We start from the raw sequence: 50,986 nt of genomic DNA, 5'->3' as shown, positions 1-50,986 counted from the left end.
TGCCGCCATCTTAACTACAAGGGTCTGCTGCATCCTGAGAGGGCGTTTGTTGGGAGACCTGGGCAGGTAAGTACTGCTGACCATTTTCTCCTGCATTCTTGAATTTTTGGAGGATTTTCAATCCTCTTTTTGTGGCTTTGCTGTTAAGTTCACTGATCCCTGGGCTCCACAGGATAGGTGATCGCTTATGTCCGACCATTAGAAACTGCACCGATTGGAAAAATGAGGATGTTTTATCCCCATTTCAAAATGCAGCAGCAGGTGAGATGTCTGACCGCACCTCCATTCATTCTTTTTGGGGCATTAAGAAAAAACAAGTGCAGTCACTGAGACAATGAATATGGATCAGTGATCAAGTTTCACATGAGCTCCAATCTAATGGGGATAAAAGCTCCACATTTTGTCGATCTGTGTCAGTCCAAGCAGTCAGACCCCATCAATCAGTATGTTATCGCTTATCCTGTTGAATTTATTACTTTTTTCACTGGAGAAATTCTATAAGTGCATCTCAGCCTCTGTGTACCAATTGCCATTAGTGATTATATACTTTAAAATTCTTCTTCTAATCAACATCTGAGAGAAAAAATGACCGCCATATATAACACAGTCCACTATATCGAGACCAATAATGCCACATACAAGAAGAAATACCACCACCTCCAGACCACATACTGATCATGAATGCAAACCATGACACTAGCAGCACTGTTATTACCACCAGTGACATTATACACAGGAGCTCTGTATATAGTGTCAGTGTACAGGTAATACAGTGATCACTGGTGACACTGTACACAGGAGCTCTGTATATAGTGCCAGTGTACAGGTAATACAGTGATCACCAGTGGCATTATACACAGGAGCTCTATATATAGTGCCAGTGTACAGGTAATACAGTGATCACCAGTGACATTATACACAGGAGCTCTGTATATAGTGTCAGTGTACAGGTAATACAGTGATCAACAGTGTCATTATACACAGGAGCTCTATATATAGTGCGAGTGTACAGGTAATACAGTGATCACCAGTGACATTATACACAGGAGCTCTGTATATAGTGTCAGTGTACAGGTAATACAGTGATCACCAGTGGCATTATACACAGGAGCTCTATATATAGTGCCAGTGTACAGGTAATACAGTGATCACCAGTGACATTATACACAGGAGCTCTGTATATAGTGTCAGTGTACAGGTAATACAGTGATCACCAGTGACATTACATAGTAACATAGTTTTGAAGGCTGAAGGAAGACCTTATGTCCATCTAGTTCAGCCTATTTTTAGTGCAGCTGTTCTGCATTGTTGATCCTGGGGAAGGCAAAAAACCCACAGAGTAGAAGCCAATTTTCTCCATAGGGAAAAAAATTCCTTCCCCTAAGCTGGGTCAACCATCTACCTATAATATTCTGTTATTCGTAACCTTCTATACTGTTACTCACAAGAAAAGCCTCCATTCCTTTCTTACATTCATTCAGTGAGTTGGCCATCACCACTTTCTCAGGAAGAGAATTCCAGAGCCTCACTGCTCTTACTGTGAAGAACCCTCTTCTATGCTGGTGCAGAAATTGTCTTTCCTCCAAACGAAGAGAATGCCCCCTTGTTCTTGGCACAGTCCTTGGTACAAACAGTTCATTGGAGAGATCTCTGTATTGCCCTCTGATATACTTGTACATATATATTAAGTCTCCCCTAAGTCTTCTCTTTTCTAGAGTAAATAGACCTAATTTTGATAACCTTTCTGGTTATTGTAGTGAACCAACTCCAATTATCATTTTAGTAGCCGCCTTTGAACCCTTTCAAGTTCAGTAATGTCTTTCTTGAGCACCGGCGTCCAAAATTGCACACAATGCTCCAAGTGTGGTCTGACGAGTGATTTGTACGGAGGGAGAATTATGTTTTCATCTCGTGTCCCCAGACCTCTTCTAATGCCTCCCATGACCCTATTTGCTTTGGTGGCAGCTGCCTGACACTGGGCACTCCAATTTAGCTTCTTATTGACTAAGATGCCCAAGTCTTTTTCCATGTCTGATTTCCCCAGCAGTTTCCCATTTAGTAAGTAATTGTAGCCTCTGTTTCTCCTTCCCATGTGCATAACCTTACACTTATCTGGGTTAAACCTCATTTGCCATTTTTCAGCCCAATTCTCCAATTTACTCAAATCTGTCTGTAGTTGCAAACTGTCCTCCATTTTGTTAACTCTCTTACATAGTTTTGTATCATCTGCAAATACTGATATGTTACTGTGTAAGCCATCCACTAGATCATTAATAAATATATTACATAGTAGGGGGCCCAATACAGACCCTGTGGTCCCCACTAGTAACCCTGGCCCAATCTGAGGATGCCCCATTAATAACCACTCTTTGTTTTCTATCACTGAGCCAGCTACCTACCCATCTACACACATTTTCCCCTAGCCCAAGCTTTCTCATCTCACTTACCAATCTTTTATGTGGGACAGTGTCAGATGCTGTAGAGAAGTCGAGATAAATGACATCCAATGATTCTCCTGGGTCCATTTGAGAGCTCACATCCTCATAGAAGCGGATCAGGTTAGTCTGACAGGAGCGATCCTTCATAAATCCATGTTGATATGGAGTTAAACATTTATTAACAGTGAGATATTCCATAATGGTTTCCCTTAGAAACCCTTCACAAATTTTACCCACAGCAGATGTTCAGCTTACCGGCCGATAGTTTCCAGGTTCCTTTTTACACCCCTTTTTGAATATTGGTACCACATTTGGTTGCCGCCAATCAAAAGGAACAGACCCTGTTTCTATAGAGTCTTTAAATATAAGGAATAGAGGCCTGTCTATCACATTACTTAACTCCCTTAATACCCGAGGGTGAATGCCATCAGGGCCTGGTGATTTGTCCATTTTAATCTTACTAACCCCTTAATGTCCAATGACGGACACAGTCCGTCATCGGACATCTCCCCTGCTTTGATGAGGGCTCCGGCGGTGAGCCCGCATCAAAGCCGGGACATGTCAGCTGTTATGAACAGCTGACATGTGCCCGCAATAGGCGCGAGCGGAATCGCCGTCCGCCCGCGCCTATTAACTAATTAAATGCCGCTGTCAAAGCTGACAGCGTGCATTTAAATAGCATTTCCGGCCGCCGGGCCGGAAATGACGTCACCGCCGACCCCCGTCACGTGATCGGGGGTCGGCTTCATGTTATCTGGACAACCAGAGGTCTCTATGAGACCTCTATGGTTGTTGCAGGCATATGGCTTTCAGCGCCACCCAGTGGTCGGCGCTGAAAGCACAGCAGTAAATCTGCCACATATGGGCGATCTGCCCAACGCCCATATGTAGCAGAGCCGATCGGGTTGCGCAAGCTTCTAGCCTCCTATGGAGTCTATTGAAGCATGCCAAAAGTAAAAAAAAAAAAAATGTTTAAAAATAAAAAAAAATTAAAAAAACCTAAAAGTTCAAATCACCCCCCCTTTCGCCCCAATCAAAATAAAACAGTAAAAAAAAAATCCCACATACACATATTGGGTATCGCCGCGTTCAGAATCGCCCGATCTATCAAGAAAAAAAAAGCATTAACCCGATCGCTAAACGGCGTAGCGAGAAAAAAATTAAAAATGCCAGAATTACGTTTTTTTGGTCACCAAGACATTGCATTAAAATGCAATAACGGGCGATCAAAAGAACGTATCTGCACAAAAGTGGTGTCATTAAAAACGTCAGTCCGGCACGGAAAAAATAAGCCCTCACCCGACCCCAGATCATGAAAAATGGAGACGCTACGGGTCTCGGAAAATTGCGCAAATTTTTTTTTTTTTTTTTTTTTTTTTTTTTTTAGCAAACTTTGGAATTTTTTTTCACCACTTAGATAAAAGAGGACATAGACATGTTTGGTGTCTATGAACTCGTAATGACCTGGAGAATCATAATGGTAGGTCAGATTTAGCATCTAGTGAACCTAACAAAAAAGCCAAGCAAAAAACAAGTGTGGGATTGCACTTTTTTTGCAATTTCACCGCACTTGGAATTTTTTTCCCGTTTTTGAGTACACGATATGGTAAAACCAATGATGTCATTTAAAAGTACAACTCGTCCCGCAAAAAATAAGCCCTCACATGGCCATATACACGGTAAAATAAAAAAGTTATGGCTCTGGAAAGAAGGGGAGGGAAAAATGAAAATGTAAAACCAAAAATACCCCTGGTCATTAAGGGGCTAAGGCGGTCCTGCACTTCTTCCTGGGTTAGGCAGGTAATACTTAATGGGGAGTTTACATTATCACTCTGCATTTCCCCAGGCAAATCCTTTTCCTGTGTGAACACTGTTGAGAAATAGTATTTAAAACATTTGCTTTTCCCACATCGCTCTCTATGATTTCACCCTCATTGTCCTTTAAAGGGCCGACACCATCAATTTTAATCTTTTTACTGTTTATATAATTAAAGAATAGTTTGGGATTTGTTTTACTTTCCTTAGCAATGAGTCTCTCAGTTTCCACTTTTGCTAAATGTGTTTGTTTTTTTACACATTGTATTTTTTCTCTATAACTTTTTAATGCTTCTTCATTGCCTTCTTGTTTTAGCTTCCTAAATTCCTTGTTCTTGTTCTTTATTGCCCTTTTTACATCCTTATTTGGCCACATTGGTGTTCTCCTGTTCCTAGTCCTTTTATTTCTGTATGGTATGGCCAGCTCGCAGTGGGGGTGTAAAACTGATTTAAATGTTTCCCATTTATTTTCTGTGCTCCTATTTTTGAGGACATTGTCCCAATCAATTCGGCGAAGCTCCTCTCTAAGCTGCTCACACTTTGCTTTCCTGAAATTCAGCGTTTTCGTAGCCCCCTTCCAGGGCACCTTACTGAAGGCCAAGTGGCATTGTGTTATATTGTGGTCACTGTTCCCTCGGTGCCATCCACTCGCACTTCTGTTATTCTATCTGGCCTGTGGCTTTACACTAAGTCCAGAAGGGCCGTCCCTCTAGTTGGGCCCTGCACAAGTGGTGACAGATAATTATCCTCGGTCACTGACAGACATTGGTTTCCTTTCTGAGATCCGCAGGTTTCAGTTTCCCGGTCTGTGTCGGGGTAGTTGAAGTCCCCCATAATAATCACCTCATTGGGATTTGTTCAGTAGCGTAGCTACCGGGGGGACAGAGGGGGCAGTGGCCCCGAACTCTGAGGGGCCCACTGAGCTATGCTACTGTAACTGTATCGGCGTGCACAGCGCACCCATACAGTTACATTCTGCAGCAGAGCAGGGAGAATCGATCTCCCTACACTGGTGCCCGGCCGCTGAGGGACCTGGTGCCAGCAGTGCGCCCCCCACCTCACAGCCAGCAATGTCGTCCTGAGCTTTTCTGTGCGCACAGGACCTGTGATGAGGTCACAAGAGGGGCGGAGTCAGGGGGTCACATGATCACGGGCTTCAGCACAGGGCTCTGCTGTGCTGGTTGTCATGGTGCTGGATGAGGTGAAGTTTCTGTGTGGGCTCAGGATTGGTTTACAGGGTGGATGTAGCAGAGCCGTGTGTGTATGAGGTGTACGGAGGAGCAGAGCTGTTTGTGTACGGAGTGGAGCCGTATGTGTACGAGGTGTATGGAGCAGGCCGTGTGTGTATAGGGGGTATCAGGTGCAGTAATAGGGACATATATGGCAGCAGAGGCTCAGTATTGGGGTATCAGGTGCAGTAATAGGGACACATACGACAGCAGAGGCTCAGTATTGGGGTATCAGGTGCAGTAATAGAGACACATACGGCAGCAGAGGCTCAGTATTGGGGTATCAGGTGCAGTAATAGAGACACATACGGCAGCAGAGGCTCAGTATTGGGGTATCAGGTGCAGTAATAGGGACACATACCCCAATACTGAGCCTCTGCTGCCATATGTGTCCCTATTACTGCACCTGATACCCCAATACTGAGCCTCTGCTGCCGTATGTGTCTCTATTACTGCACCTGATACCCCAATACTGAGCCTCTGCTGTTGTATGTGTCCCTATTACTGCACCTGATACCCCAATACTGAGCCTCTGCTGCCGTATCAGGTGCAGTAATAGGGACACATACGGCAGCAGAGGCTCAGTATTGGGGTATCAGGTGCAGTAATAGAGACACATACGGCAGCAGAGGCTCAGTATTGGGGTATCAGGTGCAGTAATAGGGACACATGCAGCAGCGGCTCAGCATTGGGGTATGAGGCGCAGTAATAGAGACACATGCAGCAGCGGCTCAGCATTGGGGTATCAGGTGCAGTAATAGGGACACATGCGGCTCAGTATTGGGGTATCAGGTGCAGTAATAGACACATACGGCAGCAGCGGCTCAGCATTGGGGTATGAGGCGCAGTAATAGAGACACATGCAGCAGCGGCTCAGTATTGGGGTATCAGGTGCAGTAATAGACATACGGCAGCAGTGGCTCAGTATTGGAGTATCAGGTGCAGTAATAGAGACACATACGGCAGCAGTGGCTCAGTATTGGGGTATCAGGTGCAGTAATAGAGACACATATGGCAGCAGCGGCTCAGTATTGGGGTATCAGGCGCAGTAATAGAGACACATATGGCAGCAGCGGCTCAGTATTGGAGTATCAGGCGCAGTAATAGAGACACATACGGCAGCAGTGGCTCAGTATTGGGGTATCAGGTGCAGTAATAGAGACACATACGGTAGCAGCGGCTCAGTATTGAGGTATCAGGTGCAGTAATAGAGACATATGGCAGCAGCGGCTCAGTATTGGGTTATCAGGCGCAGTAATAGAGACACATATGGCAGCAGTGGCTCAGTATTGGGGTATCAGGTGCAGTAATAGAGACATATGGCAGCAGCGGCTCAGTATTGGAGTATCAGGCGCAGTAATAGAGACACATACGGCAGCAGTGGCTCAGTATTGGGGTATCAGGTGCAGTAATAGAGACACATACGGTAGCAGCGGCTCAGTATTGAGGTATCAGGTGCAGTAATAGACACATATGGCAGCAGCGGCTCAGTATTGGGGTATCAGGTGCAGTAATAGGGACACATACGGTAGCAGCAGCTCAGTATTGAGGTATCAGTAGGATGAGGGGTTTGTGCAGGTTGGGAATAGATGGTGTTGGGGCGGGAATATTAGAGGTGAAACATGTCGTTGTTGTATTCTCTGTAGCCGAGTCTTGGCTGGAGGAGTTGTCATGTCGGTCTGGGCCAGATGGAAAAGACGTGAAAAGTGAACGATTCCATCAGAAAGAACGTCAGCGGTAAGACACCAACTATACCTGTGCAGTAATCACATATGTTTTGTAGGAATGGTATTTACCACTGACCATATTGCGGTAATATCCACGTTGGCCTTTATATAGGGATTATTTTCAGTAACAGCGCAGTCATCGCCTACATCCACTATTAGGGTGCGTTACCTAGTTAGGGGCCCACTCAGAAGTTTTGCCCCCCTCGAACCGAAACCCTAGCTACACCTCTGGATTTGCTGCTTTGTCTATTTGCTTCAATAATACATTCTCAGTGGTTTCTGTTATATTTGGTGGCTTATTACAAACCCCTATGAGGATTTTATTACTTTTCCCTCCTTGTATCTCCACCCATAGAGACTCCACCTCTTCATTTCCCTCTTGTAGATCTTCTCTTAGTGTGGGCTTTATATATAGACAGACTCCACCCCCTTTCCTTTTTTTACGATCCCTCCTAAACAAATCATATCCTTGCAAGTTAGCCGCCCAGTCATAGCTGTCGTCTAACCATGTCTCAGTTATTCCTACTAGGTCGTATTTTTCCCTTCCCCATGACAGCACCGCAGACATGAGTAGGTATCCGCCCCCCAGGAAACAGGAAACCTGTAGCAGAGACATAAGAAGGGGGCGGCACCTCTCTCCCCAGTTTGGTTTCCTGCAGCCGGAATGCTTGGTGCAGAGCCTGTACCTCCGGAGGGATCCCCCTCTGATGTCCGGTCAGGAGGCCGAGGTCCACGGGGAGAGGACGGCAGCGGGGCGCGGTGGCGCGCGCCTGTCAGCCCAGCTCGGTGGGCACTGTGAGCGGTGTCCTCCTCGTGTGACTCCCCGGCGGCCGCTCCAGTGGGAGGCAGAGCCGGGGGAGGCCTGGCACCGACTGTGTGGCGACGGCTTCCGGGGTTGCACTGGAAGTGACTTCACATGCCGGGGGAGCGGTGTACTGGGCACTTCTGGGCGGGAGCAGTCCCAGAAGCGCGCACCGCTCCTCCATAAAAAGGGAGACGAGGCAAGCGCCACTGGTCCCTGAGAGGCTGCACACGGACTCCAGTGTTATAGAGCCAGACCAGCAGCAGAAGGAAAATGGATCCTAAAGTTGAGAGGAACGCGCAGGATGAAGAGCTACCGGGGTACCTAGGAAAGGGGCCGGGTGAGTGCCTTTGTAAGGCAGCACAATATATTAACAATTGCCCTATATATGTCTTCTGTAGGGAAAGGCCAAATTAAGAATAAATGCCGAAGGGAGACATTGCTGGAGGCAATACCTTCCCTACAGAAGGCAGCGGAATTCCTGGTGGACGCCGCAGTAGATTCCGTCCATGGTGCCGCCCGTGCATGAGCCCTTTCAAATTCAGGCTGCAGAGCACTTTGGTTAAAAAAAACTGGTCGGAAGACTTCCAGTCAAAAGTTAAACTCTGTGCCGTCCCTTGTGAGGGTCAATACTTGTTTGGGAAAGCATTGGATGAAATTTTAGAAAAGGCGTCAGATAAGAAAAAATGGTTTCCACCCCCCTTCCCTAGGCGCCGGTGGACTGAAGCTCTCTCATCCTTTCGTGGGAACAGGGAACAGAGGGAGCCAAGGGCGGCCAGACGATAGGACCACACGGGGCAGACCATGGAGGGGAAGAGAGAAGGGATTCCTCTTTAGTAAAACCACCCCGAGACCCGATACTAAGCAATGACGCCAGGGTGGTCGGGGGAAGGCTTCGGTTCTTTGTCTATCAGTGGGTAGCATTGCACACCTCAAAGTGGGTAACCGACCTGTTAGCCGGGGGCCTACGACTAAGTTTTCTAAGCCTTCCACCCCAAAGACTAAAAGTGACCCGGGTAGCCAAAAAGAATCAGGCTATGCTAGAAAAGGAGATCCAGCTCCTCCTTCAAAAAGAGGTACTAATAAAAGTCCCGTCTCATCAAGAAGGGAAAGGGTATTACAGCACTCTGTTCCTCACGCCAAAACCAGATGGGTCACTAAGAACAATATTCAATCTCAAAGCCCTGAACCAATACATCAGAACAGAGAAATTCAAAATGGAGACCTTGGGGTCAGCAGTGAAGCTACTCGACCCAGGTTGCTACATGGCAGTAATAGATCTTATGACGCCTATTACCATGTCCCAATATGGGGAGAACGCCAACAATATCGAAGACGGGTGGTAGAGAGAGCTCAAAATCACACTCATCTACAGTACCAGTACCTACCCTTCAGGGTATCAGTAGCCCCTCATATATTTACAACAATCATCGGGGAAGTAGCGTCCTTTATAAGAAGGGAGAATAACCTGCTAGTACCCTATCTAGACGATTTCCTGGTCATAGCAAACGACAAGCAAAATTGCGAAGATGCAGTTAAAGGTCCTGGAAATATTAACCAGGTTGGGCTGGAGGATCAATCTGAGAAAATCCAAATTAACTCCAGTACAGTCACAAGAATTCCTTGGAATTCAATTGGACTCATTAAAACAGCAGTGCATTCTTCCAGAAAGGAAAAATTGGGGCTATCCAACAAAAAACACAACGGATACAATCCGGTCGAGCCATATCAGTAAGTGAGGCAATGTCGCTCCTGAGCATGATAACAGCAACAATCCCAGCGGTCCGGTGGGCACAAGCCCATATGAGAGAGCTACAGTAGCAGATCCTATCCAAGCAGGAGAAGGGTCCTTCCAATTTAAACCGGGAGATCATTCTCTCCCCTCAAGTGCGGGAGTCACTAAAATGGTGGCTGAGCACCGAAAATTTAACCAGATCAGTGCCCTGGACTACTCAAAACTCAGTAGTATTAACCACGGACGCAAGTCTGAGTGGTTGGGGGGCACACACAGAGAAACGAACCCTAGAGGGCCAGTGGGAACCCGGAATGAGGGATGCATCCTCAAATCTTAAAGAACTGGCGGCTGTAAGGCGAGCCCTTCCCCTGGTAAAGCAAGAAGTACAAGGAAGACATGTCACCATATTATCCGACAACAACACAGTCATAGCATACATAAACAGACAAGGGGGTACAAGGTCGGCAACCCTTATGGCAGAGGCCAGGGAATTATTCGCATGGGCGGAAAACAATCTTCTGTCCTTATCGGGTACACATTTAAAGGGGGCAGACAATTATCTGGCCGATTATTTAAGCCACCATGTACTACTCCAGGGAGAATGGTCCCTAAGTCAAAAAATATTTGGAGAAATCTGCACTGCCTGGGGCACACCAGAAGTAGACCTGTTTGCTACCAGGGAAAAATCGGAAAGTGGACAGGTTCTACTCCCTAAATCCAAGAGAGCAACCAGAGGGGGTGGACTCGCTACTACACCGGTGGAAATTTTGTCTGGCCTATGCGTTCCCCCCCCCCCCCCCCCTTTTCCATTGACACCAGTATTCTTGAAAAAGATCCGACAAGAGAGAGAGCTCGAATATTCTTGATTGCACCCTTCTGGCCGAAAAGGGCATGGTTCACATGGCTCAGACGCGGATCCTCCCAGATACCCTAAATCTGCTATACCAGGGCCCAGTAGAACACCCCAGGGTTCACAGGCTGCACCTCACTGCGTGGAACTTGAAAGGGGACTCCTTCTAGCAAAAGGGTTCTCAGTCCCGTTAGTAACCACCCTGCTCGCTAGCAGAAAGGAGGTAACTTCACGCAAATACCAAAAAATTTGGGAAAAATTCTTGCAGTTCATGGGCCAACAATTGACTGGGACAGCCCAGGAAATGCCAATAAAAGAAATCCTAGAGTTCCTCCAGAAAGGACTGGAAAAAGGACTGTCCACAAGCACCTTGAAAGTGCAGCTATCGGCCCTGGGTGCATTGTTTGATCAAAAACTGGCTGATCACCCATGGGTCTATAGATTCATTCGGGCCTCCTTTACATCCAGGCCCTCAAAATTAGCATCTAAGGTAGCTCCCTGGGATCTAAATTTAGTATTTAGGGCACGAACAGCGTCTCCATTGGAACCTATTGCTTCCATCTCAATAAAGGCGCTGACGCTAAAAACAGTACTCCTGGTGGCCCTAACCTCAGCTCGTCGTGTCTGCGAGCTGCAGGCAATGTCTGTAAATCCACCATATACCACCTTTTTGGATGATGGGGTGATCATAAAAACTGATCCAGCCTTCCTACCGAAGAAGCCAGGAAGGTCCCGGACGCTCGTGGCTGTAAAAGGTTCACATGGCCGCTCGGCCATGCGCTAGGATACACTGTATTTTCAACCCTACCCTTGGTACGCATGTGTTATGCAGCCTAGCCTGCTAGCGCTTAGGCGTAGGTAGGTCAGAGTTGGCGTCAGTCTTTAGTCCACACCAGTGACTCGGCACGCCTCAGTGCAAGTGCTCCGCACTCCATAGTCAGCGTCAATAGCGGCGCTCGTGGTAGCGACGCCGCGCGCTCAGTGGGCCTAGAGGGACTCTAACCCCGTGTCCTTGAGGTAGAGTTCTGTGGCTGTTTGCTGTGCGCTCTTTGGCCGGGCTCTGTGAGCTAAACAGGCTCCGGCATCCACGTTCAGTGGTTGTGCGGCTCTGTGAATTAACAGAGTCCGCTCCTGCTCACACTGGGTGACGTAACCCACGTGTGACTGTTTTCACGCTGCTCTATTCTTCCGCCATTGTCTAGCAGCAGTGTACCACCTCTGCACAGTGGACCCCGGCTGCAAACGCACCTACTACTACTTTATCATTTGGTGCGTTCCACCAGCCCTAATAAAGGGAGAGCGTTGGGCAGGGAAGAAGAACAAAAAAACTGCTTCTGCTGGTAGCGATTTCCACTGTACAACACTGTGTGCAGTGACAGGTGAGGCTCTATTTTTGTGCATCAGCTCTGTTGGTTGTTAGGCTGCCTTACAAGGCTCCCTGATAGCTGCATTGCTGTTTGCACACTGCTGAGCAAACTGCTTTTTTAAAAGCAAAAGTACTTTTCTTCCTCTCTTCTGCACAGTTACCAAGCGTTCATTTTTCCACACTTTTGTGTGCAGCAGTCCTGCTTATTAGGCTGCCTGCTGCCATACTTGGACTGAGAGCATCATTGTCAGCCTCCTAAAATCTCTAGGGAGATTCCAATTCTCCCCAATACTATATACACCTTGTACCATATAGCTGGTGGTATTTTGGGTACATTTTTCAAAAAAATGAGGAAGTACAGTCATGGCCAAAAGTTTTGAGAATGACACAAATATTATATTTTCACATGATCTGCTGCCCTCTGGTTTTTATGTGTGTTTGTCAGATGTTTTTATCACATACAGAAATATAATTGCAATCATATGAGTAGCAAAAGGTTATATTGACAGTTAGAATGAGTTAATGCAGCAAGTCAATATTTGCAGTGTTGACCCTTCTTCTTCAGGACCTCAGCAATTCTCCCTGGCATGCTCTCAATCAACTTCTGGATCAAATCCTGACTGATAGCAGTCCATTCTTGCAAAATCAATGCTTTAATTTTGTCTGAATTTGAAGGTTTTTGTTTGTCCACCTGTCTCTTGATGATTGACCACAAGTTCTCAATGGGATTAAGATCTGGGGAGTTTCCAGGCCATGGTCCCAAAATCTGTTTTGTTCCCTGAGCCATTTAGTTATCACCTTTGCTTTATGGCAAGGTGCTCCATCATGTTGAAAAAGGCATTGTTGATCGCCAAACTGCTCTTGGACGGTTGGGAGAAGTTGCTCTTGGAGGACATTCTGGTACCATTCTTTATTCATGGCTGTGTTTTTAGGCAAGACTGAGAGAGAGCCCATGCCCTTGGCTGAGAAGCAACCCCACACATGAATGGTTTCAGGATGCTTGACAGTTGGCATGAGACAAGACTGGTGGTAGCGCTCACCTGGTCTTCTCCGAATAAGCCGTTTTCCAGATATCCCAAACAATCGAAAAGGGGATTCATCAGAGAAAATGACTTTACCCCAGTCCTCAGCAGTCCACTCCCTGTACCTCTTGCAGAATATCAGTCTGTCCATGATGTTTTTCCTGGAGAGAAGTGGCTTCTTTGCTGCCCTCCTTGAGACCAGGCCTTGCTCCAAGAGTCTCCGCCTCACAGTGCGTGCAGATGCACTCACACCTGCCTGCTGCCATTCCTGAGCAAGCTCTGCACTGCTGGTAGCCTGATCCCGCAGCTGAAACACTTTTAAGAGACAGTCCTGGCGCTTGCTGGTCTTTCTTGAGCGCCCTGGAGCCTTTTTGGCAACAAGGGAACCTCTCTCCTTGAAGTTCTTGATGATGCGATAGATTGTTGACTGAGGTGCAATCTTTCTAGCTGCGATACTCTTCCCTGTTAGGCCATTTTTGTGCAGTGCAATGATGACTGCACGTGTTTCTTTAGAGATAACCATGGTTAACTGAAGAGAAACAATGATGCCAAGCACCAGCCTCCTTTTAAAGTGTCCAGTGGTGTCATTCTTACTTAATCATGACAGATTGATCTCCAGCCCTGTCCTCATCAACACCCACACCTGTGTTAATGGAGCAATCAATGAAAGGATGTTAGCTGGTCTTTTTAAGGCAGGGCTGCAATGATGTTGAAATGTGTTTTGGGGGATAAAGTTCATTTTCTAGGCAAATATTGACTTTGCAAGTAATTGCTGTTAAGCTGATCACTCTTTATAACATTCTGGAGTATATGCAAATTGCCATTAGAAAAAATGAAGCAGTAGACTTTGTAAAAATTAATATTTGTGTCATTCTCAACTTTTGACCATGACTGTATGGTGGAAGTGGGCAGGGGTTGCCAGCTGGTACTGGTGGGGGTGCATCTGCTGGTAGTGGCAAAAGCACAATAGCACCTAAGGCAGGAGGTGTTGAGCCTGCGTCATTGTCTGGCTCCACAAGGCCTCGAAGGCTCCCTTTTCTGGGAGTAGGTAAACCGCTTTTAAAGCCGGAGCTTCAGGAACAAGTTTTGGCTTACATTGCTGACTCAGCCTCCAGCTCTATCGCCTCCTCTTCTGAAGTTTCAAAAAATAAAAGCACTGAGTCGTCAGTGGAGTCTCCTGGTCAGGAACACCTTTCCTTGTGTCCTTCACCCCTACCAAAAGTGAAGGATGTGGCAGGCCACACTACAGATTACTCCATGGAGCTCTTTTCACATACCATGCCTGGGTTATCAAGTCAAATCGTGAATTCCCCAATCCACGATGAATCTGACATGGAGTGCACTGATGCACAGCCACTACTAGATTTTTCTGCTGGTACATTCACTCAGAGCACGACATTGTCCTCGCAGTGTACGGAGCCAGAATCTGACCCTGATGAAATTCAGGTGCCCCTTCCCGCATACTATACCACCTTACATGGTGACACAGAGGAAGGTGCACATGAAATTGAAGAGGAGGTGATGGATGACCCAGTTGTTGACCCAGATTGGCATCCATTGGAGGAAGAGGGTGCTGCTGCCAATAGCTCAGAAGAGGAGGAGGATCCGCAGCAGACATCGACATCGCAACAGCTGTTATCTGGCAGGCCCGGAGCAGTCCAAAAACGGGTTACAAAAACCAAGAGTTGCAGGACAGCTTGGCCAGACGGTCAAATTAGCACAGCGTGCAAGGCCTCAAAATGTCTTCCATACTAGGAAGAGTGCAGTGTGGCACTTTTTTGAACAAAATCCTAATGATCAGGCAAAGGTAATCTGTAAGAAGTGTGCAAAGACCTTTAGTCGAGGGAAAAAACTGAGAAATTTGAATACCAGTTGCATGCTTAGACATTTAACCACCATGCACTTGCAAGCGTGGACGGACTACCAAACCTCACATACCACATGTGCACCTGCTCCGAATGAAGGTAATCAGCAACGCTACATCACTTCCCCCACTGTAAGCCCACTGGTTAGCACACCACAAGCTGAAAATGTTGAGGTGTCGTCGCTAGAGTTGAGCGACTTTTGGTTTTTTAGGGTCGAGTTTCGTTAAGTGAAACCCAACTTTTTCAAAAGTCGGGTCGAGCAAGATCGGCCGACTATAGGGAAAAGTCGGGGTCGTCCCGAAACACGAAACCCAATGTAAGTCAATGGGGAATAAGTCAGCAGTGAGAGGAGGACAGGAAACACACCTACAGTGCCCATTTGAATGCCAAAGGCATCAATTCTTCTTACTTAAGCTTGTCAACCTTAATTAACTTCATAATACAAGTTACGCACTGAAAAATGGGGGTTATTTGGCTAAAGTTGTGGGGGGGGAGGGCTGGCTCCAGGTTTTCATGTGCCCTGGGCGAAAGAGCGCCCCTTTAACACATAGCACAACTCATCATGCTCCGATACGGCAGAGAAATAGCGGTATAGTACAATGAAAAATACTTCACTTTTTACATCTCATGACGAGGCCCATCTATTTCTCCATACAGAATCATTGGTCCCATATAATGTTTGAAACAGTATATGATGAGCTCCACATAATGCTACAGTATATGTTGGTCCCCATGGATGAAGCTCCACTGTGTTATGGGCCCAAATAATGCTCCAAACATAATGGGCCCCATTTCTAATGCTCTAGTGTATAATAGGCCCTGTAAATGCTGCTCCAGTGTCTGATGTCCACCTTTGGAATGTTCCAGTGTATGGTGGGCCCCATCTATCATTCTCCAGAGTATAGTGCTCCCCAAAAATTGCTGTCCCAACATTGAAAACAATCAAATAAGTCTCCTCGCTAGGGAATCCCTATACTTGTCTGGACTCCTCGTCGTCCCCATCTTCCATCTCACTGCACAGTATTTCAACCTTGCAAGTGCTGTGATCCTGAGCAAGCAGGGGGGGGCCCACTCGTTGGCGACGGCACTGGCACAGGGCCCCTGATAGTACGGTGGTGTGTCTGATGGCGGGTGGGCCGAACCTGCACTTTCATCTGCAGCTTCCTCTTTGTCACCGTGTAAGATGGAACTGTATATGGGAAGGGTAACCTGAGTTTCATCAGGGTCAGATTCAGGCCGTGTAGCGTGCGAGGGGAATGTAGTGGTCTGGGTCAATGTACCAGCAGATTCATCGAGCAGTGGCTGGGCATCAGTGCACTTGTGTCGCCCCCCAGGAGTACGGTCGCCACAGTGGCATTACCTTCCTCCTAGGGAGTGTGATGTCATGCTTGGGAGCAACGAAGGATCTCTCTAGCAGGTTAACTGATTGGGCGGCGTTATTCCCATGAGTCATGACCCTCCAAACAGCGTTCATGAAGGCAAAGTGTTTGTTTTACGTGGGCAGTATGGTTGCAAAGCTGAACCTTAAAGGAATGTCCAGAAGGGCACCACCAGGAGTGGAGCCTACGGTTTAATTCGACTCCACCTGGGAAACCTCAACCATGCCAGCTACAGAAAAGATGCACACATTGCAAGCTTAATTCCGTTAACGAACGAGACTCCGTCATGCCCCGCGGTCCGAGTCCGGCTTACTAGAGGGACACGTGAGGCTCTGGCACATGAGATTGGCCAATAACTGGTGTCATGCCCTTACATGTCCGTGGCTGCATGAGCGCTACACTGAAAAGGCCAGCGTTTGTCGCTTACAGGTGCAGATAACCCGCTGAACAACGTTAGTGATGGGGATCTGTGATTACAATTATTACCCGCGAACGATGATTTCCCAGTAAGTGCAGGTCAACCGCAGTTACGGAATTAGGCCTAACCGTCATTCCTGAAAAATGAAAAACTTACGTGTGCAAACCACAGGTGCTGTAGCTTGCTTAACAGCTCGCCAGCCATTCTCAGGCCCAGTATGGATTACACGTGATTGCACAAAGGTGAGAAAGGGTACCGTATCCCCGGATAACATGTATGGATAGCATAGTGTACACATTCAAAATATATGTCTATACATCAGGAGGCAGGCTCAGACGGTGTCAGGCACAGTATGGATTTGACGGCCCAGACTACATAGCGGAGGAGCAGGGAGAGGTAAAGATTGCAAATGCTGGGGCCCTGCCCAAGCAAGGGGGGCCCACTCGTGGGCGTCGGTACTGGCACTGGGCCCCTCATAGTACGGCGGTGTGTCTGACGGCGGGTGTGCACCACCACCGTCAGAGACACTTGATTGCACTATGAGGGACCCTGTGCCAGTGCCCGCGCCCAAGAGTCGGCCTACCCACCTGTCCAGGGCAACGGCACTCGCACGGTGTCGTGCGCTAGGTGGTGACCCCGGCCATGGGGGGGGAGGCAGCACAGTTAGGGAGTTTTAGAAAGTGGCATATGTTGATGTTGGACATTCAGCTTATGCAAAAGGCGAAATAGGTGAAGTCCCAGGAAGAGGTGGACCAAAGCAAGCCATTTTTCTGTCACCCTATGTGTCATCAGGGGAAGGTGGGACAAAATCCTTGGAAACCCATGCATGATTCATTTTAATGGTAACCTGGCCAATGGCATCGCGTGCAGAAGAGCGAAGGCTGAGGACATAAAATTATCCTCCTCTCCAGAATCCACGCAAACCTCCACCGCCAGAGTGGAGGAACCGAACTCCAGCTCCCCCTTGGAGGAAAATGGTGTAGAGTCACGTGACCCTTCTGTTGTTGCTGTGGCGCCCCTGAGGCTTCAGTTGCCACAGAGGTACTGCACCTTCTCCTAAGGTGTAGTGCCCCACTATCCAGGTAGGCTGGGAACTCCTTTCCGCATTCCAACACCTGCACCCCACACACAGGATAGATCAGCAGGAACCCATCCATGCTTTATGCTGGAAAGGTCATAGGGTGCCTTTTGAGGTCCCTGGCTTCGTAACACATGAGGTGCTGGGGAGGCAGGTGGAGTTAGATATAAAAGAGAGGGAAGAGTGAAAGTTGTTAGTTGGTTAGAGGAGAAAGAAGAGAGAAGATAGGTGTCTGAGGGACATGCTGCAGCAGGCCCCAGTGATCTCGGCTGCTGGCACGAGAAAGACCAGAGAGAGAGACTGATAAGATTGATAACCTAACCTTCCATAAGAGAGAGAGAACAGATCGGAACGAAGGAGAAGAGAAGGACAGTGGGAAGCAGGTTGAGAAAGAGAGAGCACCCTTCCAGTCCAGAGAGCGCAAAGGCCGGGGCCCGGTCCCCGAGGTGGATTGGAACTTAATGTCCGGCAACAGACTTCGGAGGAGTAGTGAGCCGCTAACGGCTTGCTCCCATCATAGACTTGGGACACAACAGCAACTGAATAGAGAGGCGGGACGTAGTGAGGAGTCCCCGAGCAGGCTACAGCTGTCTGTCATACAAGTAAAGACTAGGAACACCTAGAGAGAGGCATTCCAGGGTAACTAAGTACTGGAGTGCTTCGCACCTAAAGGCGCATTGGAGGAGTCGTTCAGTGAAGGTACATGTTGGCGGAGTGTGGTAGGGAGAATCCTATCCTGCCTGGAGGTTGGCTGGAGCCCTGACCTGGAGAACACAGTACGGAGGCAGGCAGTTGTGTGAACTGCAAACAGTGAGTAAAGCTTTGGAACCACATACTCTGGTGTCCTCCAGTTATTCCCGCACCACTACACCAGGGTACCAGCCTCCATACCATTCTGTGCCTCTCCTCATCCATTGCACCTACACTGCCCTGGGACTACAGCTCCACCTGTGGGGAGCTACACCATCTCTGCTGCACCACACCATCAGTCCCAGCGGATCTGCACGCAGTGTTGGCTAACACCTCACTTGCCAAATACCACGGGTGGCATCACGAACTAGTCATATAAACTTTAACACCATTAACATGACCGCCATTGATATTGGGCGCCCAGGGCCACGGACCGGGTCACCGCTGCTGTGACACATTCCCGCCTTGACACCGGCCCGGTACCGAGTACCCCGCAGCCCTGGGAGAAGCGAGGGCGACCCAATTTTTGGCGTCACGAACAGGATTACGAGACCCGATGCCATGGAACAGGATGACGAGACCCGATGCCATCGGGTTCTGTGTGCCTTGGATTAACAACTTTTGAAAATGTGCAGAAGACCAAATTTAATAGACTGTAAAATGGACATTAGAAATGGCCACTGGCGCGGAGAAGAAGGGCGTGAAGAGGTGGGAGGTCCTAAGAAAAGACCGCGAAGAGTCTTGGGCTGTCCCTGCCTGAATTACTATGTGACTGATGCATGGCCCACTCCCCGAGGGGATCGTGTACTGGCTTGGTTTGGAGGCGCGGGAAGAAGACGCTGCCCCCGGAAGGAGGGGCAGAGAAAGCCAGTGGCGAGCAGAAGGGCGAAGCAAGAAGAAGAACGCCAGAACGCCATTTTGGAGAGTGATGGAAGGAGGCCTGCGGAGCGCGGGGAAGTGCAAGCCCCCGGCGCCATGGCTCACGGCTCCAACCCTGAAGCTGGCATCATTTGCCGGCAGCTACAAGACGAAATCACCGAACTGACTACCCGTCTGCAGCTAAGAAGAGAAGCGCTGGAGAGGTTGAGACGGCAGCGCGCCCTGGCGGGGCCTACATCAGCGGTACCCTCTCCATCGGTACCTGCCGCTGCCGCACCAGACCACTCCCCGCCAGCGATAACTTTCACCTCCACGCTGTCCGTGTGGCTGCGTCCCGCTCGCCCAAAGAAGTCATCGGAGGACCCGGGAGCTGAGACCGTGCGCCCGCCCGGACCTGTTGTGGCTGCGCAGGTCCCGACCGAAGCCCCCGCGGACCCAGAGCTACCATCCGCTCCATCACCACCTGCACAGGACGCACTGCCAGGAGGCCCCAGGTATGTCGGATGTTCCTCCACCTGGGAAGGCCCTGCGGTGTACCGCAATTGCAGCGGCTGGCCAGGTCGTCCTGGATCTGGTCTGGGACCGGGTGTTACGGCGGCGGAACACTCTTAAAAAAATATAAATAAACGTGTTCGCCGCCCGGGGTCCACCGTGCGGCAGATGGAAAAACCGCAGCTAGAAGACACAGAGCATTGTGGCGGTAATGTGCACAGGGTTCTATATCACCCAGGTGCAATCAAGCAGTCTCTGTTAAGTGCACAGAGCTGCTCCAGGAAAAAATAGAAAAGTAACGCTGAGCCTGTTAGCAACACAGGGACTCAGTGGCACACATGCGGTAGGCAAAAACCGGAGTAGTTAGGATTAGAGTTGAGCGAAACGGGTCGAAAAATTTCAAAAGTCGCCGACTTTTGGCAAAGTCGGGTTTCATGAAACGAAACCCGACCCTAGGATGAGGTCGGCGACTTACGCGCCAAAGTCACGTTTCAAAAGTTTGTTTTGCGCTCTTTTTCAGCCAATCAGGATCCACGGACACTGTGGGCAACGTGATGACATAGGCACGGGTCACCACCATCTTTCAGAAGGGCATGCAAGTGATTGGCTTGCTTTGGTGGGCGTCACAGGGGGTATAAAAGGGCGTGCACGCCGACCGCCATCTTACTTCTGCCGATCTTAGCATAGGGAGAGGTTGCTGCTGATTCTGTAGGGAGAGCGTTAGGCAGGGAAGAAGACCAAAAAACTGCTTCTGCTGCTAGCGATTTGGCCTGCACAACACACCAGTCAATGTGTGTGCAGTGCAAGGGGAGGCTATATAGTGGTGTATCAGTGGTGTTGGTTGTTGGGCTGCGTTCTAAGGCTTCCTGACAGGCTGGCATTGCTGTTTACCCAATGCTCCGCAAACTGCTTTTTTAAAAGCAATCCAATCTCCCTTATCCTCTAGTCACTTTGGTCACAGCTGTGGCATCGAGCCTGTCACATAGCGCTCAGATATTCATTGGGCCTCACACAATCCAAAAGTGTCCAGTGTCCAAAAGTGTGTGCAGAGATTCAAAATCTCACTTATCCTCTAGTCACTTAGGTCACAGCTGTGCCATCGAGCCTGTCACATAGCGCTCAGATATTCATTGGGCCTCACACAATCCAAAAGTGTCCAGTGTCCAAAAGTGTGTGCAGAGATTCAAAATCTCACTTATTCTCTAGTCACTTAGGTCACAGCTGTGCCATCGAGCCTGTCACATAGCGCTCAGATATCAGTGGGCCTCACACAATCCAAAAGTGTCCAGTGTCCAAAAGTGTGTGCAGAAATTCAAAATCTCCCCTGTCCTATAGACACCTTGTACCTTGTTTTACATACTATATAGTTTGTTGGATTTTGTCTACATTTCTACCAAAAATGAGGAAGGCTGGTGGAAGAGGCCGTGGAATTGGGCGGGGGTTGGCAGCTGGTAATGATGGTGTTGGTGGTGGATCTGATGGTAGTGGCAAGAGCAAAATAGGACCGAATGCAGGAGGTGTTGAGCCTGCGTCATCGTCTGGCTACATAAGGCCTCGAACGCTTAGTGTTCTAGGAGTTGGCAAACCGCTTTTAAAGCCAGAGCATCAGGAAAAAGTTTTGTCTTACATTGCTGACTCAGCCTCCAGCTCTATCGCCTCCTCTTCTTCAGTTGTAAAAAGTAAAAGCACTGAGTCGTCATTGGAGGCTCATGTTCATGAACCACACCTTTCCTTGTGTCCTTCACCCCAACCAAGATTGAAGGATGACGCAGGCCATACTACTGATTACTCCATGGAGCTGTTTTCACATACCATGCCTGGATTATCAAGTCAAATGGTGAATTACCCAGGCCAAGATGAATCTGACATGGAGTGCACTGATGCACAGCCGCTGATGGATGATTCTGCTGGTACATTCACTCAGAGCACTACATTGTCCTCGCAGTGTACAGAGCCAGATTCTGACCCTGATGAGACTCAGGTGCCCCTTCCCGCACACTATACCACCATACACGGTGACACAGAGGAAGGTGCACATGACATAGAAGAGGAGGTGATGGATGACCCAGTTGTTGACCCAGATTGGCATCCATTGGGGGAAGAGGGTGCTGCTTCCAATAGCTCAGATGAGGAGCATCCACAGCAGACATCGACATCGCAACAGCTGTTATCTGGCAGGCCCGGAGCACTCCAAAGACAGGTTCCAAACATCAAAAGAGTTGCTGGACAGCTTGTCCAGAGGGTCAAAAGATCACAGCGTGCTAGGCCGCAAAATGTCTGCCAAAGTAGGAAGAGTGCAGTGTGGCACTTTTTTGAACAAAATCCTCATGATCAGGCCAAGGTTATCTGTAAGAAGTGCGCAAAGACCTTTAGCCGAGGGAAAAAACTGAAAAATTTGAATACCAGTTGCATGCTTAGACATTTAACCAGCATGCACTTGCAAGCGTGGACACAACACCAAACCTCAAGTGCCACATGTGCAACTGATCACAACGAAGGTAGTCAGCAACGCTACATTGTTTCCCCCACTGTAAGCCCCCCGGTTAGCACAGCAGCAAATGTTGAGGTGTCGTTGCAAGGCCACAGCAGTCAGGGAATCCCACTGTTATATCAACGAAAGACTGATTCTAGGCCATCAGAAAGAACACCAACTCCATCACCATCATCAACCCTCTCTCAGTCCGCCCTGTCCACCGCTACTTCCACCATATGCAGCTCTCAAGTCCAGCTCACCCTCCCAGACACTATGAGTAGGTCAAGAAAGTACTCAGTCTCTCATCCGCGTACACTGGGTTTGAACGCCCACATTGCCAAACTAATCTCGTTTGAGATGATGCCCTTTCGGTTGGTGGAAAGCACAGCTTTCCGCGAACTCATGGCCTATGCAGTACCACGCTATGACCTACCCAGTCGCCACTTCTTCTCTCGCAAAGCCATCCCAGCCCTCCACCATCATGTGAAAGACCGCATTGTCCATGCACTCAAGCAGTCAGTGAGCGGAAAGGTGCACCTCACAACTGATGCATGGTCCAGTCTGCATGGCCAGGGCCGTTACGTGTCCATCACTGCGCACTGGGTTAATGTGGTGGATGCAGGGTCCACAGGGGACAGCGGTGGTGGGACAGTGCTGCCTAGCCCACGGTATAGGAAACAGTTGGCTGTAGGCGTTCCACCCTCCTCCTCCTCCTCCTCCTCCTCCTCCTCCTCCTCCAGAAGCGAAAGCTCGTCCACAGAGCGCAGTCGTACGAGCACTCCATCTGCAGCTGCCACTGTTGCACACGATGTGTCCCCCTATCGAGCAGCTAGTGGAAAGCGTCAGCAGGCTGTGTTGCAGATGATGTGTTTGGGCGACAGACATACCGCCGAGGTGCTGGCCGAGTACTTTCAGCGACAAACTGAGTCATGGCTGGGCAGTGTACATCTTGAGGCAGGCAAGGTAGTTAGTGATAACGGCCGTAATTTTGTGGCAGCCATAGCCCTTTCAAAACTCAGCCACATACCTTGCTTGGCTCACACCTTGAACCTGGTGGTGCAGTGCTTCCTCAAAAATTATCCGGAGTTAACAGCCCTGCTCCAGAAGGTGCGAAGACTGTGCGCGCACATCCGCCGGTCGCCTGTACACTCCGTTCGTATGCAGAAGCTGCAGCGATTGCTCCACCTTCCCAACCACCGCCTGATTATCGACATTGCAACAAGGTGGAACTCCACCCTGCACATGGTGGAGCGGCTGTGCGAGCAGAGGCAGGCCATAATGCATTTATGGGAGGATACACGGCCAGGCACTTTGAGAGCAGACATGGAGTTGACAGGCGTGCAGTGGTCGAAGCTGAAAGACCTTTGTAAAGTCCTTCAGTGTTTTGAGGAATGCACACGGCTGGTAAGCGCAGACGACGCCATCCTAAGCATGAGCATCCCACTTATGCGTCTGCTCATGCAAACTTTGACGCACCTTAAGGAGCAGGCGTCTGCAGCCAATGTTGATGAGGAGGAAGAGGAGGAGGGAATCCTTGATGACATTCAGCCATTGTCTGCTCAGGGACCTCTCCTGGACGAGGTGGAGGAAGAAGAGGAGGAGGATGATGGGGATGATTACTTAGGGGAGGAGGATGCATCTCGTGGGGCAAGTGAAAATGTTGGCGTGGCAAGGTCTGGTACAGGGTTTGTGCGTGACTGGAGGGATGTGGATTTGCCAGAAAGTGCTCCTCCACCCAGCACTCGCAGTGCATCATTGACACCGGGAACATTGGCCCACATGTCAGATTATGCCTTGCGGATCCTAAAAAGGGACCCCCGCATTGCCAAAATGATGAACGATGACGACTACTGGTTGGCCAGCATCCTGGATCCACGCTATAAAGGCAAATTACAAAACATCATGCCACAGGAGAACCTTGACCTAATATTGGCTAATAAACAAGCAACTCTGGTAAATCGGTTGCTTGAGGCATTCGCAGCACACAGCAGCGGTGATGGTTCTCACACGAGCCGTACGGGCCGGGGGCAGCTTGGCAGAGGTGTTCGTGGTGCACACAGCAGAAGTGGCGTTGGAGACAGGGGTTTCATGACAATGTTGTGGACTGATTTTTCAAATACCGCTCACACAACTGGTAATACTGCATCGATGGAAAGTGACAGGAGACAGCAGTTGTCAACTATGGTTACAAACTACTTTTCCTCCCATATCGATGTTCTCCCACACAGGTCATTCCCCTTTGACTATTGGGCTGCTAAACTGGACACCTGGCCTGAATTGGCCCAATATGCCTTACAGGAGCTCGCTTGCCCAGCTGCAAGTGTGCTATCGGAAAGAGTCTTCAGTGCAGCTGGATCAATCCTGACAGAAAAAAGGACCCGTCTGTCAACCCAAAATGTGGATGATCTAACCTTCATTAAAATGAACCACACATGGGTTTCCAAGGATTTTGTCCCACCTTCCCCTGATGACACATAGGGTGACAGAAAAATGGCTTGCTTTGGTCCACCTCTTCCTGGTACTTCACCTATTTCGCCTTTTGCATCAGCTGAATGTCCAACATCAACATATGCCACTTTCTAAAACTCCCTAACTGTGCTGCCTCCCCCCCCCATGGCCGGGGTCACCACCTACCGCACGACACCGTGCGAGTGCCGTTGCCCTGGACAGGTGGGTAGGCCGACTCTTGGGCGCGGGCACTGGCACAGGGTCCCTCATAGTGCAATCAAGTGTCTCTGACGGTGGTGGTGCACACCCGCCGTCAGACACACTGCTGTACTATGAGGGGCCCAGTGCCAGTACCGACGCCCACGAGTGGGCCCCCCTTGCTTGGGCAGGGCCCCAGCATTTGCAATCTTTACCTCTCCCTGCTCCTCCGCTGTGTAATCTGGGCCGTCAAATCCATACTGTGCCTGACACCGTCTGAGCCTGCCTCCTGAGACATATATTTTGAATGTGTACGCTATCCATACATGTTATCCGGGGATACGGTACCCTTTCTAACCTTTGTGCAATCACGTGCAATCCATACTGGGCCTAACCCCGTCTGAGCCTGCCTCCTGAGACATATATTTTGAATGTGTACGCTATGCATACATGTTATCCAGGGATACGGTACCCTTTCTAACCTTTGTGCAATCCATACTGGGCCTAACCCCGTCTGAGCCTGCCTCCTGAGACATATATTTTGAATGTGTACGCTATCCGTACATGTTATCCAGGGATACGGTACCCTTTCTAACCTTTGTGCAATCCATACTGGGCCTGACACCGTCTGAGCCTGCCTCCTGAGACATATATTTTGAATGTGTACGCTATCCATACATGTTATCCAGGGATACGGTACCCTTTCTAACCTTTGTGCAATCCATACTGGGCCTAACACCGTCTGAGCCTGCCTCCTGAGACATATATTTTGAATGTGTACGCTATCCATACATGTTATCCAGGGATACGGTACCCTTTCTAACCTTTGTGCAATCACGTGCAATCCATACTGGGCCTAACACCGTCTGAGCCTGCCTCCTGAGACATATATTTTGAATGTGTACGCTATCCATACATGTTATCCAGGGATACGGTACCCTTTCTAACCTTTGTGCAATCACGTGCAATCCATACTGGGCGTGAGAACGGCTGGCGAGCTGTTAAGCAAGCTACAGCACCTGTCCAGACAAGTACAGGGATACCCTAGCGAGGAGACTTATTTGATTGTTTTCAATGTTGGGACAGCAATTTTTGGGGAGCACTATACTCTGGAGAATGATAGATGGGGCCCACCATACACTGGAACATTCCAAAGGTGGACATCAGACACTGGAGCAGCATTTACAGGGCCCATTATACACTAGAGCATTAGAAATGGGGCCCATTATGTTTGGAGCATTATTTGGGCCCACAAGACAGTGGAGCTTCATCCATGGGGACCAACATATACTGTAGCATTATGTGGAGCTCATCATATACTGTTTCAAACATTATATGGGACCAATGATTCTGTATGGAGAAATAGATGGGCCTCGTCATGAGATGTAAAAAGTGAGGTATTTTTCATTGTACTATACCGCTATTTATCTGCCGTATCGGAGCATGACAAGTTGTGGTATGTGTTAAAGGGGCGCTCTTTCGCCCAGGGCACATGAAAACCTGCAGCCAGCCCTCCCCCCCCCCCCACAACTTTAGCCAAATAACCCCCATTTTTCAGTGCGTAACTTGTATTATGAAGTTAATTAAGGTTGACAAGCTTAAGTAAGAAGAATTGATGCTTTTGGCATTCAAATGGGCACTGTAGGTGTGTTTCCTGTCCTCTCACTGCCGACTTTTATTCCCCATTGACTTACATTGGGTTTCGTGTTTCGGGACGACCCCGACTTTTCCCTATAATCGGACGATCTTGCTCGACCCGACTTTTGGAAAAGTCGGGTTTCACGAAACGAAACGCGACCCTAAAAAACCAAAAGTCGCTCAACTCTACTGAGCGCTATGTGACACGCTCGATGGCACAGCTGCCTGTGACCAAAGTGACGAGAGGATAATGGAGATTTTGAATCTCTGCGCACACTATTGGACACTGGACACTTGTGGATTGTGTGAGGCCCACTGATATCTGAGCGCTATGTGACACGCTCGATGGCACAGCTGCCTGTGACCAAAGTGACGAGAGGATAATGGAGATTTTGAATCTCTGCGCACACTTTTGGACACTGGACACTTGTGGATTGTGTGAGGCCCACTGATATCTGAGCGCTATGTGACACGCTCGATGGCACAGCTGCCTGTGACCAAAGTGACGAGAGGATAATGGAGATTTTGAATCTCTGCGCACACTTTTGGACACTGGACACTTGTGGATTGTGTGAGGCCCACTGATATCTGAGCGCTATGTGACACGCTCGATGGCACAGCTGCCTGTGACCAAAGTGACGAGAGGATAATGGAGATTTTGAATCTCTGCGCACACTTTTGGACACTGGACACTTGTGGATTGTGTGAGGCCCACTGATATCTGAGCGCTATGTGACACGTTCGATGGCACAGCTGCCTGTGACCAAAGTGACGAGAGGATAATGGAGATTTTGAATCTCTGCGCACACTTTTGGACACTGGACACTTGTGGATTGTGTGAGGCCCACTGATATCTGAGCGCTATGTGACAGGCTCGATGGCACAGCTGTGACAAAAGTGACTAGAGGATAAGGAGATTGGATTGCTTTTAAAAAAGCAGTTTGTGGAGCAGTGGGTAAACAGCAATGCCAGCGTGTCAGGAAGCCTTAAAAGGCAGCCCAACAACCAACACCACTGATACACCACAATATAGCCTCCCCTTGCACTGCACACACAGTGACTTGTGTGTTGTGCAGGCCAAATCGCTAGCAGCAGAAGCAGTTTTTTTGTCTTCTTCCCATCCTAACGCTCTCCCTACAGAATTAGCAGCAACCTCTCCCTATACTAAGATCGGCAGAAGTAAGATGGCGGTCGGCGTGCACGCCCTTTTATACCCCCTGTGAGGCCCACCAAAGCAAGCCAATCACTTGCATGCCCTTCTGAAAGATGGTGGTGACCCGTGCCTAGGTCATCACGTTGCCCACAGTGTCCGTGGATCCTGATTGGCTGAAAAAGAGCGCAAAACAAACTTTTGAAACGCGACTTTGGCGCGTAAGTCGCCGACCTCGTGGCCGACCTCATCCTAGGGTCGGGTTTCGTTTCATGAAACCCGACTTTGCCAAAAGTCGGCGACTTTTGAATTTTTTTTCGACCCGTTTCGCTCAACTCTACTCAGAAGTGCTGTCCGCACAGACAAAACACTCGGTCATGTGTAAGTGGGGTTCGGTAACGTCAGCTGATCCCCTGCTGTGTGTACGGCAAACTCTCCTGCTGCCTACAACTTCTGACTACCTCTGATTTAATATGTTCTCTGATTTGCCCTCTGTCTCCACTCTGTTTTGAGTATTTCCTCCGGCCTACAACACCGCCTGTTTCTGCTGTCAAGTGCCGTCTGCACAATCCACACTTGTTCCTGTGGTACCTGGGTCCTGTAACATCTGCTCATCTCCAGAGTTGAGCACGGCAATGTCTCCTGCTTTGTCTACATTCCCACTACTTGTAGTGGAAATGTGGACAGAGCAGGAGACATTGCCTGACTCACCTCTAGGGAGAAGCTGCTGTTACAGAACCCCAGTAACACAGGAACAAGTGTGGATGTGCAGACGGCATTTCAGAGCAGCAACTGGCGTGGTTGGAAGCCAGCGGAAATACTCGAAACAGAGTGAAGACAGAGGCCTAATTGGAGTACGTTGACAGTTAGTAGTAGTCTAGAAACAATCGCAAACTGCCACCAATTAGGCCTCAGCCTACTACCTGATTTTCCCTGGGCTCCGACACCGCCAGTTGGTGCTCAGAAGTGCTGTCCGCACAGACAAAACACTCGCTCATGTGTAAGTGGGGTTCGGTAACGTCAGCTGATCCCCTGCTGTGTGTATGGCAAAGTGTCCTGCTCCCTCCACAGTCAAACAACCTCAGATTTACACCTGGCTCCAAGTAGGCCTCAGCCTACTACCTCATTTTCCCTGGGCTCCGACACCGCCAGTTGGTGCTCAGAAGTGCTGTCCGCACAGACAAAACACTCGCTCATGTGTAAGTGGGGTTCGGTAACGTCAGCTGATCCCCTGCTGTGTGTATGGCAAAGTGTCCTGCTCCCTCCACAGTCAAACAACCTCAGATTTACACCTGGCTCCAAGTAGGCCTCAGCCTACTACCTCATTTTCCCTGGGCTCCGACAACGCCAGTTGGTGCTCGGAAGTGCTGTCCACACAGAAAAACACACTCGTTCATGTGAAAGTGGGGTTCGGTAACGTCAGCTGATCCCCTGCTGTGTGGCGGGCAAACTGCTGCTGCCTCCAAATTTTAGCTACTTCAGATTTAAACATTCTCTGATTTGGCCTCTGTCTCCACTCTGTCTCTAGAATTTCCTCTGACCTCCAACACCGCCAGTTCCTGCTCACAGTTGCCATCCACGCAATCCACACGTGTTCCTGTATTACTGGGGTTCTGTTACGTCAGCAGATCCCCCAATGTGTGTCCGCCACTGTCTCCTGCGCTGTCCACCTTCCCACTGTAAGCGGTGGGAATGTGGACAGAGCAGGAGACAGTGGCAGACAAACATCAGGGGATCTGCTGACATTACAGAACACCAGTAACACAGGAACACGTGTGGATTGGGCAGACGGCTACTGTACGCATAAACTGGCGGTGTTGGTAGTCACGTGAAATCATGGAAACAGAGTGGAGACAGATGCCTAATTGGAGCACGTTGACAGTCTGTTGTAGCCTACAAGCAATCTAAAACTGCCACCAAGTAGGCCTCGGCCTGCACCCTGGTTCTCCCTGGGCTCCAACAACGCTAGTTGGTGCTCAGAAGTGCTGTCCACACAGAAAAACACACTCGTTCATGTGAAAGTGGGGGTTAGTAACGTCAGCTGATCCCCTGCTGTGTGGAGGGCAAAGTGTCCTGCTCCCTCCAAAGTCAAAATACCTCAGCTTTACACCTGGCTCCTAGTAGGCCTCGGCCTGCACCATGATTGTCCCTGGGTTCCAACAACGCTAGTTGGTGCTCGGAAGTGCTGTCCACACAGAAAAACACACTCGTTCATGTGAAAGTGGGGTTCGGTAACGTCAGCTGATCCCCTGCTGTGTGGAGGGCAAACTGCTGCTGCCTCCAAATTGTAACTACTTCAGATTTAAACATTCTCTGATTTGGCCTCTGTCTCCACTCTGTCTCTAGTATTTCCCCTGACCTCCAACACCGCCAGTTCCTGCTCACAGTTGCCGTCCACGCATTCCACACTTGTTCCTGTGTTCCTGGTGTTCTGTAACGTGAGCTGATCCCCCAATGTGTGTCCGGCACTGTCTCCTGCGCTGTCCACCTTCCCACTGCAAGTGGTGGGAATGTGGACAGAGCAGGAGACATTGGCAGACAAACATCAGGGGATCTGCTGACATTACAGAACACCAGTAACACAGGAACACGTGTGGATTGGGCAGACGGCTACTGTACGCATAAACTGGCGGTGTTGGTAGTCACGTGAAATCCTGGAAACAGAGTGGAGACAGATGCCTAATTGGAGCACGTTGACAGTCTGTTGTAGCCTACAAACAATCTAAAACTACCACCAAGTAGGCCTCGGCCTACACCATGATTGTCCCTGGGCTCCAACAACACCAGTTGGTGCTCGGCAGTGTCTTTGGCACGGGGACTCCCTGTTGCCCAGCCTGGTTCCAGCACGCCTGCTGTTTCCGGGTAGTGTCAAGGTCACTATGCCACCAATCCGTTGTCCTGTCGTCTTGCGGCCGGGTTAGCCGACTCTACGGTGCCTGCAGTTTAGGTGACTCCTATGTGGGCTGCGGGAACTGGCACTGAAGGCTGGATCCGTAGTGCCAATGGGACATGGACCCCCTGTAGGACTGTGGGTTTCGGTAACTGCGGCCGGCTTGCGGCCTGGCTACTTTGCTTTGAATGGGTACCTTCTGCTACCCACCCGGGTTCCAGCACTGTCTGCTGGTTCTCGCCAGAGCCTTTGGCCTAGGTGCCTCCATCTCGGTATCCGAGGTCCAGCACCGTCAGCTGGTCCTTGGTAGTGCTTTCTAGCACAGGTACCTCCTGCCTAGTAACCGTGGTCCAGCACCGTCAGCTGTTCCTCGGTAGTGCCATTGGCTCTTGTACTTTTGCTGCCCATCTGGGTTCCAGCACCGTCAGCTGGTTGTCTTCAGTGCCTTTGGCACGGGGACTCCCTGTTGCCCAGCCTGGTTCCAGCACGCCTGCTGTTTCCGGGTAGTGTCAAGGTCACTATGCCACCAATCTGTTGTCCTGTCGTCTTGCGGCCGGGTTAGCCGACTCTACGGTGCCTGCAGTTTAGGTGACTCCTATGTGGGCTGCGGGAACTGGCACTGAAGGCTGGATCCGTAGTGCCAATGGGACATGGACCCCCTGTAGGACTGTGGGTTTCGGTAACTGCGGCCTGGCTACTTTGCTTTCAATGGGTACCTTCTGCTACCCACCCGGGTTCCAGCACTGTCTGCTGGTTCTCGCCAGAGCCTTTGGCCTAGGTGCCTCCATCTCGGTATCCGAGGTCCAGCACCGTCAGCTGGTCCTTGGTAGTGCTTTTTAGCACAGGTACCTTCTGCTTAGTAACCGTGGTCCAGCACCGTCAGTTGGTCCTCGGTAGTGCCATTGGCTCTTGTTCCTTCTGCTAGCCATCCGGGTGCCAGCACTGTCTGCTGGTTCTCGCCACAGCCTTTGGCCTAGGTGCCTCCATCTCGGTATCCGAGGTCCAGCACCGTCAGCTGGTCCTTGGTAGTGCTTTTTAGCACAGGTACCTTCTGCTTAGTAACCGTGGTCCAGCACCGTCAGTTGGTCCTCGGTAGTGCCATTGGCTCTTGTTCCTTCTGCTACCCATCCGGGTGCCAGCACTGTCTGCTGGTTCTCGCCACAGCCTTTGGCCTAGGTGCCTCCATCTCGGTATCCGAGGTCCAGCACCGTCAGCTGGTCCTTGCTAGTGCTTTTTAACACAGGTACCTTCTGCTTAGTAACCGTGGTCCAGCACCGTCAGTTGGTCCTCGGTAGTGCCATTGGCTCTTGTTCCTTCTGCTACCCATCCGGGTGCCAGCACTGTCTGCTGGTTCTCGCCACAGCCTTTGGCCTAGGTGCCTCCATCTCGGTATCCGAGGTCCAGCACCGTCAGCTGGTCCTTGGTAGTGCTTTTTAGCACAGGTACCTTCTGCTTAGTAACCGTGGTCCAGCACCGTCAGTTGGTCCTCGGTAGTGCCATTGGCTCTTGTTCCTTCTGCTACCCATCCGGGTGCCAGCACTGTCTGCTGGTTCTCGCCAGTTTCTCAGCCTTCTTGTACCTTCTGCTACATTTCCAAGATCAAGCTTTTTGAAATTGTCTTTGGTAATCCTTATTGATCTCCATGACGATGACCCTGATGATGATGACGACCCTGAAGACCACACCAAAGAAGACCAGAAATATGACCCTAAATAATAAGACCAAGAGGACAAAGAACATGAAGACAACCACCAAGATACAGAACAAAAGACAGAAGAACAAGAAGCAGAAGAAGCAAAAGCAGAAGAACAGAAAGCAGAAGAACATTAAGCATAAGACAAAAAATCAGCATAGAAGAAATCAAAATTATAAGCAGAAGACTAAGCAGTAAATGGGGGTGAGTCCGTTCCTCCTCGTGGTGCCCCTGGAAAATGCCTGCTGCTGCAGGCCAAACTGAACGCGGACAAATCCTTTTGTAAATCTTTTGTGACAGGCAGAAAGTAAGGTGTAATCTTATAACTTTTATAGATAAGTACTACAGGAATGCCTGTCACCATAAGAAAATGAAGAAAAAGAAGAATAGGAAGAAGATGAAGAAATAGCATATGAAAATTAATAATAGCTGAATAAGAAGAATATGAAGAATGGAAAAAAAAAATTAATGGGGAGAAGATGAAGAAGAAGATGAATAAGGTGAAGAAACAGTTGATGAAAAAAATGCTACTGCTGCGGATCATGAAGGAGAAAGTGTGGGAGAAGTACAAAAGAAGGTGAAGAGCAAGGAAGTTGTGAAACACACATATCTGACTAAATATAAAAAAGGTTAACATAGTCAATATCTTTTTAACTCCGAACGTCTTGAAAAAAAAAATTGGATTTAATGCTGTGCCATGTGATTTGAATAAACCACTATGCCTTTAATGTCTCCTCCACCTCCCACAATACATTCTACATGATTCTTATTTGTTTTCAATTATGTAGAATTAGCCAACAAGGAAATAAAGGCCTTTTTTTTAATTCCGATACCGGAAGTCCCATTGACTTGAATGGGACTTCCGGTATCGGAATCGGCGATACCCGATTTTTTTTTTTCGTATCGGGCGATACCATCCGCTACGATATTTTTGGGTATCGAACGGTATCGCTCAACACTAGTAGTAACCAGAGGTAGGCCAGAAAGCAAATTCACAACATTCTCGGTATTCTGGGGTCTTATATACGATCCCATTATTCTGGTGTTTTATATACATTCCCGTACTTTCGAGTCGTTATATACGGTCTCAGTATTCTGGGGTGTTACATACGGTCTTGTTATTCTGGGGTGTTTGTTCTTTACTATGTGATATGCAGTGGTATGAAAAAGTGTTTGCCCCCTTCCTGATTTCCAATTCTTTTGTCACACTTAACCCCTTAACAACTGATCTGCGCTTTCAGAGCTCCGCGGTGATGGCCCTGCAGGAGGCCAGCGAGGCTTATCTGGTGGGACTGTTCGAGGACACCAACCTGTGCGCCATCCACGCCAAGAGGGTAACAATCATGCCCAAAGACATCCAGTTGGCCCGCAGGATCCGTGGGGAGAGAGCTTAGATCTTCCCGGCTCCAACCACAACACAAAGGCTCTTTTCAGAGCCACCAAATCTTCCCAAAAACGAGCTGAATCCTGAACTGCCGGTTTATGTGCGTGTTCTCCATATAGGGATCGCACTCTCAGGAATAGATGGCGGCTGCGGTTTCGGATATCACAGGTGATTGCTGAGCGATAACTGAAATCTCACCTTTCTCTATTCTCATCCATTGTAAAACATGCGGCGTCTATAACAACCAACGTTAATATAGGGAGAGGGGTAAGGTGTGTGTACCCTCAGAGTGTGGTGAATGCCTATACTGTGATGTAGCCTCTATAAAGCGCTCTAGATATTTCATCCATACAGGAATTCATGACCCATATAGTATATCCAGATAACCATTTGGCCACATCACACAGCGGAGATCATAGCTTTTTCTAAGTAGATGTGGGCGGCTCTGATAAGAGCCTTTGGGGGGTGAGGATGGAGCGGAGACGCATTAACCTCCGAAGCCGTAGAGTGCGGCCCTGGCGCTTGAGCGCGTACACCACGTCCATGGCGGTGACGGTCTTCCTCTTGGCGTGCTCGGTGTAGGTGACGGCGTCACGGATCACGTTCTCCAGGAAGACTTTCAGGACGCCGCGATTCTCCTCATAGATGAAGCCGGAGATGCGCTTGACGCCTCCCCTGCGAGCGAGACGGCGGATGGCAGGCTTGGTGATGCCCTGGATGTTATCACGGAGCACCTTCCTGTGCCGCTTGGCGCCGCCCTTCCCGAGACCTTTCCCTCCTTTACCGCGACCAGACATCTTCCTGTAGTGAGCAGAACACTAAGACTGATGAGCGCAGAGTCCTTTACTTTACATGGAGGAGGTGCGGACCGGAGCGAGAACAGGAGGGATGACGGTTTCCGGGGCGGGGGTTCTAGTATTGAATTCGCAGTTAAGCTCCTCCTCTTCTCTGATTGGCTGAATACAGGACTGTTGGTGATTTTGAATTTCCCGCCTCTAAGTTACAAAGAATATTCAACAAAACTCCCCATCGCGGCGCCGCCGCTAGATCTGTCCGTTATTTGGATTTTTCCGTTGCTATTTTCCAGCTTCTTCAAAATGTAATAAGTAAATAAATACTTTAGGGACAGTGATCTCCAGAAGCCTCATCTGACCCAGGCAGTCGCTCCTCATTACAGGTGGTGGCGGCCAGTACAGGGCAGGGAGCCGCATGTAACGAGTCCCGGAGGCTCCATCCCCGGAGAAGAGGAGAAATATCAGATACAAGATAACGATCCCCAACCACCGATGTGATCTGCAGCGACCATCGCCGCGCACGGGATCTGCTCCAATCAACGTCAGGAATAATGTTCACTAAGACAATATAGAAAAGGGAGTGGGAAGGCGCCAGCACCGATCCGGGGACAAATACGGGTATAGGTGTGGCAGAACACACTGGAGAGGCGGCACCAGGACCCAGCGCGTGTGACATCAGATTGTGATCGCTAAGGCTGGTTTCACATTAGCGCTTTTGTGCGCAGCGCATCGGGCGCACTGCGCACCTATATTTTACATGATGTGCGCATGGTCTTGCGCATATTTGCGCTTCCGTGCGCATGCGTTTTTTTGTCTTTTGCGCCAGGCGCGTCAGACGCAACATGTTGCATTTTTGGTTCTGCCCTGTCTCGTTAAAACAACGCATGCGCACGGAATGCGCACGGAATGCGCAAAAACACCACATTGGAGCCTATGGGAGCGCAATACTTGCGCATGGTCTTGCATTTTTATGCGCATGCGTTTTTTACATAAACATGACTGAAATTTGGTCTAGACAGTAAAAAAAAAAAATTGAACCAAGGTGATAAAATGGTGTGGGCACTGGGATTCCACAATACTTTAAGGATTGCTCACGAGTGGACACACAGCACAAGCTGCACCAATGTAAGTATGAAAAACCTAATGTCTGGCTGAAATTTCAATACATTTCTATGTACTTATGTCTCTTTTTTTTTTTTATTGCAGCATGTCTTCATCTGGTGAAGAATATGTCCCCGGGACAGGGCAAGAGGCAGAAGAAGTGAGTACTATGCTTCCGTATGGATTTGAAAAAATAAACACATGTGATTAATTTTTTTGGTTTAATTTTCAGAGCTCATCCTCCATCACGCCACCACCACCGGAGGAACGGCAGGAGCAGCAAGGCCAAGTGCGGGCGGGTAGACGTGATGTAAGTACAGACGGACTGTTTTTTTTTTTTTTTTACTTATTTTCTAGTCTGGTTTTTTTTTTTTTTTTTTTTTTTTTTGGTATTTTTTAGTTTTTTTTTTTTTAAATTTTCATGGTTGTTTTTTTCGATGTTTGTTGTTTTTTTTCCATTTATTTCCATTTAAAACAAATAATTTTTTCATGGATTGTTTATCAATATCTAGGGCTCAAAGTGTGTATTTGTGTGTGTGTGTGTGTGTATGTTTGTTTGTTTGTTTGGGTATATGGGCACGGGACTATGGGATGGAGGATATATATGATGGGTATATGGGCACGGGATAGAGGATATGTATGATGGTATATGGGCACGGGACTATGGGATGGCGAACATGTATCATGTGTATATGGGCACAGGCATATGAGATGGCGAATATGTATGATGGGTATATGGGCACAGGACTATGGGATGGAGGATATGTATGATGGAATATGGGCACGGGACTATGGGATGGAGGATATATATGATGGGTATATGGGCATGGGATGGAGGATATGTATGATGGTATATGGGCACGGGACTATGGGATGGCGAACATGTATCATGTGTATATGGGCACAGGCATATGAGATGGCGAATATGTATGATGGGTATATGGGCACAGGACTATGGGATGGAGGATATGTATGATGGAATATGGGCACGGGACTATGGGATGGAGGATAATTTTAAATTTATATAACTAACCACAGTTAGTTACTATGCCCGGGCAGCGCCGGGCTCTTCAGCTAGTTATCGATATTTTTTTTTTTTTAAATCTTTCAAAGATTAATGTTTGTCTTTCTTTTCTAGGCTCCACAGCGGGAGGAGGACCTCGCCCTGGACAACGACGAGCTCATCCGTCTAGTCCAGGAGCGAGTCCCGTTGTGGGACACCCGTCACCAACTGCACTCGGACAACGTGGTGATCCGGCGGCTCTGGAACGAGGTGGCCGCATCGCTGATGGATGGCTGGGACAACGCCTCTCCCCGGGTCCGCAAGGATTTTCGTAAGTATTTAAATGCAGTGTGATGCAGCAGTGATCTTGGCCGGGATCACCCAACTGTGTGTGATGCTATTAACTCCATGGAGTTTCTATCATCACACACAGTTGGATGATCACAGCCTCCAGTGCATAGTCTTACTTTTTTTCTTTTTTTTTTTTTTTTCCATCACAGTGAACAAAGTCAGAACCCGTTGGCGCTCGATGAAGGACCGCTTCAACAGGGATATCCGTCAGGAGAATAAGGTTCGCAGTGGTGCTGCGGCAAGGACCGGCACGAAGTACCGATACCATCGTGCCTTGGCATTTTTAAGACCGGTCCTTGCCTCCCGAACGTAAGTATTTTCTAGTTGTATTGTGTTTTATTCTGTGCTTTTCTATTCCACAGGAGTTGGCGATTGTTAATTTATGGTAGTAATTTCTTTCTTTTCTTTTCACAGCACCTGGAGCAGCACCCTGCAACCTGGTCCCGAAGCGGTCCTTCATCAAGCTGCCCCGGACCCCTCCCAGCCATCCATCAGCGAGGAAGCACCTTGCAGGTCTGCACCACAGTCATCTGGAGACCAGGAAGCTGGTCGCTCAGGTGTTCCCCTGTCCCAGGTCTCTGCCACTGGTTTTGCGGGCACTTCCCGCCAGCAGCGGCAGAGGACCTTGGACAGGCCTCTCATGCCCGAGTTCGTTGAATTGAGCTCGGTCTTTCAGAGTAGCCTCAAGGCACTCTCCGATAGACTTGAGAGTGGTTTCCTCCTTTTGGACCAACGCTACAAGTCTATCGAGGGTCGCCTTGAGCGCCTGGAAGTCGACCTCGCCAGACCAGCGCATCATTTTTATACCCAAATAGCTCGGGACACGGCGGAACACCTTACCCCTGACCTCCAGTTGACTGTCATGCAGGCCTGCAACAATGCTTTTATGCAGGCTATGCAGCAGAGTAGGATTATGCAGCAGTCAGTGGTGGCATTTCCACCGGTGCCACCACTGACTCGTTTTACAGCATTACCTACTTCTGCTGCATATCACTGCACAGCCACCACACTTCCAAGCCTCGCCGGACACCAATATACCGCCCCAAGTCCGAGTGCAGCTGGACACTTACCCGCCAACACCATGCCAAGCGCTGCTCCTGCCTGGCCCACCACTGCTGCCGCCACCACCACTGGATGGCCCGTCGTCACCACCCCTGCCTTGAGCGCCGCAACCACCACCACCAGCGGGAGGACCACCCCGGTATGGACCGCCACAGCCACCACGCCTGCATGGACCGCCACCACCACCACCACCACCTCGGAGCAGCATCAGCTGGGGGACCCGCATTCAATATTTACGGCCCCTGCCAGGACATCCACCACCTCCAGCATGCCACAGCTGGAACAAGATCCTGGCAGGCGGTCAACAAGTGCCAGGCGGTCCCCCAGCTCCAGCCAGTCCCCAGTCCCCAGCCTCCAGGCGTTCCAGAGGCTCAAGGCAGTCCAGAGGCTCAAGGCGGTCCAGAGGCTCAAGGCGGTCCCCGGGGTCTAGCCAGTCCTCAGGCTCAAGCGAGGACAGCAGGAAGACGACGGGCCACCGTCCTAAAAAAACAAAGAGGAGGACTCTTACCCTCCCTCCTCCCTCACCTCCCACTTCACAACTTTCCTTGCCTCAGCTCCCTTCCCCCACTTCTTTGGTTCCTCCTTCCCCTAGAACCCCTTACTCCACCCAAAGCCGTTCCTCATCCCTCCACACCCCCCAGTTTCCAGCAACTAAAAAATAATTTAAATAAATGTTATATTTTTTTTTCAAAATAATGTTTGGTTATTGTGTCTTTCGCCGCCTGCACACACTGCGCCCTACACTATGGTTTGTTTTTCTTTACTTTATACCGGATGGTCAGCCATCCAACTCTGAAAGGGATACTATATATTTTTTTTTTTTTTTTATATATATATATATATATATATATATATATATATCAAAAATGAAATATAGTATCCCTTTCAGAGTTGGATGGCTGACCATCCGGTAGAAAGTAAAGAAAGGGAAACCACCAAAAAAAAAATATTATATAGATATATAGATAGATATAGATATATATAGATATATATATATTTATATAGATATATATATATTTATATAGATATAGATATTTATATATATTTATAGATATTTAGATATATTTATAGATAGATATATTGATAGATAGATAGATATATTGATAGATAGATAGATATATTGATAGATAGATAGATAGATAGATAGATATATTGATAGATAGATAGATAGATAGATATAGAGATATAGATATATATATATATATATATTTTTTTTTTTTTTATGGTGGTTTCCCTTTCTTCAATTTAACCTGGGCAGATGAGTAGTGGAGTTTATTAAGACACAGTACACTGGGTACAGGTATAAAAAACCATGTATTTTATTTTTAACAAACAACAAAACTATTAAACCATTTGATCCTGCCATGCTACACGACCAACATCGGATAAAAAGTAGTCCGCAAATTGGTCCCTCATTTGGGCAACTTCGACTGAGGACCGAAGAGGGTGCTGAGTAAAATCTGGCAAAGGGTTGGCAGCAGGCTCATCCATGTCAAAGTTCGGCCGCTCCTTTGCCATAACAAAATTGTGGAGAACCACGCATGCCTTCACGACCTCATCAACTGTTTCCATTTTGAGATTGATGGCGGTGCTGAGAATTCGCCATCTGGACACTAGAATGCCAAAGGCGCACTCTACAGTCCTGCGAGCCCTCGTAAGCCTGTAGTTGAAAATTTTCTTGCGGTGGTCCAAGTCACGGCTGGAGTACGGCTTCAGCAGGTTTGGGCACATCTGAAATGCCTCATCCCCAACCACTACAAATGGCAGTGGTGGAGTTTGGGTTTGGGGAAGAGGCCGTGCCAGTGGAAAATTGAAATGGTTGCCGTACAACCTCCAGCCCATATCAGAGTTCTTAAAAGTCTGTGAATCGTTGCCCCGTCCGAATGCCCCTATGTCCACCGCCACAAACCGGCAGTCTGCATCCGCAATGGCCATTAGGACTGTGGAAAAGTACTTCTTGTAGTTGTAGTACTCGGAGCCACTTCTTGCGGGTTTTGTGATGCGGATGTGCTTCCCGTCCACCGCTCCTAGGCAGTTCGGGAAATTGCAGACTGCCCAGAATTTCTCCGATATTTGAAGCCACTTTTCGGCAGTGGGCAATGGCGGAAACTCCGGACACAGAACATCCCACAGAGCCCTGCAGGTGTCGGCAACAATCCCAGATAAAGTTGAGATTCCCAGCCGGTACTGGAAATGCAGGGATGAAAGACTCTCTCCAGTTGCCAGGAACCTGCCAAACATAAAAAGAAAAAATAATTATATTTCTGTCTTGGGTATTACTAAAAACACTGAAAATAAAAAAGTACATGGCCTAACTATTTTGCATGTTTTTTTAATACAACATAGCAAAAAAACATTTTATAAAGGCTTGGGATTAGTACATGCCAGAAGAAAAACCATTATGCAAAAAAGCAATTTCACAAAAATGTTAAAAATCAATAGCCAAAAAAAACCTAATTTTTTGGACCAAAAAAAAAAAAAAAATAAAAAGCCAAAAAAATTATGCAAACATAACAACATACATACCGTAAGGTGACAAGGAGCCTTTCTTCGGGAGGAATGGCACGCCGGAGCTGAGTGTCCTTTCTACGGATGTTTCCTTCAACCATACCCAGCAAGTCAAGGAAGCTTTCCTGGGACATCCGTGTATAGTCAGCAAATTTCTCCGGGTTTTCCTGTAGCTCGCTGTACAGCGTGTGATATGCTCCACGGCTTGGCCGGAGTTCGATGATTGGATGCCTCCAAAACCTACGCCGCTGCCGTCTCTGCTGTCTCTCCCTCTCCCTTTCTTGCTGGCAACAAAAGACATACGCCTGAGACAGCGCAATGTCAAGATCCAGCTTGAAGCGGAAATTATCCAGACGCAAGTCCATCTTGACACCGGAAACAGCAGCAAAATCTGATGAATTCAGCAGTACAGGGTCTATAAAACATTCCAATGAAACACGCCCACTGGTGACCCATTGGTGGTCAAAGATTTTGCTATTGTGAAATGTCACACCTAAAAACGCATGCGCATAAAAAACGCAACCGCATGCAAAAACGCATGTAAAACGCAAGTAACACTGCGTTATTTTGACGCATCAGCGTGCGCATGAAGAAAAAAAAACGCACATTTGTTTTGCGTTTTTCTTTGCGTTTTTTATGCGCACGATGCGCTGCGCAAAAAAACGCTAATGTGAAACTAGCCTAACGCTTCTCCGGAGCGCAATGTGCGACTGAGCGGGAAATTAGGGTTCACTAACGGCTCAGTAAATGACGGCGGAACATCGAAATAAAGAACCGACCATTCGCCCGCTACTTAATTTACTTTCAACTCCTTAGTGACCGTATTCCTGCTGAATCTCTGCTCTGTACAGAATCCGCCTCAAGCACCGCAGACCCCGGCTGTGCACACCATACCCCTCTCCCTTACAATGGATGAGACTAGAGAAAGTGCTGAGCGATAACTGGAATCTCACTTCTCACCTGTGATATCAGAAACCGCAGCCGCCATCTATTCCTGAGAGAGTGCGATCCGTATAGGGAGAACACGCACATAAACCGGACAGCGGAAGGAAAAGGAGTGTGTAGAATCCGAGACTCCATGAACTTGTATTATTCCAGTGAAGCGCAGTGACGGCCGGGTGCCCTCATAGATCGCTGTAGCGCGGCTCCTGGATTCATCCAGTGTTGTGTCTGCACCTCACTACTACCACCCCCAGCATTCACAGGAAACTCACAAATTGGAATGGAAAGGGTTAATGTAAGAGGAGATGAAAAGAGAAAGCAGAGATCCAACCAGGAGGATAATCTACTGGAAATGTCACTGAGCAGAGATCATCATTACCAGCTGCGGGAGAGCGAGGACCTATCGCCGAGTGCAACGCACCACCTGCAATCATTATCACTGACCTATTGGAGAGAGGAGGTCCCAGTGTAGACGTTTTCTCCGGAAAGGAGCTGCTCAGCACATGCACGGCCTTGATGAGGACACTACACAGGGCAGCGGAGGAGCAGCTCTTATGGTGAGGGGGTGGGCGGCTCTTAGAAGAGCCTTTGGGGTGATGGCGGAGCAGATCTCACTTGGCGCTGGTGTACTTGGTGACGGCCTTGGTGCCCTCGGACACGGCGTGCTTGGCCAGCTCTCCGGGCAGCAGCAGGCGCACGGCGGTCTGGATCTCCCGGGAGGTGATGGTGGAGCGCTTGTTGTAGTGAGCCAGGCGGGAGGCTTCCCCTGCGATGCGCTCGAAGATGTCATTGACGAAGGAGTTCATGATGCCCATGGCCTTGGAGGAGATGCCGGTGTCGGGGTGGACCTGCTTCAGCACCTTGTACACGTAGATGGCGTAGCTCTCCTTCCTGCTCTTCCTCCGCTTCTTGCCGTCCTTATTCTGAGTCTTGGTCACGGCTTTCTTGGAGCCCTTCTTGGGAGCTGGAGCAGACTTGGGATCAGCCATAACAAAAGTAAAGCAGCCTCCTCCGTCACAAAGCAGAATAATAACGATCCTGCTCCTCCCAGAGCGGAGGTATTTATAGCCCGGCCATGCAAATGAGCACTGCTGCGAGATCGCCGTGCTATTGGGTGACAAAGTCATGTGACCAACGGAACCGTCACTCGCTCCGCCCACTGCTGCTCATTGGTGGCTCCACGTCTTTATACAGCACTATATGGGGGATGCAGTGCAGCTTTATATACCGCCGTCTACCCCCATATAGTGCTGTATACATCTAAATAGCACAGTGAAGCTCCATATACTGCAGCGTACCCTCTTATTGTGCTGTATACCTCCTATCTATCATGCAAAACCCCCCACGCACAGCTGTAAACCTTCCATATAGAAATAGACACCTCCAGGTAGTAATGTAGCCTTCAAAGTAGTTCTCCGGATGCCATATAGCGCTATTTGCGGCCATTTAATGCTCATACCCAATACTAGAGTTGAGCGAAACGGGTCGAAAAATTTCAAAAGTCGCCGACTTTTGGCAAAGTCGGGTTTCATGAAACGAAACCCGACCCTAGGATGAGGTCGGCCACGAGGTCAGCGACTTACGCGCCAAAGTCGCGTTTCAAAAGTTTGTTTTGCGCTCTTTTTCAGCCAATCAGGATCCACGGACACTGTGGGCAACGTGATGACATAGGCACGGGTCACCACCATCTTTCAGAAGGGCATGCAAGTGATTGGCTTGCTTTGGTGGGCGTCACAGGGGGTATAAAAGGGCGTGCACGCCAACCGCCATCTTACTTCTGCCGATCTTAGCATAGGGAGAGGTTGCTGCTGCTGATTCTGTAGGGAGAGCGTTAGGCAGGGAAGAAGAAAAAAAAACTGCTTCTGCTGCTAGCGATTTTGCCTGTACAACACACCAGTCACTGTGTGTGCGGTGCAAGGGGAGGCTATATTTTGGTGGATCAGGGGGTGTTGGTTGTTACGCTGCCTTCTAAGGCTTCCTGACGGCTGCATTGCTGTTTACCCACTGCTCTGCAAACTGCTTTTTTAAAAGCAATCCCAATTTTTTTTTTTTTGTCCTGCTGAGGTACTGAGCGTGCATTTTTTCACACCATACAGCGGTGCACACTCCTCACACAGTACCGTGTAACGGCTGTTATCACAGCCACAGTGAAGCCATCTGTGTGTCACTCTGTGAGAATAAGTCGAGGACATGTTCCGTTCTTTCAGACCTGCACCTACTAGTTTTGTCTAGCTTTCAAACAGTTAAATATATTTGCTGTTTGATTACATTCAAAACTATAGAGAGACAGCGTGTGTCAGTCCGTATACTTAAAAAACACGGAGCTTGACAATTTTACGTACACCGGACAGCCGTGTACGTGCACGCTCCTCTCAGTACCCTGTAACGGCTGTTATCACGGCCACAGTGAAGCTATCTGTGTGTCACTGTGGAAGGTTAAGTGGAGGACTTGTTCCGTTCTTACAGACCTACACTCTAGGGAGATTCCTATTCTGCCCAATTCTATATACACCTTGTAGTTTGTGATACACTAGCCAATTTCTGCCTGTGACATAGCGCTGTGATATTCAGTGGGCCTCACACAATCCATAAGTGTCCATTGTCCACAAGTGTGTGCAGAAATTCAAAATCTCCCTTATCCTGTAGTCACTTTTTTCACACCTGTGCCATCAAGCCTGTGACATAGCGCTCTGATATTCAGTGGGCCTCACACAATCCATAAGTGTCCAGTGTCCACAAGTGTGTGCAGAAATTCAAAATCTCCCCTGTCCTATAGACACCTTGTACCTTGTTTTACATTACTATATAGTTTGTTGGATTTTGTCTACATTTCTACCAAAAATGAGGAAGGCTGGTGGAAGAGGCCGTGGAATTGGGCGGGGGTTGGCAGCTGGTAATGATGGTGTTGGTGGTGGATCTGATGGTAGTGGCAAGAGCAAAATAGGACCGAATGCAGGAGGTGTTGAGCCTGCGTCATCGTCTGGCTCCACAAGGCCTCGAAGGCTTACTTTTCTAGGAGTTGGCAAACCGCTTTTAAAGCCAGAGCTGCAGGAAAAAGTTTTGGCTTACATTGCTGACTCAGCCTCCAGCTCTATCGCCTCCTCTTCTGAAGTTGTAAAAAGTAAAAGCACTGAGTCGTCATTGGAGGCTCATGTTCATGAACCACACCTTTCCTTGTGTCCTTCACCCCAACCAAGATTGAAGGATGACGCAGGCCATACTACTGATTACTCCATGGAGCTGTTTTCACATACCACGCCTGGATTATCAAGTGAAATGGTGAATTACCCAGGCCAAGATGAATCTGACATGGAGTGCACTGATGCACAGCCACTGATAGATGATTCTGCTGGTACATTCACTCAGAGCACTACATTGTCCTCGCAGTGTACAGAGCCAGATTCTGACCCTGATGAGACTCAGGTGCCCCTTCCCGCACACTATACCACCATACACGGTGACACAGGGGAAGGTGCACATGACATTGAAGAGGAGGTGATGGATGACCCAGTTGTTGACCCAGATTGGCATCCATTGGGGGAAGAGGGTGCTGCTTCCAATAGCTCAGATGAGGAGCATCCACAGCAGACATCGACATCGCAACAGCTGTTATCTGGCAGGCACGGAGCACTCCAAAGACAGGTTCCAAAAATCAAAAGAGTTGTTGGACAGCTTGTCCAGAGGGTCAAAATATCACAGCGTGCTAGGCCGCAAAATGTCTGCCAAAGTAGGAAGAGTGCAGTGTGGCACTTTTTTGAACAAAATCCTCATGATCAGGCCAAGGTTATCTGTAAGAAGTGCGCAAAGACTTTTAGCCGAGGGAAAAATCTGAAAAATTTGAATACCAGTTGCATGCTTAGACATTTAACCACCATGCACTTGCAAGCGTGGACACAACACCAAACCTCAAGTACCACATGTGCAACTGATCACAAAGAAGGTAGTCAGCAATGCTACATTGTTTCCCCCACTGTAAGCCCACCGGTCAGCACAGCAGCAAATGTTGAGGTGTCGTTGCAAGGCCACAGCAGTCAGGGAATCCCACTGTTATATCAACGAAATACTGAATCTAGGCGATCAGAAAGAACACCAACTCCATCACCATCATCAACCCTCTCTCAGTCCACCCTGTCCACCGCTACTTCCACCATATGCAGCTCTCAAGTCCAGCTCACCCTCCCAGACACTATGAGTAGGTCAAGAAAGTGCTCAGTCTCTCATCTGCGTACACTGGGTTTGAACGCCCACATTGCCAAACTAATCTCGTTTGAGATGATGCCCTTTCGGTTGGTGGAAAGCGCAGCTTTCCACGAACTCATGGCCTATGTAGTACCACGCTATGACCTACCCAGTCGCCACTTCTTCTCTCGCAAAGCCATCCCAGCCCTCCACCATCATGTGAAAGACCGCATTGTCCATGCACTCAAGCAGTCAGTGAGTGGAAAGGTGCACCTCACAACTGATGCATGGTCCAGTCGGCATGGCCAGGGCCGTTACGTGTCCATCACTGCGCACTGGGTTAATGTGGTGGATGCAGGGTCCACAGAGGACAGCGGTGGTGGGACAGTGCTGCCTAGCCCACGGTATAGGAAACAGTTGGCTGTAGGCGTTCCACCCTCCTCCTCCTCCTCCAGAAGCGAAAGCTCGTCCACAGAGCGCAGTCGTACGAGCACTCCATCTGCAGCTGCCACTGTTGCACACGAGGTGTCCCCCTATTGAGCATCTAGTGGAAAGCGTCAGCAGGCTGTGTTGCAGATGATGTGTTTGGGCGACAGACACACCGCCGAGGTGCTGGCCGAGTACTTTCAGCGACAAACTGAGTCATGGCTGGGCAGTGTACATCTTGAGGCAGGCAAGGTAGTTAGTGATAACGGCCGTAATTTTGTGGCAGCCATAGCCCTTTCAAAACTACCTTGCTTGGCTCACACCTTGAACCTGGTGGTGCAGTGCTTCCTCAAAAATTATCCGGAGTTAACAGCCCTGCTCCAGAAGGTGCGAAGACTGTGCGCGCACATCCGCCGGTCGCCTGTACACTCCATTCGTATGCAGAAGCTGCAGCGATTGCTCCACCTTCCCAACCACCGCCTCATTATCGACATTGCAACAAGGTGGAACTCCACCCTGCACATGGTTGAGCGGCTGTGCGAGCAGAGGCAGGCCATAATGCATTTGTGGGAGGATACACGGCCAGGCACTTTGAGAGCAGACATGGAGTTGACAGGTGTGCAGTGGTCGAAGCTGAAAGACCTCTGTAAAGTCCTTCAGTGTTTTGAGTAATGCACAACGGCTGGTAAGCGCAGAAGACGCCATCCTAAGCATGAGCATCCCACTTATGCGTCTCCTCATGCAAACTTTGAAGCACCTTAAGGAGCAGGCGTCTGCAGCCAATGTTGACGAGGAGGGAATCCTTGATGACATTCAGCCATTGTCTGCTCAGGGACCTCTCCTGGACGAGGTGGAGGAAGAAGAGGAGGAGGAGGATGATGATGGGGATGATTACTTAGGGGAGGAGGATGCATCTCGTGGGGCAAGTGAAAATGTTGGCGTGGCAAGGTCTGGTACAGGTTTTGTGCGTGACTGGAGGGATGTGGATTTGCCAGAAAGTGCTCCTCCAACCAGCACTCGCAGTGCATCATTGACACCGGGAACATTGGCCCACATGTCAGATTATGCCTTGCAGATCCTAAAAAGGGACCCCCGCATTGCCAAAATGATGAACGATGACGACTACTGGTTGGCCAGCATCCTGGATCCACGCTATAAAGACAAATTACAAAACATCATGCCACAGGAGAACCTTGACCTAATATTGGCTAATAAACAAGCAACTCTGGTAAATCGGTTGCTTGAGGCATTCCCAGCACACAGCAGCGGTGATGGTTCTCACACGAGCCGTACGGGCCGGGGGCAGCTTGGCAGAGGTGTTCGTGGTGCACACAGCAGAAGTGGCGTTGGAGACAGGGGTTTCATGACAATGTTGTGGACTGATTTTTCAAGTACCGCTCACACAACTGGTAATACTGCATTGATGGAAAGTGACAGGAGACAGCAGTTGTCAACTATGGTTACAAACTACTTTTCCTCCCATATCGATGTTCTTCCACACAGGTCATTCCCCTTTGACTATTGGGCCGCTAAACTGGACACCTGGCCTGAATTGGCCCAATATGCCTTACAGGGGCTCGCTTGCCCAGCTGCAAGTGTGCTATCGGAAAGAGTCTTCAGTGCAGCTGGATCAATCCTGACAGAAAAAAGGACCCGTCTGTCAACCCAAAATGTGGATGATCTAACCTTCATTAAAATGAACCATGCATGGGTTTCCAAGGATTTTGTCCCACCTTCCCCTGATGACACATAGGGTGACAGAAAAATGGCTTGCTTTGGTTCACCTGTTCCTGGTACTTCACCTATTTCGCCTTTTGCATCAGCTGAATGTCCAACATCAACATATGCCACTTTCTAAAACTCCCTAACTGTGCTGCCTCCCCCCCCCCCATGGCCGGGGTCACCACCTAGCGCACGACACCGTGCGAGTGCCGTTGCCCTGGACAGGTGGGTAGGCCGACTCTTGGGCGCGGGCACTGGCACAGGGTCCCTCATAGTGCAATCAAGTGTCTCTGACGGTGGTGCACACCCGCCGTCAGACACACCGCCGTACTATGAGGGGCCCAGTGCCAATACCGACGCCCACGAGTGGGCCCCCCTTGCTTGGGCAGGGCCCCAGCATTTGCAATCTTTACCTCTCCCTGCTCCTCCGCTGTGTAGTCTGGGCCGTCAAATCCATACTGTGCCTGACACCGTCTGAGCCTGCCTCCTGATGTATAGACATATATTTTGAATGTGTACACTATGCTATCCATACATGTTATCCGGGGATACGGTACCCTTTCTCACCTTTGTGCAATCACGTGTAATCCATACTGGGCGTGAGAATGGCTGGCGAGCTGTTAAGCAAGCTACAGCACCTGTAGTTTGCACACGTAAGTTTTTCATTTTTTCAGGAATGACGGTTAGGCCTAATTCCGGAACGGCAGTTGACCTGCACTTACTGGGAAATCATTGTTCGCGGGTAATAATTGTAATCACAGATCCCCATCACTAATGCTGTTCAGCGGGTTATCTGCACCTGTAAGCGACAAACCCTGGCCTTTTCAGTGTAGCGCACATGCAGCCACGGACATGTAAGGGCATGACACACCAGTTATTGGCCAATCTCATGTGCCAGAGCCTCACGTGTCCCTCTAGTAAGCCGGCCTCGGACCGCGGGGCATGACGGAGTCTCGTTCGTTAACAGAATTAAGCTTGCAATGTGTGCATCTTTTCTGTAGCTGGCATGGTTGAGGTTTCCCAGGTGGAGTCGAATTAAACCGTAGGCTCCACTCCTGGTGGTGCCCTTCTGGACATTTCTTTAAGGTTCAGCTTTGCAACCATACTGCCCACGTAAAACAAACACTTTGCCTTCATGAACGCTGTTTGGAGGGTCATGACTCGTGGGAATAACGCCGCCCAATCAGTTAACCTGCTAGAGAGATCCTTCGTTGCTCCCAAGCATGACATCACACTCCCTAGGAGGAAGGTAATGCCACTGTGGCGACCGTACTCCTGGGGGCGACACAAGTGCACTGATGCCCAGCCACTGCTCGATGAATCTGCTGGTACATTGACCCAGACCACTACATTCCCCTCACACGCTACACGACCTTAATCTGACCCTGATGAAACTCAGGTTACCCTTCCCATATACAGTTCCATCTTACACGGTGACAAAGAGGAAGCTGCAGATGAAAGTGCAGGTTCGGCCCACCCGCCATCAGACACACCACCGTACTATCAGGGGCCCTGTGTCAGTGCCGTCGCCAACGAGTGGCCCCCCCCTGCTTGCTCAGGATCACAGCACTTGCAAGGTTGAAATACTGTGCAGTGAGATGGAAGATGGGGACGACGAGGAGTCCAGACTAGTACAGGGATTCCCTAGCGAGGAGACTTATTTCATTGTTTTCAATGTTGGGACAGCAATTTTTGGGGAGCACTATACTCTGGAGAATGATAGATGGGGCCCACCATACACTGGAACATTCCAAAGGTGGACATCAGACACTGGAGCAGCATTTACAGGGCCCATTATACACTAGAGCATTAGAAATGGGGCCCATTATGTTTGGAGCATTATTTGGGCCCATAAGACAGTGGAGCTTCATCCATGGGGACCAACATATACTGTAGCATTATGTGGACCTCATCATATACTGTTTCAAACATTATATGGGACCAATGATTCTGTATGGAGAAATAGATGGGCCTTGTCATGAGATGTAAAAAGTGAAGTATTTTTCATTGTACTATACCGCTATTTCTCTGCCGTATCGGAGCATGATGAGTTGTGGTATGTGTTAAAGGGGCGCTCTTTCGCCCAGGGCACATGAAAACCTGGAGCCAGCCCTACCCCCCCACAACTTTAGCCAAATAACCCCCATTTTTCGGTGCGTAACTTGTATTATGAAGTTAATTAAGGTTGACAAGCTTAAGTAAGAAGAATTGATGCTTTTGGCATTCAAATGGGCACTGTAGGTGTGTTTCCTGTCCTCCTCTCACTGCCGACTTTTATTCCCCATTGACTTACATTGGGTTTCGTGTTTCAGGACGACCCAGACTTTTCCCTATAGCCGGCCGATCTTGCTCGACCCGACTTTTGGAAAAGTCGGGTTTCACGAAACGAAACTCGACCCTAAAAAACCAAAAGTCGCTCAACTCTACCCAATACCATTAATACACTGCAGTGTACCCTCATAGAGTGCAGTAAATGTATATACTTTGATGTAATCTCTATAAAGCGCTCTAGATATTTCATCCATACAGTAATTCCCGACCCATATAGCGCTGTATATCCAGGTAACCATCTGTTTTAACCGCTGATGTCACATAACACCGCAAAATACCCGCAATCTCCCTCTGTGGCCACATCACACAGCGGAGATCATAGCTTTTTCTTAGTAGATGTGGGCGGCTCTGATAAGAGCCTTTGGGGGGTGAGGATGGAGAAGAGACGCATTAACCTCTGAAGCTGTAGAGAGTGCGGCCCTGGCGCTTGAGCGCGTACACCACGTCCATGGCGGTGACGGTCTTCCTCTTGGCGTGCTCAGTGTATGTGACGGCGTCACGGATCACGTTCTCCAGGAAGACTTTCAGGACGCCGCGAGTCTCCTCATAGATGAGGCCGGAGATGCGCGTGACGCCTCCCCTGCGAGCGAGACGGCGGATGGCAGGCTTGGTGATGCCCTGGATGTTATCACGGAGCACCTTCCTGTGCCGCTTGGCGCCGCCCTTCCCGAGACCTTTCCCTCTTTTACCGCGACCAGACATCTTCCCGTAGTCAGCAGAACACGATGACTGATGAGCGCAGAGTCCTTTACTAAAAAAACTCGGTGTGGCAGAACTAACTGGAGAGGCGGCACCAGGACCCAGTGGATAAAAATAAGAATCAGCCGAAAAGAAGTGAGTCCGTGAATTCCCTCTCTTCATCAGTTGGAGCATATGGATCTGAGAGTGACAGAGAATCCTCTTATAGA

The 50,986-nt window shown here is 49.0% G+C and overlaps 3 protein-coding genes and 1 long non-coding RNA gene across 5 annotated transcripts; 2 read left to right on the top strand and 2 right to left on the bottom strand.

Annotated features, from left to right (window-relative positions):
• Positions 1-6,120: 6,120 nt before the first annotated feature.
• Positions 6,121-35,874, top strand: LOC141091610 (uncharacterized). The gene is made up of 3 exons (XR_012232548.1): positions 6,121-7,219; positions 33,517-35,714; positions 35,787-35,874. It is a non-coding gene; the product is annotated as an uncharacterized lncRNA (long non-coding RNA).
• An 803-nt stretch (positions 35,875-36,677) lies between these two features.
• LOC141091609 (uncharacterized) lies at positions 36,678-38,642 on the top strand. Of its 2 annotated transcripts, XM_073577296.1 has the most exons (3): positions 36,678-36,888; positions 37,058-37,217; positions 37,323-38,642. In XM_073577296.1, exons 1-3 carry the CDS (start codon positions 36,843-36,845, stop codon positions 38,398-38,400), a joined length of 1,284 nt encoding a protein of 427 aa, XP_073433397.1. In that variant the 5' UTR covers positions 36,678-36,842; the 3' UTR covers positions 38,401-38,642. The 2 variants fall into 2 exon arrangements, with proteins under 2 accessions (XP_073433397.1, XP_073433396.1); XM_073577295.1 differs by having other exon boundaries at positions 36,678-37,217.
• Positions 38,643-41,988: 3,346 nt separating this feature from the next.
• On the bottom strand, positions 41,989-42,432 carry LOC141091716 (histone H2B 1.1-like). Its single transcript, XM_073577406.1, has one exon. The coding sequence runs from the start codon at positions 42,407-42,409 to the stop codon at positions 42,032-42,034; it is 378 nt and encodes a 125-aa protein (XP_073433507.1). The 5' UTR covers positions 42,410-42,432; the 3' UTR covers positions 41,989-42,031.
• Positions 42,433-50,468: 8,036 nt separating this feature from the next.
• LOC141091697 (histone H4-like) lies at positions 50,469-50,780 on the bottom strand. The gene has a single exon (XM_073577391.1). It carries the CDS (start codon positions 50,778-50,780, stop codon positions 50,469-50,471), a length of 312 nt encoding a protein of 103 aa, XP_073433492.1.
• Positions 50,781-50,986: the final 206 nt, after the last annotated feature.

The sequence above is a fragment of the Dendrobates tinctorius genome, unplaced genomic scaffold (assembly GCF_039654945.1).
Source record: "Dendrobates tinctorius isolate UK_male_01 unplaced genomic scaffold, ASM3965494v1 ptg000055l, whole genome shotgun sequence".
Lineage (NCBI taxonomy): Eukaryota > Metazoa > Chordata > Amphibia > Anura > Dendrobatidae > Dendrobates > Dendrobates tinctorius.
This window is presented reverse-complemented; position numbering and strand designations above follow the sequence as displayed.

Excerpts from the sequence above, each read along its gene's own strand:
- LOC141091609 (XM_073577295.1), top strand. The coding sequence starts at position 36,901 with ATGCAGTGTGATGCAGCAGTGATCTTGGCCGGGATCACCCAACTGTGT. Across the intron at positions 37,218-37,322 it reads CCGGTCCTTGCCTCCCGAAC|CACCTGGAGCAGCACCCTGC; the intron begins GTAAGTATTTTC and ends TTCTTTTCACAG.
- LOC141091697 (XM_073577391.1), bottom strand. The coding sequence starts at position 50,780 with ATGTCTGGTCGCGGTAAAAGAGGGAAAGGTCTCGGGAAGGGCGGCGCC.
- LOC141091716 (XM_073577406.1), bottom strand. The coding sequence starts at position 42,409 with ATGGCTGATCCCAAGTCTGCTCCAGCTCCCAAGAAGGGCTCCAAGAAA.